Source organism: Anas acuta, chromosome 7 (genome assembly GCF_963932015.1).
Source record: "Anas acuta chromosome 7, bAnaAcu1.1, whole genome shotgun sequence".
Classification (NCBI taxonomy): Eukaryota; Metazoa; Chordata; class Aves; order Anseriformes; family Anatidae; genus Anas; species Anas acuta.
The window spans coordinates 975266-1037714 of record NC_088985.1 but is presented as its reverse complement, the minus strand read 5'-3'; the positions used below and the strand labels follow the sequence as shown (position 1 = coordinate 1037714).

The 62449-nt window shown below is 45.9% G+C and overlaps 1 long non-coding RNA gene and 1 pseudogene across 1 annotated transcript; both read left to right on the top strand.

Annotated features, from left to right (window-relative positions):
- The first annotated feature begins 3707 nt into the window (after positions 1-3707).
- LOC137859310 (kinesin-like protein KIF27) lies at positions 3708-36023 on the top strand (annotated as a pseudogene).
- Positions 36024-36042: 19 nt separating this feature from the next.
- LOC137859309 (uncharacterized) lies at positions 36043-40957 on the top strand. The gene is made up of 2 exons (XR_011098225.1): positions 36043-38934; positions 39198-40957. It is a non-coding gene; the product is annotated as an uncharacterized lncRNA (long non-coding RNA).
- Positions 40958-62449: the final 21492 nt, after the last annotated feature.

Genomic DNA, 62449 nt, shown 5'->3' with positions numbered 1-62449 from the left:
TCTGGCCAGCAGCAGCTCTTTTTTGGAGCCAGCTGGAGCTGGCTCTGCTCTGATGCTGACAAGATGGGGCTGCATTCATTTCCAAACTGCCTGTCATAAAGGCCTTCACCTTTGCATTACATTGAGGCAGCGGTGATCTCAGCCTTATTGTATTGCTCTGCGTAATGTAGCTCCCAAAAGAGATCCCAAGGTCCAGAACAGACATGGAAATAACTGGGGGGTTGTAAGGAAAACAATTGTATTCCATCTACATGCTTGGGTGTTATTAACAGAGCTTTGTAGACTGAGCTGGTGCTTGGTAGGAGAAAAACCATAAATCTTCCCTGGGAAAGTTGTACCCCCTCAGCTACATACTGCTATGAGGAAACTCAGATGTAAGAACACACTTAAATAACACATCAGCAGAGCTGTTGTGCTCCTGACCACCAAAGGCACCTTTTTCCAACACCGTCGTACTGGAAGTTGATGCAGCTGGTTCCATCCTTAACGTGGGACTGTACAGTGCTGTAAAAGAAATATTTTTTCACAGCTTTGGAGAAAGTGAAGCAGAGAAAACCCCACCTAACCACTGATACCTGGACCCCAAACTGCCACAGACTGACAGCGATGCCCACTGGATATCTCCTGCTGCCTTCTGACTGCTCCAGCAGAAGTCCCGTTTGCATTAGCCAGCAGGTCCCTCTGAGTGGCTTTGCTGAAACTCCTGCCGTAGGAAGTATCCTACGAGAGCCAAGTTGCTAAACTGATGTGTGGTTTTCCCTTAACCCCCTTAGCCCTGACTTTGCAGCTCCTGACGACACTGCCAACGTGTGCAGTGTCACCGTGTGCCAACTAGGTGCCAGCTGCCATGGTTTATAGATTGTAAAATGAGTGATTTGGGACTCGTGAGCACTGAGAACAGGTTAGCAATTGCTTAAGAGCTTTACTTGTGTCGCTCTGGGGCAGGGAGATGGGTGAAACATCTTAGGCTTGAAAGTGATTCCCTGCAGAGGGACGTGCTCAGATCTGCACAACAGATCTGTCGTTTTGGTCACCTTATTAGATCCCTGCTTGAGAGGTTGCTTGCAAGAATTGATTCCTCTTCACCTTGATGTGTCAAGCTAAAGACAAATCTGTGCCGAAGCACTGTCTGATCAGACGAGTGCCTCAGTTCAGGATTGTTCTTGGACAGCTCCAGAAACACCAGGACGATCAGCGCCTTCAGGAACAGATTAATTGGATCTCGAGGCTGTCATAAAACAGGTCCCTGAAGTTTGAAGACTCTTCCAATAGTTTGGGCCAGCAAGGAGCAGCTGTACCTGGCGGCTGCGGTAACTCGGGGCTCAGAGTCTCAGAGAGCGTGCTGAAAGGTGACCCCCAGCTGGCTGCTGGAGGAAGCTGAGGCAGCGTTCAGCTCTAACCTTTGCCTTCTTGGCTGTCATCTTTGCACTCCTGCTGTCAGTGGGTGTTGAGTGTCCTTCCCCCCAGCCTCAGCACGTGCCCTCAGATGTAGGCAGCGTTTAGCAGCTAGAATTCACTCCAATATAAAGAGTACAAATCATGCGTTTTCTGCTTTTGCTTTGGAACTCTTAGCTTGAGGTTTTCCTGCAGGCCATGAGGTTTCTTGCAGCAGCAGGGATGAGTTCTGTTAGCAAGAGGCTGTTCTGTGCTTCGACTGTGGGAAGATGAATGGTTACCTGTGCACCGTTAAATAGAACTTGACACCTAGCACACCGCACTTGCAGCCTGTGGGGTGCTTTAACAAGCAGGTAAATCAGCAGAGGCTGTTTTGCAGCCGGGGTGATGCTGGGTGATTAAAAAGCAGGGGCAGAACAAGGAGTTTCTAGTGTTTGTTCTTGCTTGTCATTCGACTCTCCACTTCCACTGTTCGTTAGAAAAAAAACAAAAACAAAAACAAAAAACAAAAAACAAAAAACAAAAAACAAAGGGTAAGCATCTTAATATCTTTATTATAAATGGAAGGCACAAAACAACAGACCAGCTACAGAGACTGTCCAAGAGAAATACTTGGTGCTTTATAAACAAACAAGGAAGTACCCTTAGGTGGGTGTGATAATCCTCCTCTAATGCGTTTTTGGAGTGCAAAAATAGATTTGTTCTTGCTCTTCTCTCCAGGACAAAGGCAGAGTAGGCAACTGCAAAGTTAGACCAGGGAGGTCAGTTTGTTCCATACTGAGAAAGACAAGCCTGTAAAACAAACTAGACAGATTTTCTTGGTACTATTCATCTTCCTTCAGCAAAGGCAAAGCTTATGACACTTGTTGGTGTGTGTATATATATTTATCCAGTGCTCTCACAACAAAATTTTGATTTGAAGAGGGCACACAGATCTGATTTTTTTTTTTTTCTTTTCCAGTAACTAGTATAATAAGCACTGGTATTTTTGTATAAAAACAGAAAAATACAAAACAAAAGACTGAATATTATGTGGCATGCATGACATTAAAAAAAAATGGTGGTTTCAAAGCAATATGTACCCTGGTATGTTTGCCATATCCTAGAGTCCAGCTTAAAGTGCATCTGATCTGTGTTGCATTTTGATATTAATCTCTGTGTACAATGTTTTGCATGTAATTTATATAGTTCTTGGGAGAAAAAAAAAAAAAAAAGAATGAATTGTCAGTTAGCTTCTTCTGAGAAAACAGACTCCAAGCAGAGATATTACTCAAATCAGAAGTGGACGAGCAGTTGAGGGGTGGGAAAAGGGATACATATACAAAATTTAAAAATAAATAAATAAATAAATAAAACATGCTGGGGGTGGGGGTGGGGGAAATGGTTTTGAATCAATAAAGCTTTGGCTGTTGAGCAGAAACAATGCGCGAGTGCATCCAGAGAATAAAATGTGCCCACATGTAACTGTGACGTCCTCAGTGTGTCCACCAGCTTGTGAAATCAATCCCACATCTTTTCGTGGTGCTGGATGAATGGCTGAGCTTCCCATCTGAGCAAGGCAGAGCGTGCAAGTAGGGCCTGCAGGGTGGAAAGAGGGATGGGGCTCAAGAAGCAAGCCCACTGCTATGACAGAGTCCCTATAGGCAGTGTGGGTTTTCTCTCTATGCAAGCCTCATTATTCAGAGGCAGAGTATGGCTTCGTCCATTCAAGGTCCAGAATCAGTTGTCAAATGCTAGCCAAAGCCAGTGGCTCCTGGGCTATGTGACAAACTAACCCTAGAGCAAAAACCCTCCTTGTCCTCTTACCTGGTGCCCTTTCTGCGATGCCTTTAGGGTGAGTCAAGGCTATGATCTCCACCTTCTGGGGCTGGTGTTTGAGCTATGTCCTACCTCAGTGCTGAGACTCTTTTGCCTCTGTAGAGGCCCTTTGCCATGACACGAGTGACGATGAGAACTAAAATCAACTAGCCTCTGAAACGTTCTTGTTCCCAAGCACAGCTTTTTCACTGGATTGCTTGAACTCCTAGTTTTTGGCCGAGAAGCTATTGTTTCTCTGTGCCTTTAATAAGAGGCTTTCTCTGGAGCCAAGTCAGGATGGCAAGATTGAGCTGGGCAAGGCTATCGAGGAGGAAATTCAATCTTCCCAGCTGGGTGTCTGACCCTTGGAGCCCGGGCCAACTGGTCTGAAGCGGCTGTAAAAGCTTTATTTCACAGCATCGCTGTCTTCCCTGCTCGCATTCTAGGCACGGTGTTTCTGCTGACAGCATCTTCCACCTCCTCAGCAGAAGCTGCTTCTTTCTTTAAACGTACTATTCATCTTCCTTCAGCAAAGGCAAAGCTTATGACACTTGTTGGTGTGTATTTCCAGACCCCCAGCTACTGGCACTGTAGCGCATCTCTTATTCTTTGGTACAAAAGGTTCAAAATCTCTTAATGCAAACATTTTACCAGCACCCTGGAGCAAAAAAAAGAAATCTAAAAATCTTACCATCTTCTATTACAGACCTGCTGAGTGCACCAGAGTTACTCATTTTTATTCAGGCTTTCAGGGGCAACTTCAGTTGGTTTAGCGCCCGGATTGCCGTGTTAGCAGGTGTCAGTTTAAAAAAAAAAAAAACTTTTGAGGTCCTTTTTAAAATGAGACTGCTTTTTTGGAATTTAGGGCTGCGAGGTATGCTTGGTTTTGCTTTCTTCCCATTCCTTAGACCAGATCCATTCAGATTGTGAACAGCGTTCCCGGTCTGTTCAGGAAACTGGAAGGCAACAAGCAAAATGATGAGCTCCTTGGGCAGTCAAAAGAGCTAAATCTGGAGAGTGTTTTGAGTCAAACTTCCATGCTAAGGAGCACCAGTAATTGTTAGAAGTAGATGCAGAGGAACCTGCATGGCACTGGCTGTGTTTCTGAAGGTGCTAAAGGTGCGAAGTGACGATTCCTATCCATAGTAAAGAAGAGAAGGAAAGCTTGCACTTAACTACTGTTTTTATTCCCTTTGCCCAGCAGTCAAAAGCAGTAACTAATATGAGAAGCCAACTTTTCCTCTCTTTATTTTAGATTTGGGAAAATTCCCTGCCAAAAAAATATTTCCTGGAAAATTCACTAGTGTTTGTGTGAGTAAAAGGTTCCAACCTTTGATTATTAATTTGTAAGAACTATTTCATCCACTTTTGTCCAGAAGAGTCAGAAATAATTTGCACAGAAATGTGCAGCGTTTTAATGAAAGGATTCAGAATCACTCTAATTTGAACTTTATCTGGTCTGGTTGCAGGTTTTGTGTTTAGTGTCTTTAAAAAAAATAATAATTAAAATTTCTGACTTCATCTCAGAAAAAAGAAAAAAAAATGCTTGTGGCTAAATAAAATCTGTTGCAGCTCTGCTCATCGAAAAATCATTGGCTGTTAAATTGGACCTAAGTCGTCTTCTCTAACCTTTCATGATCCTGCAGCAATGGATGAGGATGGATATATGGATTAGGGAACAGCACGTGGTGGCAAACCTGTGGTATTTGCTACAGCGCAGAAAGAAAAACCCAATTGCTTCCAAAAAATCCAACTAATTCAAAATCCTTGGCATCATGCAGTCATGCCACTGGCAAAGTGAGCATTCCCCTGCCTCTCAAAGCTTGCTGTACCCTTGATCTGCTGTCTTCCTGCTGTTAATTGATTGCAACTCTACGTGCCTGATCAGGGCTACGAGTTGTTCTCGCTATGGAGATCATACAACATATACTGTGCACGCTTGTGTGTATAGATCTGTTTATCCTGTATGCATGTACATATGTCTGCATATTTGTGTGCTGGCCCCCAGATCACTCATGTTACAAAGCATCGGCCTCGAAGGCATACTCATCAAAATCTTTTGTAGAGCCTCCATTTTTTTCTAGTTCCCTCAAAATGAGAGAATTTTTACGTACTCTCTGTGTCGAAAAGGCAAAAATTCTGATTTTCACTGTCGCTCTCGCTAACTTTCTCTCACTCCCTCCTCGTGTGTGTATAAACACAGATGTGTGTATGCGTATGCACATCTGTGGATTTATATGCACTGGTATGTTTTTTGCTGTACAGGTAATAAAGACGGGGAAAGGTTTTTGTGTTTTCTTAATAGGTGAAGAAATCTTGAAGACCAGAGATTGGAACATACTGAATCTTAAATTAAAAAAAAAAAAAAAAAAGTTAAATTGTCCGGCTGTGGAAGATGGAGCCTCATTTTTGCAGCCACTTTGAATCACGAGTTCATCTCTAAATGCGCTGGGTTTTTTGTTTTTGTTTTGTTTTGTTTTTTGGTTTTTATTTTTTTGAAGAGCTAACTAACACTGGCTCTCTCCAGTCTGAGAGAGCATTCAAATGGACTTGCTTCCTCTATTAGTTATAAGCTGTTTAAAAGCACATCCTATGTTTGAATTGTGGATGAGAGGTTCCCTTGGCAAAGTGAGGAGGAAAATTCTTCCTACCCCTTTATTATTAATTCACGGATTCAGTCTTGGTTTGGCCTACAGGAGAAGTTAACTGGAAGTCTTTGAAGATCGATAACTTTGCTGAGGTTGTCCAGGTAGGTGAAATGGAAGACCCACAGTGCCTGGAACGTGCTGTTTAATGCGTCCTAACTGTGTTCTAGAGAAGTTATTTGTAGCCAGAGTTGATTATTGACTTGCATGTATGATCAGGTGGTTTTTTAAGGAGTGACTCCGTTTTCAGGCTTCCAGATGTGCTCCAAGTCATCTTATTGAGGATGTGGAAGAGAACGCTTGCTGACAAAGCTCCTGGCAGCTTTACGGAACTTTCATATTTAGTTAGTTCATGTAACAGCTGATTTCAAGGCTTTGCTCTCTTCGAGAGACTGATAACTTGATTTGATGAACTGAAGAAAGCTGGAAAAATGTTGGTTCCTCATTATTTTTCACTTGTTACTTTCTTTAGGGTTACTTTTCAAAAGAAGATTTCCCTGCTCACAAGCCAGTAGAAGACTTTCAGCCCAAGCAAGGGTGAAGACAGCTCTCTCCAAGAGCAGAGGAAGGCCCTGTGGAGAGAAGCTGAGCTTGTTAGCAGAACTCGTCGGCATGTCTAAACAAGGAGACGATTGCTACTTCTATTTCTATTCTACCTGTACCAAGGTATGGCTGGCTTTCCTTTGCTTTGCTTTTTTTCCCATTTTTTTTTCAGGAAGGAGTAGATTAGGAGGAGGAAGCACGCTGGTCTTTGGTTAACTTGAGAACCAGATAGATTCTGAATTCAGTTGTAGCAACATTAGGCAGCACCATGGCCATTTTTGAGGCTGTACTCTATTTTCCTCGTTGGTTTCCTTTTGGTTCCAGGGAGACAAATGTGCCTACCGCCACTGCGAAGCTGCTCTGGGCAATGAGACGGTCTGCAAGCTGTGGCAGGAGGGTCGTTGTTTCAGGAACGTCTGCCGATTCAGACACATGGAAATTGACGTGAGTGCCTAACGATGTGTTCTCAAAATCAATCAACAAAAGCATTTTTCAGTGCCGTAGGTGTACTGATTGTGCTTTTGCAGGATAGATTTGTTTGCTTCAAAATCATACTGGTTTCTGTTACCAAGAGAGGGGGTGGGAGGAAGCAGAGGAAAATAAAATCAATGCCTTAGGTATGTCTTAGCAAGATATATATATATTTTTATTAGATGCTGACAGTTTTCTCAACAGATGCAGAATAGCTGTTAAATAGACTGCTAAAACCTGCTGGAGCAGGGGGGTAATAAACAGGCTGTTCTATCGTCATGGGAGCAGGCTTGATAATGAACTCTCAGGTCTCTTCTGACCCACAGTCCTTCCGATAACACTGTTCTAGCTGCCTGGGGTAGGAAGTGGGGAAAGTTAAAGGTGCAGAAGAACTAAGTCTCCAAGAAGTAGTTCTAGACAGGGTTAACCTAGGCAATTTCAGATGTTCTTTTTCCCTCTGACTAATGCTAGTATAATCCTAGGTGTATTAGTTTAACCCACCCTCAACTGGTGTCTGAGAGTGCCTGTCTTCTCTAACTGAATGATGACAAATCTAAATGTGCATAGTGGTTGCAGCTTATGCAAACTTTGTGAATATGCCCAGAAATACTCCACTGAACTGAGAAACTGACCTTTGGAATGATGTTTCAGCACTGTGTTGTGACAGCTGTCATGATCTGGAGCTGCGCATCTCTTTGCAAGCCTCAGGTGCATGTTATCACGAGCTTTTCTTTCTTTCTGTCTTCAGAAAAAGTGCAGTGAGATTCCTTGCTACTGGGAGAAGCAGCCGGGAGGCTGTCAGAAAGCCAACTGTGCTTTTCATCATGCAAAGGGACGTTACATCGATGGACAATTCTTCCCACCAAGCAAGAGTGAGTTTAGGTCCTTTTTCTTGAAGCGCTGAAGACTTAATTTGGAGTATTACTTAGTGGGTGCCAATCCTGTAGGGGGCATCAGGTAACTGTTCATTTGTGAGTACAGGAAAAGGTCTGCAGTCATAGGTGTACTGCACCGAGTGTACTGCTGGTGTTTGTTTTCTGCTTTCGTGCTCAGCTTCTCTTGGCTTTGTGTGATGTTTGCCTTGCAGTTTGCTTCCCGTTGTTTCATCTTTTGCTGGGTGGTAGGGAGATGTGTTGTTGTTCGAAGGGAAGTCATTGTTGACGGTGTAAACAGTGATGGGATGGGCAAAAGGAGATGATGAATTCATTGTCTGTGCGGGTTATCTGCCTTTCCTACCACCTCTTTGCTAAATTGTGGTCAAAGTTTTAAACTGCCATATTACCGATGATCCTCCTCTTCCTCTAGCTAAACTGCCAAGTCCGCCTGAGTCCGCGGACGATGCTTTAAAAGTGGCTCAGATGTCACTGCAGCAAAACAAACTTTCTGTCCAGTCAAATCCCTCTCCACAGCTAAGGGGGTGATGAAAGTGGAAAACTCTGAAAATGTCCCAAGCCCTACACACCCTTCAGTTGTAATCAATGCTGCAGATGATGATGAAGATGATGATGGTGAGCATGTTTTGGTTCTTGGAAGGAATTTGTGCTGTAAATGATTGTGTAAATCTTTGGTTCTTGAAGGAATCTGTGCTGTAAAGGAATGTAGAAATCACAGATGACCTGAGGTCTGACTAGCGATAGGGCAGGCAGTGTGGCCAGGTCACTGGTGGCTTTGTCTGGCAGTCAGTGGACAGAACCTGAAACGTTGGAGGAAAGCTTAGAACCACTCCTGGCTTTAGCTGATCTGTTGTGTAAAGTTCTATGTGAAACTAGGAAGGAAATTTCTTTTTTCTGTCTGAAGAGCAATGTGTTGTGTAGTAGTTAAAGCTGCAGAGAGAATCTAGAGTCCTAGATGTTTTGTCCTAGTGTATTCTACTTAGGAGTTCATCAGGTCAATGTAGCTCTTTAAAAAACAAAACAAAACAAAAGAGCAACAAAGTTTTTTATATGAAGCATGGGCTGAAGTGTCACTGCATGAGCTACGTAATCATGAACAATCTGGTCTATGCATAACTGAATAGATTTTTCCCCTTCAGACCAACTTTCTGAGGAAGAAGAAACTAAAACTCCCGTCCAGTAACCAGCTGTGGAAGGCAAAAATGGATTACGGGTGATTTCCACTCGCAAAGGCCGTTCTACTGCTACTAAACAAGGTATTCCAGCACCTTAGTAGGATAAATCAGAAGAACTTGACAGTTAACTCAAAAGCAGTGTGGTGTAAAAACACAACAAAATGTAGGGGTGCTGAATGGACTTGGTTATTTCCATGATCTCATTTCTGCCATGAATACCATCATGTGCCCATTGGGTCAGAAAGGTGAACTCCTTTTCTTTACTTTTGGAGAACAAAACAGGGCCACAGCATGGAGTTGAAATGGCTGCACGTGCAGCCTTGCAACCACTGTTGATAAGCCATATCTAACGATAGAGGGATCTAATATCGTGTAAATGGATTAAAATTAAAACTACATTTTTAAGCCTGAAGGATGAAAGGAGGGGCAAAATGCCCTTGGTTCTCTGGCTCTTTCACTTGTGAGGAGTGTTGACAGGCTTTATTCTAAATACTTCAGAAAGTTGCTGAGCGCTAAGAAGCCTGAGGAGCTGTGGTCCTCAGTGAGTGCCTCTAAGCCAGTCTCATGAACTGTTTCCTATTTTCAGAGGGCAATCTGAATTTTGGAATAAAAACACTTGAGGAAATCAAATCTCAGAAGATGAAGGAAAAAAATAAGAGACACAGTGGTGAGTTAGTACAGTCAGTACTTTAGGTGTTAGCTGAGCACGTGTTTCGATGATAGATGGTGGCAAATAAGCATGTTAGTAATAGACACAAGGAGACAGCGTGTGGGAAGATGCTCTTTTCAAAGTTCTTGGAAATCTGTGGCTTTATTAGTTTAGTTGAAGATGGAAGTGGTTCAAGAGGAACTGAGTTGTGTTTTTGGGCTATTCAGCGTATTTTCCTTGAAACAGTAGATCACCGTATTTAAAGCTATGTGGTTATTCCACAAATGCTTGAAAGTCTGCTCCTAACGTCAGCCTAGAGTCCTAAATTGTGATGTGCTGCTCATTTCTTTGTGGTGTTTGAACATTTGCCAGTTAACTGTAAATTCATGCATGTATACAAAGCTGTACGCAGACCAGGAAGCTGCTGATGCTCCAACTGAGTTTCTGGGTGTGCATTATGCTCCTCTTAACATGTGTGTTGGGGGCTTACAGCAGTGCTTACAGTAGAGCTATTTGACCTGCAGTGTGGGTTAAGGTGGGTAACATAGAAAAGGGATTCGGTGTTACTGAAACACTGGATATGCTACTTTTATCATAGTTAGCTTTGTTACATCATGTCTAAAACTAGACTGAAGCTCTTCAGGGCATTGTCCTGTCTTCTGTTTCTGAGAAGTACTTAAATGCTTTAGGGAACTGAAGCTAGAAATACACCCTTTTGTTTCAGTCATTTCACAGTTTAGCTTTCTAAATGTCTCTTTGTTTATCAAGTCTTTAGGGTGGAGTAAGCTCTGTGTACTTACAAATTGCTGCATCAGACATGCTAAAGCAGTGTTCCATGTCATTAGTGGGACCGACTTGGTCTTATCTGTTGTTTTAATATAAAAATCTGAAATAATCCATTCACGTATGCTGACATGGTTTGTAGAAAAGCATGACCTACAAATGAGTAAAGCACTAAATAAATAAATAAATAAATTACTACTTGCTAGAAATAACCATTGCTATAATGTTGCCTTAAAATTATATGGTACATGTATATAATGCTCATCTTCTGTTGGTGATGCATGAATCTGAGTAACAGGTACTTTTGGCTGCAGGAGCTGTGTTCACAACTCTTACTGCTTGGAGCAGACTGCACAGAGAGTTGCACTAACAGCCTGCTAGTGATATGCAGATCAGAACGTTTGGGAACTGGGTCATTTATGGGAGCTGTCAATCCATGCCATGATGGTGTTGCAAGTTGGATTATTGAGGGATCTTTTTGTAACGGGGTTACTTACTTCCTTGACACATTAGTGAAAGCCTTCTCTCAACACTATGGCTCTTGCTAATACATAACACAAATGGAAACAATTTCAAATACTTGCCAGCAGGCTTTGCTTCCTTTTACCTTCATGCGGATTTTTCCTGTAGCCTATGTAGTAGGGAATATTGTGTTCAGATAAATAGGGTTTGGGCAACAGGCTGTTATTTACTTCCAATATTTTACCGCACTTCAAAACTCTTCCTTGAAAACTACTGTAGAAGTTGAAATGATGCTTCAGGTCATAGTTTGATCTGTGGAATTATGAAACTCCTTGTGGTATTTGATTAAGGAGGCATTGGGGAGGCATTGGGGAGGCAAGGACAATCCCCAGACAAGGACTGTATATCTCGAAACAAGACGCTGCAACTCATGATAAGGAAGCGGCAGACGGACAGAGAAACAAATGGAAGGACTATAAATCTCAAAACTGGACATTGGAATTCATTATAAAGATACAACAAATGGAAGAATTAGCAACAACCAGCGCTTGCAATTAAGAAACATGCCAACTCAGCAGATTCCTGACCAAAGGTGAAAAGTACACTGTGAGGAAGTCTCAGGGTCTTCCTCCCAAAGACCCCTGCCCACGTCCCAAAGACCCCTGCCCACAATTCTTGGGAGGCTCTACGCAGGGGCAAGGTGTCAAAAGGCTAATTAGCATGAGAAGCGAGGGAAGGCAGGGATAGGTAAGGAATATGTATAGGCGCTTGTAGAATATTGATAGATTGATTGTATAAATTCAAGACTGTTTTCCGCCTTGGGTATGCACGATAGGTGGAGAGATCCCCTGTGCATCATCCAGCGCGGCAATAAAGACTATACCACTTCAAGGAATTTTGGCTTTGATCTTTGAATCATATTTGAACACTTTCTTTCTGTGATCAAAAAGCTTCCTTAAACACAGCCTCAAGCTCAATTACACCAGTGTGTTTTTAATTTTCTACGGCTGGTTATTTCTATAGCAATACAGAATAACACTGCTCATAATTCCTGAGGTGGGGGGAACTATACCAGCCTCTGAAAGGGTGCTAGCAAGCACCTCTAATTAGCTGAAAGCTTTTGAGGTATCAGCCCATTGTTTTTTCAGGGAGGGGGGAATGGGAGCCATACTTTGAAACTGAAGTGCTAGGTGCTTAATAAAATGGGTCTGCCAGAATTGTAGGTGTGGTGCTAAAATATGAAGCCTGGCATGGTGGTAGGCCTTGGTGAATCACTGGATCCATCTTTAGGTGTTGCAGAAGTGGGATAATTTGATCCTGCTGTAATATGAATAGTATTGAAATGTCCTACCAACTGAATTAGCAATGTTAACAACTATCTGCGACTCAACTAGAAAATAACCTGCAATCTCATGTATTTGCAATTCACTTTATAAACTCATTGCCACCCATTATGATGATGATGATGTAGAAACACCGAATTCAGGAATAAGGTTTTGTAAATTGATATCATGTTGTCACTGTAGTATTTCAGTGAATTGGAACAGCAGAATTCCATGGGTAGTACTTGTTAAATGTACTTGTCAGCTGGGCTCTTAATTGCATGCCAACTACGATAAGACAGCAAAGGTATACTTACTGGTGTATTTATATTGGTGTATTTATAGACGAAAGAAGGGAGTTTGCAGCCACTTTATGTACCTGTGTAGAGGTTCAGCTGTGTGTAATTGTTTTCAGATTGTATGTGCAAAAAGAAGGATTTGGCAGCATTAGCCACTGCTGCCACTGTACAAATAAAGACTGTTGTGCCGTTGTACTGTTTACATTAACTATAAATACACCACAGTAGAGAGAGACTAGAAATTCCAAGCTTTTACTGAAGAGTCATACTATAGTTCTTTTTTTTTTTCTTAAGCCAAGCACAGCAGGGAGTCTGCAGACAAAACTTTGAGTGTTGTCTGCTTTAGAGCAACATCCAGCATCATAAGTTCTTGTGGAACATGACTGAGCACTTTTATCTGGTGCTTTTTCTTGCTGTAAAGATGCACCTGTAATCTTTTCTCTGAGCTTCAAGTTTCAACATATTTTGTGTCCAGCTAGTAAGAGCATGAAGTCTCTCAACTTTAACTAATTTCCTCAGCTGGTTAACTATATAGTTATTTAGCATTAAAATATTTGTCAATGTATGCACATGTGTGCATATGTGCACAGTCTTGTCTGCATAAAAATCCAAATGTATCCTGTTCTGTCATTTAAAGAGTGACAAATATGAATTACTTATGATGTAGATATGATTGACCTGTATTTTCTAGATACATAGTTGTGGTCTGATCAGCTAATCTGAATATCAGCATCAAGTAAATTCACAGCTCAATGGCCGTTTTCTCCTAAGATGACCAGCTTCATTTTCTCTTCTTTTGAGAGAAATGGAGTTGAATAACTTTGTGTGACGAGAATGCTCTTTTCTGTAACCTTTTTGTCTCCTGTAAACTTAAGAGTAGAGCATGGTTCTTTCATCTCTGAAAAGTGAAATGACATATTCCTTTTAAATCATTATTTTGGGGAATGGTCTCTGCCATGCTATTGTTGCATGTTGACATACCTGAGTATATATGGAGCACCTATACAATTTTGGACTGGATAAATTCTGGAGTTAAGTGGTAAAGAGAGCCTGTGGAAACTTCTGCAGAGTTTCATGTTCTTTTGTAATAGTACTTAATAAGGAACAGATTTGTAGGTTATCTAAGCAGATAACTCAAGAACTTGTTTCAAACTCTAAAGATCCCTTTTGAACAGTAATTTCAAGAAGTATGTATTATCTCACTACACCTCTGTCATAATATGTCAGCATATCTAGATGTCTGTTTTCTATGAAATTTGTAATCAGAGATGGATATCATCACTTTCAATACTCTGCTAATTGACCAAACTCTGTATGGAAAAACTGCAGTTGGACAAACATAGATATACCCAGGATCTAGCTTTAATGCTAGGTAAATGATTTGATCTTTAGAATGGTGTCCCAGGGATGTACATGTTGCTTTTAGCTACAGGCAACAACAGAAGGCATAAGTGTTACTTAGTTCTGTTTCCTCCCAACGTATCCTCTGTGTCTTGCTGTAAGAACAGGTGAACTTGATGTTTGTGGACGGTACCAGCTGAAATGCTGGGTTCACCTCCCTGTGGAGAAAACTGCTTGCTGAATCTCCAGTGCATTGCAAACAAAATTAAACTTCTTGTAAAAGAAGAGATAAGGCTGCTTACCCCAAACTGGAGCTTGCGTATGTGTATTATCTACTTCATTTTTAAATTGTGTTTGTCAGGCTCTGGGGATGGCATCTGAAATAGTTTTTAAGCACTGAATTATTCTATTCTATTCTATTCTATTCTATTCTATTCTATTCTATTCTATTCTATTCTATTCTATTCTGTTCTGTTCTGTTCTGTTCTGTTCTATTCTATTCTATTCTATTCTATTCTATTCTATTCTATTCTATTCTATTCTATTCTATTCTATTCTATTCTATTCTATTTCCACCCAGAACATGAAGACCAGCTTCTTGTAGAGCCACCTTTTTTCCACGAAATCTCTCAAGAGCGAATGTATTAGCCTAAAATGTGTTTGGTAGACAGTTTTTTTTTTTTTTTTTTTTTTTTTTTTAATGTAATTCTTCTTTAGTTACCTAAGGTAATACAGTGTAGTCGGTTAAAATATAAATAAATTATACTGTATCTTTTTGATTTCTCCCTCATTCCCCCAATTCCAGCCCTGTCTTATGCTTTCTGAGCCAAAAAAAAACACTTCTGTGGTTTAATGATATGAATTATTGCTTGTTTGATCAAACAATGTTTTCATTCTACCTTCTGTGCTACTTTCCCAGGAAACTGATAATTAAAAGAAGCCAGCTCCCTAGAATTTCAGACATGGCAATGGAATCTGCTCTAATCAGTTCAGTCCCTACCACTGCATCTCGTTTTGCCTTACTACAACTGGAAAGTGATACTGATTCAGAGCCTGGAAAAGGCAGAAGTGGCCGACGTGCTGGTAAATCTCTAGCTTCAGGGTGTAGATCTATAAATGTGAAGAAAAGAGAGAAAAGAAGAAAAAGGAGAGAACAGCAGCAGAGTGAGGCCAATGATGTAAAGGGATTGTATTTTCAACAGTGAGTAAGGTTGTTGTCTCATCAAGAGTTTTTGCTGTCCCTGAAAAGTCATTGGTTTTGGTTTTCCCTGTGAAAGAAGAACTACTTAATCGCAGATTACATCTTTACATTGTCCTGTCTTATGTTTCTGAGAAGTACTTACACGCTTTAGGGAACTGAAGCTGGAAATACACCTTTTTGTTTCAGTCATTTCACAGCTTAGCTTTCTAAATGTCTCTTTGTTTATCAAGTCTTTAGGGTGGAGTAAGCTCTGTGCACTTACAAATTGCTAAAGCAGTGTTCCATGTCATGAATGGGACCGACTTGGTCTTCTCTGTTGTTTTTCATATACAAATCTGACAGAATCCGTTCGCGTTTTGCTCCTTGAGCTCTGTCGGCATTGTGTCTACAGATGTGTCTGTGTGTGGACGTGTGCCTGGGCACCCCCGGCGGCTGCTGGGCCAGCAGCTGCGAGCAGTTGTGAGCGTGGCTCGCCTACTTGGAGACCGCTTGTGTTTGAGGGAAAACTCAGCCTTTACCACTGAGCTCCACCGGAGCCGTAAGGAGACGCTCTCCTCCATGACGAGCGCGGCGATGGAAGCCGCATTTCGCACCCCTGCTTTGACCACAAGCAGACGGCCCCCTCCACCCTCCCCAGGACTCGAGGGCGAGCTGTGCGCGTCCCTGGGGGCCGGGGGCTGCCCCCCGGTGTCCCCTCACACCCACCCCTCAACCCCCGCTCCGCCCGCGCCCTCCTGCCGCGGGGGGCCGCTGTGCGCGGCGGGGCGGCGCCGCCGAAGGTTGCGGCCGTTGCCTAGCGAGGCGCTGTCACCAGCGGCGCGGGCGGCCCAGGCGCGGCCCGCCGGCCCCTCAGCCCGCCCGGAGGCTGCCTCCCGCCGCCCGGAGCAGGTTTGGAGCGGGGAGCGACGGGGCCGGGGCTGGGGCTGGGGGGAGCCGCCCCACAGCGCCGCTGAGCCGGCATTTTGCTTGGTGTTTGTTTGAGGAAGTAGGAAATGGGATCTCTCCCCTCCTCCGCCCCTCCCCTCCCGCGACTGGTTTGGGTGTCATTTTGGGAGGGGGGGCGGGGGGGGGGAGTCAGTAAGTTTTCAGTATGTGCTCGTGATTGCCGTGCCCTTTCTGAAATGAGCAGGATTTCAGGCTCTTGCTTCTCTTTCTTGGCTTCCCTTTGCTCTGTTCTGTACAACAAGGCTTTTTGTCAGCTTCCAAAGTTTCTCAGCTCTGAATGGACAAGCCCTCAATGCAAATGGGTGTGAGTGAAATGCCAAAACTCTTCTCTTTGCAACCACAGAAGACTTGTGTTTCAATCTGGTTGCATTTTCATGCAGGCTGAATTTGATGTGCTTAGCTGGTGAGTTCTGCCAGTTGGGTAACAGAGCAAAAAGGCTGCGTGGGAGTTGAGCAAGAAGGAAGTTCAGCAAACTTTCCTTTGCATGGCAAAGCCTCCTTGACTGAGAATCAGCAAGAGCAGAAGATGTGTTTGGGATCCGGCAGCATTTGATACCCATCGAGGCTTTGGAGTGTTTCTGGTAGACATTTGTAAAGAAATCCTATTCGATGCTTCTTCTTGTGCTTCAGAATTAATAGATGGGGGGCAGTATAAGGAACCATGGTTGCTGAAATATATAACTAATAAAAAATAGTTCCATATGGGCATAAAGAGACGGATTAAAATCAGAGGAATGCTTGGTGTGTAGTAATCACAACTATTTAAAATCATACCCACCATGTAAGCAACACGACAGCTTTCTGTGCTTCTGAAATTCTAAATACTTGGCCCTTGTAAGCAGAAGATGGCTTTCAAGCACGTGTGTGTCTATAGGTATAAATTCAGGATAAAAAGGTTTTGTTTGAATAATTTCTGTTGCCTATGCATCGGTACTGTAGCAGTGAGAAAATAAGGTTCATTGTAAGTCTATGCTTTATCAAGAGTTCATTAACAAGATCTTACAATATTGTTGCTTCATCCGGCAGTATAACATCCAAACAGAAAGTCTGACCACTTTCAGACCAAAGGTTAAGTCTGCTAGCTTAGAAGGTAATAGAAGCAAAATTAGTTTCTGCACTGGTTTAACAGTTGTTAACATATCTGCTTTTTTATCACAGTTCCTTTCCAGGGTGTAATGATGCTTATGTATTCTTTGGGAAACTCTTCAACATTCTGTTTCAGCAGGGAGTTAATTCTTTATTATTTAACTCGGAGAACATTTTTTCTTAGGTGCAGAAAATTGCAAATGAGGTGAACAGAGGAATTGTAACAGATCTCGTAATGACTTCCTGAATACTGAGTGGGGAGCACAGAGATGGAGGCCGGCATGGAGGAGATCCTGGTTAAAGTTGCAGTAAGGGTCAGACCTCTGCTTTCCAAGGAAGTACTTCATAACCACCAAGTATGCGTGAGATTAGTCCCAAATACACAACAAATAATCATTGGGAAAGACCGTGTCTTCACTTTTGATGTTGTATTTGGCAAAAACTCAACCCAAGAAGAAGTTTATCCAGTTTGCATTAAACCTCTTCTAGTGTCTTTGGCTGAGGGATAAATGCTACAGTATTTGCATACGGACAGACAGGTTCTGGGAAGACTTACACCATTGGAGGTGGTCACTTTGGTACGTTGTAAAAAGTCTTTTTTTGTGTGTGTGTGAACAATGTAGTTCTGCAAATTAAGTATTTAATACATAACAGATGATGCTTGAGAATTTTTAAGAGATAATGAAAAAATGTATAGCAAAAAAAGACATATATATTCCAAAGTTTATGTGATGGTTGTGTTCTAAACACAAATTCTGTGTCCGTTAGGCTATACCAAAAGTATGAGAGAAAAAAAAAAATAAAAAAAAATTAAAGTGCTCTTTCCCATTCTCTATTCTAACAGGCAACTTACACTACTTTCTGAAACACAGTGCTTTAGAAATTTTGGCTACATTTATCCTACTTAGAAAGTATCTGCTTTAGGTAATTGTATGAAGCAAACTCACTCTTGGACTTTTTTCAGAGTCTGACAAAGAGATTTCATAGATAAATTTCATGGAATAGAATCCTAGAATGGTTTGGGTTGGAAGGGACCTTAAAGATCACCCAGTTGCAACCCCCCACCATGGGCAAAGATGTCACCCACTAGACCAGGTTGCCCAGGGCCCCATCCAGCCTGGCCTTGAACACCCCCGGGGATAGGGCATCCACTGCTTCTTTGGGCAACCTGTGCCAGTGCCTTGCCACCCTCTGAGTAAAGAATTTCTTCTGAATATCTAATCCAAATCAACCCTCTTTTAGTTGGAAAGCCATTCCTCCTTGTCCTATCATTACACGACCTGCCAAAGAGTCCCTCCAGAGTCCCTCCCCAGCTTTCCTGTAGGCCCCCTTTAGGCACTGGCAGGCTGCTGTGCCTAAAGCCTCTTCTCCAGGCTGCACAACTCCAACTCCCTCAGCCTGTCTTCGTAAGAGAGGTGCTCCATCTCTCTAAGTATCCCTGTGGCCCTCCTGGACTCTCTCAAATACTTCCACGTCCTCGTGCTGGGGGACCCAGAGCTCCAGGTGGGGTCTCACGAGAGCAGAGCAGAGGGGGACAATCACTTCCCTCCCCCTGCTGGCCATGCTGCTTTTGATGCAGCCCAGGATATGGTTGGCTTTCTGGGCTGGAAGCACACATTGCTGGCTCAGGTGGAGATTCTCATCATCCAACACCGCCAGGTCCTTCTCCTCAAGGCTGCTCTCAATCTGTTTTCTGTCCAGACTGTAGTTGTGCTTGGAACTGTTCCAGCACAAGTGCAGAACCTTGCATATTGGCCTTGTTGAACTTTATGTGGAATTCAAATTTTGCTTTTTTAAAGGCAGATATCTGAAACTCTACTATTCGACTTACTTGGTATTTCCAAGTCAGTGTTTCTCAAACACCTGAGACTGGAAACTACTATTTTTCTGTATTAGTTCGCAGAAGAATTCTTCAGCTTCTGCATGTATACAATTTTGCTTTCTGACTTTCCCTGAAATCCTGTATCACCAGCTCTGGTTATCTTCCCTTCCGTATCGAGAAGTCACAATTTGTTTGTCTGTTCTGCTGAATAAGAGAGAAGAAGTGGAGTAGCAGGAATTAGAAGACTATCTGGATTTTTCTTGGTCCTTGATTCTGAATTTGAAACCCTGAAAATTATGTATTCATTCTTTTTGCATAAAGGATTTGAAGTTTTATCATTAATTCATTAGCAAGTTCAAAATATTTTTTTCTTCTAGCGTGATTTTTTACTAATTTAATTTTCTTGTAGTCTCGTACCCGCAGAAAGTAGTAAAGTTCTGTATCATTTCCATGCATTTCTGATCAACAGAAAAGCAAATCTTTACATGAAAACTTGGGAAAACTGAGCTCTTCCTATTCCTTATTATATTGAGTGATAAACCTCGCAGACTTCTCTTTAGTTTTAGTCTTTGTAATTTGTGTGACAGAATGACTGCAAGTGTCTGTGACATCTGTGTTTATATTTTAGCATCATTTTCAGAGGATGAAAAAGGCATAATCCCACGGGCTATTCAGGAGTTATTTCAGCATATTTCTGAAAACCATAACATCAATTTCCGAGTGAAGGTATCTTATATAGAGGTTTACGAGGAAGAACTTTGAGATTTATTGGAGTTGGAGACCTCTGTGAAAGATTTACATATCTGAGAAGATGAAAAGGGAAATACAGGTAGGATTTCAGCTCTAGAACTTTGTGCATTTGATTTCTGTTGTGTGCACAAATTATTGTTTCCATCTCTTGAAAAGAGAGCTTACCGATGACTAATACTAGACGAAGTCACGTTTTCAAAATATCAATTCAGTTTAGCTGATCTGAAGCAGCCTTCATTTGAGATTCCTATGAACAATATCAATGTTCCTCCAGAAGCAGCATCAGGTGGTAAGGTAGTACTGTTACTGTTTCTGCAAATTCAGCATAGAAACACAATTGTGCATGATTATTCAGTTGAATGAATGCTTTAAGATTAAGCCTTTGCTTCTCACTTCAAAGTTATATTTGTTAAGCTACTTATGCTGTAAATATCTGCTTCCATTCCACTAAGAACTATGTTCTTAACATAGGCTGGGAGTCACTTTTACTACAAACTTTCAAAATTTCTGTCTTTTTTTTTTTTTTAACTGACAAAGTAAGCTTTGAGCTAGGTTTGCTCATACTTTTTTTCTAGATAGCACTAGGTTGCAAATTGCATAAGACGATGTGTAAACACCTAAGTGTATTCTGTGTATTCTGTTTACAATACTGTTTCAAATGGTGTGACAAAATACACCCATATATTCTATTTCTGCAGGTTTCAGATGTGCTGTACTTCATGCTTTCCACATACTGTTTTATTTTATTTAGCTATGTGCTACGACCTTATAATAATGCAGGCTTGTATGCTTCTGTGATTTGTGTTTATAGATTGACTCTTCATAATTGCAGTAAACTTTTACTGAAAAGTTTAAAATTAATGTAATTATTCTGATTTTCTTTTGGTGTTTGAAGTGATTGTTGGTGCTAAGGAATTCCAAGTAGAATGTGCAGATGAAGTGATGAGCCTGTTGGAAAGTGGCAATGCATCTCGTCACGCAGGCACAACACAAATGAATGAACACTCTAGTCAATCACATGCCATTTTTACTATCAGTATTTGTCAGAAACAATCTGCAGAGTCTCAAAAAAAATAGTGATCCACAGGATTCATCTTGGAAATCAGTCCAGATGATTGCTTCAAAGTTCCATTTTGTGGATTTGGCAGGATCAGAGAGGGTGACAAAGACTGGAAATACCAGTGAAGGATTCAAAGAATCAATTCAAATCAATAGTGGTTTGTTGGCCTTGGGAAATGTCATCAGTGCTCTTGGAGACCCAAAAAGGAAAAGCGTACATATTCCATACAGGGATGCTAAAATCACTCGCATTCTGAAAGACTCCCTAGGAGGGAACGCCAAGACTGTCATGATAACATGTATAAGTCCATCCTCATCAGACTTTGATGAATCTGTAAATTCGCTCAAATATGCAAACAGAGCCAAAAACATTAGAAATAAACCAGTTGTCAACTACAACCCTGATCAAGACCGGATTGATGAAATGGAACTTGAAATCAGATTGCTCCGAGAAGCTTTGCAGAACCAACAAGTTGGTAATCAGTGTTGACATGACTTAAATCAAGAAAGAACCTGAATCAGTTTGCTAGAAGAACAGCTCACCCAGCTTCAAGTTCAGTGCTTCAGCTACAGAAACTGTTTGGACGAAGCCTTCCCATTCCTGGTTGATTTGAATGATGATGTTAGCTTAAAAAGCAGGAAGCTCTCACCGTGCAGCAAATTGACACTGGAACTGGCACCATGCAAGAGCCCCATCATATCACAATTCTTCAGCTGAGGAGAGAACTAAAGAACTGCCAGGTATTTAATTCTAAGTTGATTGTTTAGGTACCTATGAACAAATCAGGAAAGCTAATGTGTCTGTCTTGTAGGAGGAGGAGATAGAGTTCCAACAAGTTAGAATTTTATAAAATCAACCTATTTTCATTTTTCACACTGAATTTTGGTAAGCCTGTAGATTGTTACCTCGCAATCGCATACACAAATTCTGGCTTTTCTTGGTTCTCATCATCCTAAATTACAGCTCTGTTATTTATTCTTCATTTTTTTTCTCTGGCTTATTGTAAAGCTCTGCTTCCCAGGTTCAAAACAGTGTAAGAGCTGGGTTTAAACTGAAAGATACCCAGGTAAGCATGCCATCCACAGCTCGGAGGAGATGGTTAGGGAGATGCTAAAATAAACAGGGCAATAAAGGCTCTTGAGCAGCTCTTAAGAGTTGTATTTACTTGAAAGATATAGGTTGTACAGAAAAGATAGAGTTGTACAGAAGTATCTGTCTTTAGAATGGTAAGACATAGTGTGTCTATACTTTGCATTTGGCTCCTAAAGGTTTTCTGGAAGGCCAACTACATTTGGAAGTAACCTTCAATCACTATTGGATCACTTACCCAGAAAAACATCTGAAAAAAAATAACATTATAATTTCTTTAATCTTTAGGCTCTTCTTTGAGATGAAAAATGAGGAGGGCCATCCTTATTTTTTTGTTTGAGAAGTGTATTAATATTATGATTGATGCTGAGATTTTACAGCCAAATCTCACAGCACACCGAAGAAAGTAATTGGATTTAAATACCCACTTTGTAAGGTAGTGTTGGTTATGGGTCCATTATTTCCTTTGGGAGAAAGAAACTTGTCAAAACAAAATCAATAGATGAGAAACAGAAGTAAAGAAACGACTGGTGGAAACCACTTTTGAAGGGAGCAGCTGATTCCCCAGAGGGCCATGCTGCCATAGCCACAGGGACCTTGACAGCCTAGAAAGGTGGGCTGACAAGAACCTCATGAAGTTCAGCGAGGGCAAGTTCAGAGTCCTGCACCTGAAGAGGAACAACTGCAGGCACTAGTGCATGCCGGGGGCCACCCTGCTGGAAAGCAGCCCTGCAGAAAAGGAGCTGGGCGTCCTGGTGGCCACCAAATTGAACATGAGTCAGCCATGTGCCCTTCCTCCTAAGAAGGCTGGTGGTTTTGTTGGCTGCACTAGGCAAAGTGTCACTAACAGGTCAACAGATGTGATCCTTCCGCTCAGTGAGGCCACAGCTGGCGTAGTGTGTCCAGTTGCAGTTGCAAACTGTATTTTGTGGTGCATTATACACAGCATAGGCAGCCAGTCAAAAGAGGTGATTCTCCCACCATATTTAGCATTGATGTGGCCTCACCTTGAGTATCGTGTGCTCAGGGGCACCCCAGTTGAAAAAGGATGTGAAGATAATTGAAAGTGTGAAGAGGAAGGCAACAAAGCTGGTAGAAGGGCTGGAAGGCAGGTCCTATGAGGAGAGACTGAGAACACTTGTGTTGTCCAGTCTGAAGAATAGGAGGCCAAGAGGCGACCTCATGGCTCTCAGCAACTTGCTGAGGAGGGAAGGTGCTGGTCTGTGCTGCTGGTAACTGAGGGAAGAATGAATGGGAATGGCACAAAGCTGTGGGGGATGTCCAGTTCACGCTGGACATCAGGGAAAATTTCTGTACCATGAGGATGGTCAGACACTGGCACCGGCTTCCTAGCGAGCTGTTTGGTGCCCCATGCCTGTCAGTATTCAGGAGGCGTTTGGGCACTGCCCGCAATAACATGCTGTAACTTTAGGTTAGTCCTGAAGTGGTCAGCCAGTTGGACTTGATGATCTTTGTAGGTCCTTTCCAACTTCTCTACTGCATTCTGCTTGATTCTGTTCAGTTCCGGGCTCCCCCATGCAAGAGATTCAGGGACATAATGGAAAAAGTGCAGCAGAGGGCCACAAAGATGCTTAAGGGACTGGAGCACCTCTCCAATGAGGAAAGGCTGAGAGAGATGGGACTGTTCAGTTTGGAGAAGAGGAGGCTCAGTGGGGGATTTTAGCAATGTCTTACAAATACCTGAAGGGAAGGTGCAGTGAACGTGCAGCCAGGACAAAAGGCAGTGGGCATATACTGGAACACAAGAGCTTCTAGGCAAACATCTGGAAGCACTTGTGTACTGTGTGGTGGCCGTGGCTGTGCACTGGAACAAGTTGCCCAAAGAAGTGGAGTCATCCTCTGAGACCTGCAAAAGCCACCTGGACATGGTCCTGGGCAACCTGCTCAAGGTGGCCTTGCTTGAGCCAGGGGTTAAACCAGGTGACCTCCAGAGGTCCTTTCCAGCCTCAGCTGTTCTGTGATTCCATGGTGGGAGAATCTGCCATATATACGTCACAACTTTGCAGTTCCACTCACATCTTTGAACAACAAATAAATATATGTATGTATTTAATTTTCCAACTTCAAGAATAACAATGCCTGCTTTTCCACTGGCTGAATTTTCCTTTTATTATCTAGCAGGCTCTAGCTATGGATGAAGAAGTATTCAGCCAGAAGGATCATGAATTGAAGATATTGCAGAATCAGATAAAGACATTAATACAGGAAAATGAAGAGCAACTGGAATCTTTAAAGAAGGCTGAAGAAAGACATAGATTACAGGTATTTTTCCTCTGGCATATATTACATATATCTATATCAAACCATCCGTCCACTATAGGAATGTACTCATGATTTCAAGACAGATCCTTCAGAATTTTTTTGGATGTAAACACCTACCAGTCTTACAAGCACCTTGTTTGAATTAGAGCTGTATTCCCTAATGAGCTGAGATCATCTAGTGGGTGAATCACAGTACTGTGATTCCTGAAGTTTGTGTATCAGCCTAACTGTGCCACAGCCTTCCTGTATGATATTAAGTGATTCATTCACCCTCTCTTTGCTTCCTGCCTTCCTCCAGATCTGTGTTGTTGCTAAGTTGTTTCAGGACGATTCATGATTTAGGACTTGAAAGGCTTTAAAAGATTGTTTAGAATCTCAAAAAGACCATCAAGTTCCTACAGAATGCATTAATTGAAAGGCTGTGTAGAAACATGCTTTGTTATATCTTTTATTCAGTGTGAGAGTAAAGTATTGTTGCTTTTTGACTTTTTAAGACAGAATTTCATCCTAGTATTCTGAGAGTTTACTATTACAAGAAGCTGAGTGACACAGTGGAAACACTGCTTGCCTCCTTCCCTCTCTAGATCTTGTATATGCTAATGAAATTGTAATGGGTAGTAAGTGAATAGCATTTCAAGATCCAGGAGACCATATATAGGATAGTTGATAGATCTGACTTTATAGGATGATAGATCTGACCTTTTTTAAAGGGAACAGCATAAACATGGCTAGTTAGTACTCTTCTCCTTTTTCTCCTTTTTTTCCTTATTCTCCTTATTCTCCTTTTCCTCCTTATTCTCCTTTTCCTCCTTTTCCTCCTTTTTCCTCTTCTTTGCTGATGGCTTGGGGAGAGTCAATGAATGAAAGGTAAGTACACTGGTCACCATCTTTTCCTTCCCTCTGTAACTTTTTTTCTGTTCTGTCATCTCTGGATAGGCTTTTTTTGTGTGTTTTCCTTTTTTAACCCATACTGCATATTGTCAGCTTATTAGACTGAAACAATCCATGCTTCTAATACACATAGATGCTTATATACGATTATGCTTATAATTGTATCCTATGGAGGATACGAGGCAGATGTTATGAACAGAAACAGTTGTACTGTAGGCAAAAGATCGCAGCTCTCACTTTTACTTAAAAACAGAAAAATCAGTATAATAATTAAATCAAATGCTTGTGTCAAATGGCTTAAAGTTGTATGCACAGGAAAGTGTCATTTCAATGATACATGACAGAATAAGAACTGTAAAAGTAGCATGTAAATGTTTGTACCCATGTATTTATGTAACAGGTTATGCACTATGGGGATGTATGTACAAGGGCATAAGGGACAGAGTCTTATAGGGATTAAAAAAAAAAAAAAAGTTGTAAGGTGGAGTTGCCCATTACTACCTCCACAATCATAAAATGTATGGTATTGACATATATATTCTTTTTGCTATGACACAGAAATATTATGTATTGTATTCCAACAAAATGTCAATTTGTGGGGCATTGTCTATGTATGGGGAAAGGACTTGCAGTCTAAGAAGATGAGAAAAAAAGAATAAATAAAAAATATATGATTCAAAGTAGGAGAATGCATACTTTAGTTAACTATCTCTAGCTGTTATTCAAATTTCCTGTTGGTAGGCAAGATTTTCGATGTATTCTGAAAGGAACAGAGAAGACTGAAAATTGTATGGTCTGGCCTTATGGATAAATCAGTTCAGTGAAGATATGTAATTTTGAACAATGCACAGAGATTGCTGTAGGAAAGGCAAGTAAGTTCTTCAAACTAGCATTACCGACAAATTTGAGGCTGGGTAGAAAAGAAAGTAACGGTTGATACAGGGGATCCTGGGGTCACGTACAATTTTATGAATGTTAATTAATAAAAATAATCTTTCAAGTTGGACCACTCCAAGAGGAAGAGGAAGCCTACATGTATGTACATTTCATTCTTTAAACTCAGACCATGTGCTTCATTTGAACATTTTTCTTGAATTACCGTTTTATTTATCCATGAACACACAAATAAGGCAAGCAAGGGCTGATAAATATGTCATCTACTTCTCACTAGATGTCTAAATCTAGCTGACATAATTTATATAGGACAGGTCCTTTAGAGACAAAAATGTCTCAAAAAAAATGATTTTGGGGAGAGGTAAGATTCTACCTGTCATGCCAGAGAATTTTCAGTTTGTTGCAGAATTTGCCTGTGCACTGCAGAAGAATTTAGAGTTAGTGAATGATATACAAGAAGACTGACCTTTATAATGAATTTAGAAAGGTATGATGCAAACCTGATGATCAGCAACCGTTTTTGTTTTTGTTTTTTTTTCATATGAGAATGAAAAAATGGTGGAACAGCAAATCCTTATTGATCAGCTAAAAGAAAAATTAGAGAAGTTTATGGTTGTGAAAACTTGGGACTTCTCAAGTGCTTGTGGAGATGGGCCTGCTGTTACGGCATCTGCAAGAAGGCCATACAGTGTCCCACTCACAAAGAGTCTGCTACACTCACTTTACCCATCTTCAGGGACAGAGACACGAAAGGTAAGGTCTACCTAAGCATTACATTTTTTTTAACAGTTATTGTTCAATAATTCTATTGGGCGTGACAAATTATGGTGACCTCTTGTCAGCTGCTGTTTAGCTTTGAAGCATTTTAGCATTGAAGACTGAAAAAGTACTTTTGAATGTCTTGCAACACACGCTATGTCCCAGTTGTCCAAAATCTATGGGCTTACATTTTGAATCCCAGAATGGCTGGAGTTTGAAGGGACCTTTAAAAATCATCTAGTCCAACTCTGCCATGGACAGAGACACCTTTCACTAGATCAGGTTGCTCAAAGCCCCATACAAATTGACTTAAAACACAGAATTTATCACAGTCATAAAGCTGTAGTCTTTAGTGATCTTTTTGTGCAATGTTTAACAGTTCAGATAGGAAGCATTCCCAAAATGAATGATTATTCTGTACTGATAAACTGAACATTTTGGGTAATAAGTTGGTAACAGTACCTTCTTTTGCACTTGGGACAAGTGTTCTAAGCAGAACCTTCTCTTGCAAAACCTTCTGGTACACAGGTACTCAGCAATATTATTTAAACACCTGCAATTCTGCATACAAGGTCAGGTAGTGAAAGACTTTTAAACTGAAATACTATTGGAATATCAATAAAGAATTACTGAACTATTCCAAGTGTTTTTTTGGTGCTTTTTGGCAGGTGTATACCAGTCCCCCTGCTTTTTCCCTGGCTCGGATGATGGCAGGATTCCGTGCTTGTAGCCAGATGATACTGAGCTACGTAGAAGATCAAGATGAAGTCCTTCACTGCCACCTCTCTATCAGAGTGATGAAGAGAAAGAAAATACAGACAGTCAAAAGTAATTTATTTATTTTTTTCTCATTTAGGTAATTTTTTCTTTAACTTTTGTTACAGATAAATATATAGCAAATACAATATTACTGCCTAATCCTACTGTAATGTGAGGCCATTTGTGATACTACTTAAAATAAATTTGCAGGACCAACTAGGCATATTATGAAACTAGTTTAAAAACCACATTTTTTTGATGCGATAAAGATTGCATGATCTTTGTTTTGGGGACATCATCCAACAAGATCAAGCAAGGGAAGAAGAAGGTGCAAATGCTTATGTAAGCTTTCTCAGTTTGGCACTCTTCTCTTTAGTATCATGTACTTTATATAAAGTTAAAAGAAAAAAAAATCCCTTTGTGTTTAGAATGTATCATGTTTTCCATTCTTTCTTAGGCATTCAGTAAACCAAAAATGGACACGAAAACAGGCTTCTCTGTGCTTTCCCTTTGAGCAAAGTGACATGAAATGTCAAGTTGACAAGTCCAGCTTATGTGACAAATCTGTGCCACAGACTGATACAGCCACAGGTAAAATGGAAGTCATGAGAGTAAATTGTGTTAGATATAATACTAGAATATGCAATAATGTCTTTATCACATGTAATTATTTTTCTCATCAAAATGTCTTTATTTGCTACAAATACTTTTTTCATTATAGCTCAACATAAATTTATTTTTTAATTATTTTCCTTTTCCCTTTTCTGAAATTGACATCAGTGACCTTAATGTTTGAGTACTACTTACTAGCGAGAAAGCACTTGACCTACAAATCTAGTACTAGTTCAAGAAAAGGAAACATGCTATTATTTCATCAGAGATGCACTGAAAATGCTTAAATTAAATATGTTTTTTCTCTCTCAGATTAGCATTCATTAGCATTCTTGAAATGCTAATGCATGCTGTCATTTCCGTATTTAGACGGCAGGGAAAAGACTCTTTGCAATACTCTCTCCTTTTGGCTCTTTCGCTTCATTTGTAAGAATTCTATACATACTATATTTCAGATCACTGTCTTTTGGCTAAAGAGTGTATTCCTTTTATTCCTTTTTTATTCCTTTTTTTTTTGGTCTCCACATTGCTTTGTTTTCTTTCAAGGTGAAGAAATCGACTGCCTCCAGAAAAGTCATGTTTTTAACATGCAGAAGTTAAAGAATTCAGAGTTGAGACTCACTGAGGCCAAGCAAAAAATGGGAGAACTTGCACTTAACATCAAAATGAAAGAAGAACTTATTAAGGAATTAGTAAGAACAGGTAAGTGACTGAAAAATTGAAATGAAGACATTCAGAAATAAGCAAGAAAAAAGACACAAAACTTCTGAAGACCTGCATATCTTAGTTTTTGGGTAATTTTCTTCTGCGGGAATACTTCTGGTAACTTACAGTTTCCTAACTTCTATGAATTACTTGCTATGAGTGCATTGAAGGCTGCAAATTTTTATTGTGTCCTACTCAGCTGTGATCTGCAGATTTGTTTGTTAAATTTTTTTGTGTGTTTTGTAGCTTATTGTGTTTGTCCACCTATAGTGTAATTTTTCATGTATGCTTAGTGCAACTGATCTCTTCATGGACATGTGTTTGTCACCCAGTGTCTGGGATAGGAGAGAAGATACGACACTGTGCTGGGAATGCTTGCATTGCCATCATAGCAGTAGAGAAGCAGGAGTCAGAAGTGGATGAGGGAAAAGGTCAGTGTCCCTGTTAGCCTATATCATTACACACCTGTCCTGATATATATATGCTTGCCAGAAACTTATCATTGTGATGACCCTAAAGATCTGTGCTTAGCTGTTTCAATCACACTCTTCTAGTGTGTACATATTCTCCTGAGGCAGTCTTTTGGCATTGAGAAACATTGTGCGCCCCCAGTAACAGTACTTACGGAATCCCAAACAGAGCAAATCAGATTGCCCGAACAGGGCAAATCAGTAGAAACACAATCGAGAGTTTTTTGCTGATTACCAAGTTGAAAGCTGAGAAATATGTAGCATATTCTTCTGGGGAACAAACAAACAAACATACAAACAAACAACAAAAAACATAATAATACAGGCAAGCTATTTTGTCAAGGACTGCAGTAGGCAGAAAATTTTCACTTGATGTGGCACTCAGGTGTTACTTTCTTTGGTGACATCAGATGATTTATGAAGAGTTCAGATTTAAGATTCCTTTGTTCATCTATATTTCAGTGTTATAAGGGAGCTGTTTGTTTAGGTTTGGAAAATGTCTCAGAAATTTTTGGTTTAATCAGGATGAAGTAAGTAACGATTCAATTACAGGTTTAAGTGATACATTGCAAATTATTAGCTTGCTGTTTTAAAACTATTTGGATATGATGTCTTTAAGGTAAGGATGCAGAGTGTGTAAGCAGGCAATATTCTTTGAAGATAACTAAACTGGAGCAAGAATCCGAGCAGGCCAAAATGGAACTGGCCGAAACTCAAAAGCAGCTTCAGGAGCTGGAGAATAAGGAGCTGAGAAAGCCAAGCTGCAAAGAGAGTTCCGAAAGAAGATGGATGCAGCTAAGCTGAAAGTGCAGGTATTTCCAATATGACCATTAGGATTTGCAAATTCCTGTCTCAGCATCACCTTTGAAATCCGTACACTCTGCTTGTGAAACTCTCACCAGCTTCACACAATTGAAGCTAGTTGGATTGAAGTAGCCAATGAGAACCTTCACACAGTTATACCCACTACTATTTAACAACTAAGTAGTTAGATAGTTCTGTCTTTGATGATTTTACGAAGGCTCAGAGACCTTAGAGATAATGTGTGATTGTTGTGGCAAAATGTAGCAAGTCTTGCTCACTGTCCTAACTCAGTGAAATAGAGAATTAACCTGAGTCGGGTTTTAGTTTTAAGTTTTCCTGTTGTTAAGCTGAAATTTTCCATGAACATACAGGCCTTACAGAAGAAGAAGCAAGACACTAAGAATCTGGCTTCTCTATCTAACCAAAGTGAAAAACGAGCAATAGAACTTGAGCAGAACGTGGCTCAGATGAAGCATCAGCAGACCCTGCTAGAGAAAAGACTGCGTGAGGAGAGTGAAAAAAAAGAAGCAACTAGAAGCAGAGCTTCAGCGGGACCAGCTACAAATTAAAGTAGGATTCTTTCTGTTTCCTTATGACAAAGAATAAGATCAACCAGTTTGACCTTTGTTTTCCCAAAGGCAATGTACTATACTACCAGATTTTGTCCTTTTAAGTAATTGCTTACTTGACACTGAAGAAATTGTGTATAAGTATTTTCACAGAAATCTTCATTCTTCCTTTCTCTTCAGCTATTTTTTTGAATGTTATTATGTGATGTCTAGCCCTGAGTTGCAATTTTGCATGTAAATTAGTTCAATATTTCTGATTTCATGATGGTGTAGATTCTGTCATTAAATGTGTTTGAAAAACACACTGACTGAGGCAGAAAGAAAGTTTTGTTTGTTTGTTTTTGTTTAGAGGAACTTCAGCTTAAGATGGAACAGCAACAGAAGATTCTTAAAGACAGAGAGATTGCTGCATTTAAAAAGAAGAAAAATAACTCGGTGTGGACTTTACAGAAATCAGAGGTAGCTAATCTATTCCAAATCTGTGTGGACACTGAAAAGAAAGGTGTCTTTATTCACCCCGTGTCATCTTTGTAAAGCGTTTGGAAGAAGAGTATTCCGTCCTCCCTCCCCTGTTTTTTTTTTAAATTGTTATTTTTTTGTTGTAGCAAAAACTGAGACAAGTCAAGAAGCTCTTTAACTGGTTTTGAATGAACGAAAGGAGAGGGCTGTAATGTCTTTGTTTTTTCTATGACTTGTCAAAGGTAGTAATTCAGATAACTGGAAATTCAACAAGTTTGGTTGTCTGGTAGGTTTGAAGGTGATTCTGATGAGCTCTGTTATAAATGTTGCATGGTTTGTTTGTTTATTTCTTTTCCCATCTGACAAATATGACAAATGGCTATGGTTTTGGTTGTTCATGACAGTGTTAGAATAGTAGGTTTCCTGTGCAACAGTGCTACCTGCATGATTTCAGAACTAGACATTGGAACATGAGAGTTTCATGAGTTAACCAAAGTCTTTAGAGGTGAAAATCAATTTAAAAAATGAAATAAAAGCAACTTCTTAGCCATACCAGCAATATGCCCACTGATAAACCATTGCTTCAGAAGAGACTTATAATAGACTCTGCTAGCAGGATCAGAACTCCCATTTTTTCTTTCTTTCAGCATCAGAGTTTCTCATCACGATGTGTTTTTCCACAAATCTTGGTCTTGGGCAAGAATCATGCAATGAGGATGGGCTAGCTGATTTCTTGTGGTACCTTTCAAACTTAGTTGTTGTCATTCTATATATGACATCTATTTCTATAACTGTTTTTAGGAAAATAATACATTTCCTTAGAAGCATCTGATAAAATTGTTTGCATAAGATGTAGTAATATAACATTGCTGAGCCTCTCCTTAAGTCAGTCCTATTTCTGTATTATCCTGAATCAGGATTCTGTTGAACACTTAATGTTAAGAATTGAAATGTTGATTTCTCATGTTTTATCAGTTACTCTAAAAGAGGAAAAACATAGTCATAAAATTCTGACCCAAATAGTCCTCGTTAATGCTCTCTGGATCTCTGTTTAAATTGCAGAAGTTAGAAGAGCAAAAGAAATGGCTGGATGAAGAAATGGAAAGAATTCTTCAACAGCACCAACAGTTAGCGGAACTAGAAGAAGATTTAAAGAAAAGAGAAGCCATTGTAGCTAAAAAAGAAGCATTATTGCAAGAGAAGAGCCTCCTAGAAATCAAGAAACTGAGATCTAGCCAGGTGATTTAAGAAAAAAAAAGAAAGAAAGAAAGAAAGAAATTTAACACAATTGTAGAGCTGCCTGAAAAGACTATGGGTGGAGGGCAGCCGGATAACAGAAGAGGTTTAAGCCATGCGACTTGTATCTCTAGCGCTGCCATTACATTATTGTGTGGCTTGATCAAATGAACATTTTAAACATGAATAATAGAATGTAATAACCTTTATTTACATGATATCCCCGAAATTCTAACAACAAAACAAAATCTGACTTCCAAAGTTCTGTTATTGCAGCACATTAAATAACAATATCTAAAAAATTGCTCAATGCCTGCAAAGTAGAGAACATGGCAGAGAAACATTCTGTATTATTTACTTTGGCTACTGAGAAACAGAAATTGAAATGTCATTGTCACCGTAATGACTAACTCATGTAAGATATGTAGAAAACTGCACATTGCTTTTCTTTGTTTTCTTTCATCTTTTGATTAAATAGTAAATTTTATGGTAGCTGTCTACTTAGCCTAAATGGCGTCCCTTTACAAGAAGTAGACAGGTCTTCCACTTTAGGATGCGACAGTCTCATGTACATATTTATGGAGAAGGAGTTTTATACTTACGGTTTCTTTCATTCTTCCTCTTATTTCTTTCTCTCTCTCTCTCTCTCTTTTTTTTTTTTTTTAAAGGCTTTAAACAAAGATAGTATGAAATTGTCTACTCGCTTAAGTATGCTGGACCAGGAATTGTGTGATAAAGGTATGCACCTTCAGGACAGCACTACTGAAGATAAGACAGACATTCTGGAAAAAAATCAAGTTCTTCAGAAGGAAAGGGATAAGCTACTCAGAAGAAGAAATAGTGTGGATGAGAAACTGAAAGAGGGTAACTGAAAAGTGTTGTCAGCTGAAGTAACTATCTCTGAGATACATCAAAGTTTTAGGCAATGTTGTATAATAAATTATTCCAATCATGACCTAAAATGTCTCCCAGTATTAGACAGTAGAGAATCAAGGAACTGAGGTTGGGTGTTTTTGTTAACAGCCGATATGAAAGTACTGCTATAATGGCACTACTTCCATAACAGTGAACAACATATACTTTCAGAGGAACTTACTTACTTTAGCTAGAGTCCGGACAAATGTCGCTGGCCTAACAATTCTATAATTAGAAATAATGAAACGGGATGTCCATCAATTTATCTTAGGCAGCTATTTTCCTATCAGGACATAGAACAAGGTGAAGTACTCTAATAGTGATGTCCCTTGATTTTTTTTTTCATAGGCTTTTGTGAAAGACCAAACCTCACCTGAAGGCCTCCATATAGTTACAATGAAAATAAGCCATATTGTGGATGTTACACACTTGAATTGATCAGTATAATTAAGTTGAAGATTGAATAAATTGATGTCAAATACACAGTTTTGTTTTAGGTCTTGAGAAGCAGCAGTTGGGGCCTATTACTGAGCTGATAGCATGCCAGAAAGAATCCTATTTGCTTCACTCCACAGAATCTTCTGCAATACTTCAGGGCATGAATTTCTGCCACCTTCCTGCACAGATAATGGTCACCAAACTGCTTACAGATCTGATTGGTTCATTAATCGCTAATTAGAAAACTAGTTCAACTGAAAAAGTAATAGAAGTCATCAAATTGTGGGGAGGGGAAAATGGAGGAAGAATAGAATGTAGGCTTTTGTGGTGATGAACCATTTGTTTGAACTCTGGTCTGTGGAAGGGATATCAAGACATTTCCTGCTTGCTCCAAACAGGTTCTAGATTTGTATTCTTCCTCTTATTTTTCCCATTCCATTCTCTGTACTACTACTAGTTAGTCTTGCTCTTCAATTGAGATTCACCTTTGAGAATGAAGTTAATGTCTTATGCACACAAAGATTTGTTTTGTACTTTTTTTACAATCTCACTCCTGTGTTTCTGTGTAGGAAGAACATGTCCTTTTGCAGCTGGAAGAAGGAATTGAAGCCCTGGAGGCTGCTATTGATTACAAGAATGAAAGTATTCAGAGTCGCCAGTACTTGCTTAGATCCTCTTCACAGATCCTTTCACAGAGTGAGGGTAATGGAATCGGAAAACTAGTTTCCTTGTCTGCTGATGAGCTCAGAGCTATCCTCTTCAACTACTTTAACAAGGTTTGCTTTGGCTAATGATCAATATTTTATCCTATTACCTGTTATTGCGCTAAATAGTTAAAGGAAATAGTGTCAAGAAGTAAAGTCAATTTAATCCACTTTCCTTGAAAGCCTGCTTAGGTTACTCACATCTGTTGTTAATTTGGATATTTTGCATCTTGACATCAACATAAAAAGGATGCTTTTCTATTACTTGTTTGTATCTTGTTTTGGTGTCATTAGCTTAAAAGGTGTTGCAAATCTGGAAATTTCCTTGCTCCTTTCCACTGCTTTATGCTGCTAACTTCTCAAGTAGCAACATATTTAAATAGTGGTGTCGTATTGAAATTCTTCCCACCTGCAGTCTTTATTAACCTCAGGATAGTATTTCTTTTTTCCAAATCCATTATAAAATCTTTCTGCAAATAAGCTCTTACCACCATATACTGAAGAATCGTAATGACACCTGGAAACATAAAAAAGAAATGCATTAGGACTTGGTGTCTCTCTTTGCCCATGGGTGAACCTTGGGTGATTTTGTGAACAAGTTGTCTGTGGTACACAAATTGGCAGTTTTCCAGAAACAGGAAAAAAACTCTTGTATCAGTTTAAGTTCTGCACAGGGTATTAAAAAATCCGCTAGTCCATGTGATCAAAATCTACAGAGCTCAATTCTGAAGTGTGAACTCATGTCAGCAGGCAAATCTGTTTCCAGTATAAGCTTACAGTTTATAGAGACAATTGCTTTTGTATCCATTCATCTATTAAGCAGAACTGTAAAAGCATTTGTTGAAATGGTTTGATAGAAGTGTATTAGATTGTCTTAGATTGTTGGCCTGCGAGAGTCTGAACGTAAATTACAACTGCAGACTGAAGAACAGGAAATGAAGGTCATAGACCAGGAAAATATAATACGTGAATTGGAATCTGCACTTGAGCACATCAAGTTGCAGTGTGACAGGCAGCTGACGCTACAACACAGAGAACATGAGAAAAAACTACAGTTGATACTGCATCATTTCAAGGGTGCTTGTTTGTTTTCCAAGGGGAATTGTACAGCAGATATTATCTTTAGTCACTGTTGAGAAATACTGTGTTTCATATGAAAGAAAAAAGAAGATATGAGGTAGAAAGATAACATTTTGGCTGTTACTAATTCTGATGTCGTGTAGGATGCTGATGAACAGACACAAGGTGCTTGTATAAAAGAAAAAAGCTGACCATTTTTAAAAAACGGTCAGAATTGTCATATTTTTATATTCAATTTGTTGACATTGGAAAGGTGAAAGATAGCAATCCCATTGATCTTTATCCTCTAAATGCTCCTATTAAAATGGAGAATTGGGGTTGGCATGGGCTTTTTGATCCTCTGTCATACTAGTTTAAATGCACACCCTGAAAGCAGAGTGTCAGCAAAATACAGGACATTCTCTAGCTGGGCATCTTGATTTTGGCACAGAGAAGTGAAGTGAAGATTTGATTCTCATACGAGTTTTACTTGCCCTAGAACAAGATGGTGAAGGTATTGCAGAAACCTTGAAAGAGTATGAAGTACAAGTCCAGCAACTGGAAAAAGACTTATTTTATTCTAGAGAAAATCAGCAGAGAGCTGAAGAAGAAATTGAAGGGCTTTTTTGGAGAGTCACCCCATCAACTAATGGCACCTACTAAATGTAAGTATATGATCTTAAAATGCTTTTGTGTTTGTCAGTAGATCATTTGAGGGGTAGCAAACAGACAAAAGTATATCAGATAGATATAAAAATCATATTTTTACTGAACTAACTCTTATCCAGGAAGGTACTACATCTCCCCACACTTGCAAAGGAGAGGCAACATCAGTTTGTAATAGAGGCAGTGGTATAACACTGTTCTAAATTCATGTTTGGTTTTCTGTGGATTCGAGCATAATTTCAGAAGCTACAGTCTCACACTGTTGTGGTTGAGAAAACGGTATTTTATTATCTGAAAGACTCTGAATGGCATTATAATTAACAAATGTGTAATATGCTATGCTTTTAGATGCCAGTATTTTAAACAATCAACTTGATTTTGCTGCCAGCACTTGATTTCATAGAGGTTATTTCTTGGAAGATTGTCAATGAGGAGGTCCATACTTCCAGTTAACTAAAATAATTCTTTATTAAGGTTAAAAGACCTAGATATTTGTAGTAAGAAGATAAGCTTCCTAATGTGATCTATGCTTTGACCAAAAAAAAAAAAAAAAAAAAAAAGGAGCAACAAACAACTATGAAAAGTTTTTGATTGTTCCATGTCCTACTAACCACAACTCAAAATGAAGTAGTTCTAGTGTAGAAGCAAAAATGGTTTAATTATTGTCATTATCTTGGTTGTCTTACACCTCACACTGCCACCACCACCACTTCACATGCACAGTGCAGCCTTCTTGGCCCCGTGTTTCGTCTTAAGGCTCAGCGTGACTCATTCTTCCTCTTAACTGATGGTTCTGTTTCGTCACACTTGAGGTAGTGCCATGTCTTTGTAACACGTAGATGCTGGTCACATATGCATCTGTTGCTACCAGAGTGAATTGAGGTTTAGCTCTCCAGGCAGGATAATAAGCCTAGAGGTTCATTACTCGAAAGTATGCTGTGGCGGTGTGAACATGAATATTGCACGGGTTAGACTGTAAATGAGCATGGGGAAGATTATTCTGTGTCTAATACACAAAGAAGCATGTAGTCCAGGACATGTTTTGCTGTGAGGAAACATCCATCCCAGCCAAACTGTAGCGAAATGTAGAAGGGTGAATATCCCTGTGAATTTCTAACTTTTTCGAATCCATATGTTTGTAACGTTTGTAAGAAGCGCTCAGTATTTTTGTATAATTACCTTTAGTTATCTTTCCTCTGAATATATTTTGGGGCATAATACAATGTAATAAAAAAGTGATGAGCTTTAAAAATAACAAAAATCCCTGTGTACATTAAAGTCACATTCAAAGACTATGTTTTGTGTGTTCTGCTAATGAAATTGCAGACTACTTTTGAAAATACAAAGAATTTCATATTTTACTGTCATGGTTCAGTTGTTTTAAGATTGCCTAAATTGCAAGTTAGAATGGTGAAGCTTGTATTACAAGCAAAGAGCCAGCGGAAAGTAAAAGACACAGTCTTTTACTTCCTCGTCTTTCGGGTCCTTAACATACAATGGTGCTAGCTCAGACCTAGGAATCACCAGTCTTTATCTTGTTCCCTGTCTCAAGTCCCCCCTTTTCTTGAGCCTAAGCAAATTCTTTGGCTTATTACAATCCTTCTTGATTAAAAGTTTTCATTAAATTCTTACCAGTTTTGACTTGGTGCTTGTTTCAGTTACACTTCCAGGTATCATAATCTAGTCCTTCACACAGCACCAAAATGCACATTGTACCACTACACAAGTCAAGACTACTACTATTAAAAAGAAGATCAGTATTCCTCTAAACGATTGCTTAAGCCAAGAAAAGTTGGGTAACCAAAAGGTTATTTTGTTGCATAATTCTCGAAAACCCCAGGAGGTGTCATCATGAATTACCTTATGTAATCACCTTAGACTAATCACCTTATTACCTTAGTCTTTCCCCAAATGTTTTCGTGCTCAGTCTCAATTCCTCCTGCCTCATTTACACACATACAGCAACTAATATTGATTAAAGTGCATCCTTCCCCTTGGGAGGCAAATAAAAGGTCTAGTGCCTAAAACATTCTTCTTGATTTGTTCTAGTTGCTTGCACAGAACTGTAAGATGTTGTTGCAAATATTGGTTTCCTAAATGTGTTAGATCTTCTCCTTTGTCCGGCATTTGGTAAGGCCTGCCATACAATATCTCCAAAGGGGCTTAGTTTGACCAAGTTTGCTCCAGGGGGATGGATGGAGCCCGTGGTAGGGAGCCGTGTGGGAGCAGTACTTGGGGAGCTGCTGCCTTTGGCAGCCCCTGCAGGCTCACTTTGGGAATCCCGTGTGAGGGATGAAGTTCTGTGTTTATTTTTTATTTATTTTATTTTTTTTATATTTTTTTTTTTCTGAAGAAAGCGGGTGTTTAAGAAGGAAATGCAGAGTTGCCTTTGTTTGGCACTCGATGGTCTTGAGGTCTCTTCCAACGTAGACATTCTGTGATTCTGTGAAGTCACAAATGCCAAGGCGTCACACTGGCTGGCTCTGCAGCACAGATGCCAGGAGTGCTGCTTGGCATGGCGGCGGCGGCGCGGTGCCCCAGCCCCAGGCCCGTCCCAGCCCCAGCACACGTCGCCCTCCGCTCCCCCCTGGAGCCCCCCGCCGCCTCAGCAGCCCCGCAGCGGACACCCCATGACGGAGCCATCCCGGAGGAGAAGGAGCCCGCAGCCCTCTGCCCGCACTGCACCGCACCGCACCGCACCAAGCGCCGCGCAACGGCTGCCACCGCCGCGGGGGCTCCTGGTGTGAGCGGCAAGCGGTGGCAAGGGGGGGCTGCGCTTCCTGAGTCGAGCTGCTGGACACCGGCTTGCCTGGGCAATTGCCCATGTTGCTGAGGAGGCAACAGAGCCAAAGCCCTTGGGGCTGAAGATCCAGCACGGCTGGGGAGGCTTTGGCATTTCTGCACAATGCTGCTCAATCCTGCTTGGGAGCCCAGCCTCAGGTGCGGAATGAAGCCAAGCAAGCTCGAGGGAAACTGTGTGCTGGTAAGTTGTCAGTTCTTGCTTTCTTTTTCATTCCTCACGCCTAAGAAAGCCTAACTCTTTCAAGCACTTGTTTGATGGACTTGATTCTGGGTGTGCTCCTTAAGCTTGTTTGGCAGCTGTTGAACCCCGCTACACTTGCAGGAGACCTATGCTCGAGTTGATGCTTGCTCTGATCAAGCGGTGTTCTTTTGCTCTTCTTTGCTTTGGTGATGGCAGGTGAGGTTGCAAAGAGTTTTCAGGAGGATTCTTCTTTTCCTTTGCAGAATCCCAGACTGCGTATTAGAGCTGATCTTCATCTCTGCTCGGAAAAGCTTCACGGGCCAAAAGAGAATGGAGATGAGGAAGGCAATGGAGAATGATGAGGACTATTTGCAGTCGGCACCCGTAAGCTTTGTGAAAGAATCAGGTGCATTTCTGTAGTGGTAGAAAGCATAGCTGGAAAGACTTCCTAAGGACATCAGGTCCAATTCATTGTTCTCAGTTAGAGCAATCCCCTAGTTTAGACTCCTGATAAGGTATTTGTCTGTAGGCAGCTGCCAACTTGTCCAGCTAATCCAATTCAGCCTGGAAAACAAGCAAGCAAGCAAGCAAAAAGCACAGAAATCTGCAGTTTATGGAGTGCAACTGTCTCCTTTCCAATCTCATGGGTTTCACCAAGTTTTGGGTGACTCCAGGGCTGGCTTGCCAGGGAGACTTTCTTGAATTGCTGGCAGATCAGCCAGAAGGGCAATACAAGGCCCTGGCTAAACACAATCTGTAGGCTGCTTCTAGATCAACAGTTTCCTTGGTTACTCCACAACCTCCACAATCTCCACTTGCTTCGAAGCTGTGAAGATTGCAAGTCCACTTTGTGTTTTTCAGCCACTCTGTGTCAAACGGTAAGAGTTTTCACTGGCTGTTAAAACAGAAAGGACAAAGAGCCCCTCCTCTGGGTCTTCAGAAGGCTCCTAAGATCCCCCAGACTGGCTAAGTAGCGACGCTCTAGTATAGATGCATCTAGATGCAGTAGAGCTAGATGGTGGGAGAGAGACTCTAGCATGGACGTGACACGCTTTGACAGCATCTTTTCTCTGACAGCAACTTCTGCCTAGGTTTTTCCCATCAAGCCAGAGCAGTTTCTTGGCCTGCGCAACCTGCAGACTGACCTCTCGTGTGTATCCGTGCTGGACTGAGGGTAATGTTTGGAACACACACTGATGCTGTATTCACTAGAACTTTGAGAAGAGAGAGCAAGAAGCTAACCTGCATACGAGTTTCTTAGGTTTCTGTAGAGAGAGGGAGATATACATGCATACATATTTACTTCTGTCTTTACTTCTTTCAAGATAGCTTTTGTTCTCCAAAATGAATCCTCTGACTGTTACTGACGTATGGGACACACCTTGACACTCTAATGGCATAGAAATACTTTTCAGCTCATCCTTGCTATTGTTTCTGGATTGAAAAAATAATTGTGAATATGATTACCTGCTTGGAATCTTTTTTTTTTTCTTTTTAATATATACCTATTCTATTATGAAATCCTATAAAAAGGAGTGAACTCAAGAGGAAAAAAAAAAAAAGAAAACAATTTTAATTCCACTTCTAAATTAGATATCTAATCCTGATAGATTCACTCCCTTCCAAACAGAGCTCAACAAATGAAACAGTAAAAAATGCACATAATATTTCTTCTATCCCAAGATTTCATGACACAATAGTTCTTTGCCTAACCCTGCAATAGCCCCATAGGCATTGCAATTGCTTACTTGTTCTTCTCCTTTGCTTGTGTTTAGTGTTTGCTTTTCTAATGTTACAACATTGGATTGATTTACCTCCTTAGGTATCAAGAGAAGAAGGCATTTGCTTCAGAGGACAGTACTTTGATGCTTTCCAGGGCTAATGGCCAAAGTTTTCAAAGCACTTTTTTTTTTTTTTTCCCCATCAGTGATTTATACATTTGTCAATCTTTCCATCTTCATTTACAACTCTGAATTTAGGTTTTAGGTGAACAAGAACCCTGAAACCAGCTGAAGCCATATCAGACATAGTAAGGACATGTGTCTGTGAGGAAGTAATTCAGAGTGATTCTCTGGTGTCCTTTGGACAGCTTTCCTCTGGTCCTCTGCACTAAGCATCCCCAAGGGATATTTCAAAGCTCTCGGAATGATCTGTCATTCTCTCTTCCACTGGTGTCTCCATTAGAAAAGCGTGACTATTCCTTGCCCATGTGGAAAAGAAGTCCTCCTTGAGTTGTTTCTAAGCAAAACCTCTTTCTTGTGTTCTATGGACAGAAACCACTTGGCTAGACAAACTCAATCATTGCAAATGGAAGGAGTGGAACTGCTTCAGCACCGTGCTTCGGCTTCTAAGCAGAAGTGTAATGTAGGTGGGGACGTAGCAAGAGGACATGGCCAAGCCAGGGTGGACTTGAAAGTGCCGTGTCCGAGCCACAGCAAGAAGTCCGTGATTGCCACTTGGAGACTGCTGCTCACCTAGTAGCACAGCAGCTGGAACGCTTCTGGATACTGCTGATGGATTGCCACGAATCAGGCAGTGACATGAGCTACGAGAACGACGGAAGTGACTGGAAGTGATGCTTCTCCCTGTTCTCCATTGCAATTTGTGAAAGAAAGGAGAAGAGAGGAGAAGAAGAAAGGAGAAGACGGGAGGGAAGGGGAGGGAATGAAGAGAACGGGAGGGAGGGGAGGGAAGGGTAAAAACGAGAAGGGGAGGGGAGGGCAGGGGAGGGCAGGGGAGTTCTGGGGAGGGCACTGGAGGGCACGGGAGGGCACGGGAGGGCAGGGGAGGGCAGGGGAAGGCAGGGGAGGGCACGGGAAGGCAGGGGAGCATAGTGTAGTGGAGTGTAGGGTAGTGTATGGTAGTGTAGGGTAGTGTAGGGGAGGGGGTTGTAGGTGAGGAGAGTGTAGGGGAGCGTAGGGGAGGAGAGTATAGGGGAGTGTAGGAGAGCAGAGTGGAGTGGAGTGTAGGGAAGGGGAGTGTAGGGGAACTGAGTGAAGGGGAGGGTAGAGGAGCAGAGTGTAGGGGAGTGTAGGGGAGCGGAGTGTAGTGGAGGTGTGTGTAGGGGAGTGTAGTTGAGGAGAGTGTAGTGGAGTGTAGGGAAGGGGAGTGTAGGGGAACTGAGTGAAGGGGAGGGTAGGGGAGCAGTGTGTAGGGGAGTGTAGGTGAGGAGAGTGTAGGGGAGTGTAGGGGAGGGAAGTGTACGGGAATATAGGGGAGGAGAGAGTTGGGGAAGGAAGTGGAGGGGAGGAGAGGGAAGGGGAAGGAGGGAATATTTTCTTATTTGTTACCTTTTTACTGTCTTTGTGTAGAGCCGTGACAGGCAAAATAAACTATGTTGGTGAAAAGGACGTCATTGTCTGGTATGATTCAACGATCCTGGGAGTCTGGAGAGGTCCCGGTAGACTGGAAGCTGGCAAATGTTGTGCCGATTTTCAAGAAGGGTCAGAAAGAAGACCCTAGCAATTACAGGCCTGTCAGTCTCACGTCAGTGCCTGGTAAAATCATGGAGAAGATGGTTCTCGAACGTATTGAGGCGCACCTGGGGGACAAAGCAGTCATTGGTCCCAGCCAGCATGGGTTTGTGAAGGGCAGGTCCTGCCTAACTAACCTGATTTCCTTTTATGATAAGATCACCCGTATGGTGGACCAAGGGAAACCAGCTGATGTGATTTTTTTGGACTTCAGCAAGGCTTTTGACACGGTTTCCCATAGGATCCTACTGGACAAAATGTCCACCATACAGCTAAATAAAAACATCATACGATGGGTGAGCAATTGGCTAACGGGCAGGGCCCAAAGGGTTATGGTGAATGGGGCTGCGTCAGGCTGGCGGGCGGTCACTAGTGGGGTCCCTCAAGGCTCCATTTTAGGGCCGGTACTTTTCAATATTTTTATAAACGATCTGGATGTAGGAATAGAAGGTATTTTGAGCAAGTTTGCTGATGACACCAAACTTGGAGGAGTTGTGGACTCTGTTGAGGGTGGAAAGGCCTTGCAGAGGGATCTGGATAGGTTGGAGAGCTGGGCGATCGCCAACCGCATGAAGTTCAATAAGAGCAAGTGCCGGGTCCTGCACCTGGGACGGGGAAACCCTGGCTGCACGTACAGACTGGGCGATGAGACGCTGGAGAGCAGCCTAGAAGAGAGGGATCTGGGGGTCGTGGTAGACAGCAAGTTGAATATGAGCCGGCAGTGTGCCCTGGCAGCCAGGAGGGCCAACCGTGTCCTGGGGTGCATCAAGCACGGCATCGCTAGTAGGTCGAGGGAGGTGATTGTCCCGCTCTACTCTGCGCTGGTGCGGCCTCACCTCGAGTACTGTGTGCAGTTCTGGGCACCACAGTATAAAAAGGACATGAAACTGTTGGAGGGTGTCCAGAGGAGGGCTACGAAGATGGTGAAAGGCCTGGAGGGGAAGACGTACGAGGAACGGCTGAGGGCACTGGGCCTGTTCAGCCTGGAGAAGAGGAGGCTGAGGGGAGACCTCATCGCAGTCTACAACTTCCTCGTAAGGGGGTGTCGAGAGGCAGGAGACCTTTTCTCCATTAACACCAGCGACAGGACCCGCGGGAACGAGGTTAAGCTGAGGCAGGGGAAGTTTAGGCTTGACATCAGGAGGGGGTTCTTCACAGAGAGAGTGGTTGCACACTGGAACAGGCTCCCCAGGGAAGTGGTCACTGCACCGAGCCTGACTGAATTTAAGAAGAGATTGGACTGTGCACTTAGTCACATGGTCTGAACTTTTGGGTAGACCTGTGCGGTGTCAAGAGTTGGACTTGATGATCCTTAAGGGTCCCTTCCAACTCAGGATATTCTATGATTCTATGATTCCTACTCCTCCAGTTTAAATTAATCAAGAATAATCTGCTCCTGATTGAGGTCTTCCCTTACTAGTGCAGTGCTAGGACCTACATGCTCAATGTGCTGAGGATGTGCAAGAGAAGAGTCTTAGAAAACAGTCAAGTTTGGTTCATGGTACTAGATTTAAAGGATGCCTTTTTGTGCCTGCCTGTGGCACCTGAAAGCCAGAAACTCTTTGCCTTTGGATGAGAAAATCCTCACAGAGAATGAAAAACTCAGCTCATCTGTCGTTTTTTAGTCACACACTCTTATTCATAAAGAGATTAATTTCTTAATGAATTCTATGTTCTTGAAATGCTTGAAATATGGAATTTCTGTCCAGTGAGACGTTTCAATTTTGCAGAAAATGTATCCCAGATAACAAGGAGAAAAGGAATACTGTGTAGTTTATTGTCTGTGTTGGTATTGTTATTATCATTATCATTATTATTTTAACAGGCTTCACTGGTTTTGTTCACTAAAATCAACCTTGAACTTATGCTTTTCAGGTATTCCCAGTCTCTCTCTTGTTTCAGAAATGTTAACTTGTCCTTCAGAGTTACAAGAGCTTTTGGCAAGTTAGAGTCTAATATTTCAGAGTCAGGGAACACTCCAGCTACAGGAAATCCACACTTCAAATACAGAACCCGGTACAGCCAGCACACACGTCGCCCAGGACCGGAGCCCAGGGTCCACATCCGGACGCCTGCCGCTCTGGACTGTCTGAATCCCCGGTCCCCGGGACTGCGTAACTTCGAGCCGGTGAACGACAGCCTCCACTTCACGACACGGCTAGCAGCCACAACGCTTATGGCCGGACAACCGTGTCGTAGAATCTCCTTCCCCGAGGCGCCCGAAATGGGATCCAGACCCCGGTGCGGCTAGCACACCCGACACCCAGGATGGAGCCAAAGGGCTCGGGAAGCTGGACCCACGCTGCCCGTGGAGGGACACTCGTGTCCTGCGATGGAAATAGCGGAGCCAACTGAGGTCCGACCTGGACCTAGTGCGGCTAGCACACACGTCGCCCAGGACCGGAGCGTGGGTGTCCGGGACGGACGGCTGCGGCTCCGGACAGGACAGAACCCCATGTCCCCGCGACTGCCAGCCCACGAGGCGGCGGATGACAGCCTCATGCTTCGCAGCAAGTCTGGCTCCCATGCCGCTCGTGGCCGGACAACCGTGTCATGGGATCGTTGTCCCCAGTTCGCCCGAGAAGGGATTCTTACCCCTGCGCGGCTAGCATACACGTCTCCCAGGACCGGAGTCTAGGCATTCGGGAAGGACGGCCGCCGCTCCGGACAGGACAGAACCGCTGTTTCGGGGACGGACAGTTCCCGAGCGAGCGGACCACAGCCTCCTGCTACGCGGCAAGGCTGGCACCCACACCGCTTGTGGTCGGACAACCGTGTCGTAGGATCTCCTTCCCCGAGGCACCCGAAATGGGATCCAGACCCCGGTGCGGCGAGCACACACATAGCTAGGGACCGTAGCGTGAGTGTTCGCGACAGACGGCTGCGGCTCGGAAAGGACAGAACCCCAGGTCCCCACGACTGCCAGCCCACGAGGCGGCAGATGACAGCCTCACGCTTCGCCACATGGCTGGAACTCACAACGCTTGTGGCAGGACAACCGTGTCGTGGGATCATTGTCCCTAATCCGCCCGAAACGGGATCCGGACCGCTGTGCGGCTAGCACACACGTCGCCCAGGACCGGAGCCTAGGCGTTCGGGAAGGACGGCAGCAGCTACGGACAGGACAGAACCTCTGTTTCGGGGATGGACAGTTCCCGAGCGAGCGGACCACAGCCTCCTGCTACGTGACAAGGCTGGCACCCACACCGCTTGTGGTCGGACAACCGTGTCTTGGGATTGTTGTCCCCAGTCAGTCCGAGACGGGAGCCGGAACAAGGTGCGGTAGCGCACACGTCGCGCAGGAGCGGAGCCTAGGCGTTCGGGAAGGACGGCCGCCGCTCCGGACAAGACAGAACCGCTGTCTCTGGGACGGACAGTTCCCGAGCGAGCGGACCACAGCCTCCTGCTACGTGGCAAGGCTGGCACCCACATTGCTTGTGGCCGGTCACCCGTGTCGTGGGATCACTTTTGTCGAGCCGCCCAAGGCGGGACTCGGACCCCGGTGCGGCTAGCACACACGTCGCCCAGGATAGGAGCGTGGGTATTCGGGACCGACGGCTGCTGCTCCGGACAGGACAGAACCCTTGGTCCCCGCGACTGCCAGCCCACGAGCCAGCGGATGACAGCCTCCTGGTTCACGACACAGCTGGTACGCATGCAGCTCGTGGCCGGACCACTGTGTTGTGGGATCTCCTTCCCCGAGCCGCCCGAGACAGAACCGGGAACCCGGTGCAGCCAGCACACACGTCGCCCAGGACCGGAGCCCAGGGTCCACATCTGGACGCCTGCCGCTCCGGACAGGACTGAATCCCCGGTCCCCGGGACTGCGTAACTTCGAGCCGGTGAACGACAGCCTCCACTTCACGACACGGCTAGCAGCCACAACGCTTATGGCCGGACAACCGTGTCGTAGAATCTCCTTCCCTGAGGCGCCCGAAATGGGATCCAGACCCCGGTGCGGCTAGCACACCCGACACCCAGGATGGAGCCAAAGGGCTCGGGAAGCTGGACCCACGCTGCCCGTGGAGGGACACTCGTGTCCTGCGATGGAAATAGCGGAGCCGACCGAGGTCCGACCTGGACCTAGTGCGGCTAGCATATACGTCGCCCAGGACCGGAGCGTGGGTGTCCGGGACGGACGGCTGAGGCTCCGGACAGGACAGAACCCCATGTCCCCGCGACTGCCAGCCCACGAGGCGGCGGATGACAGCCTCATGCTTCGCAGCAAGTCTGGCTCCCATGCCGCTCGTGGCCGGACAACCGTGTCATGGGATCGTTGTCCCCAGTTCGCCCGAGAAGGGATTCTTACCCCTGCGCGGCTAGCATACACGTCTCCCAGGACCGGAGTCTAGGCATTCAGGAAGGACGGCCGCCGCTCCGGACAGGACAGAACCGCTGTTTCGGGGACGGACAGTGTCCGAGCGAGCGGACCACAGCCTCCTGCTACGTGGCAAGGCTGGCACCCACACCGCTTGTGGTCGGACAACCGTGTCGTAGGATCTCCTTCCCCGAGGCACCCGAAATGGGATCCAGACCCCGGTGCGGCGAGCACACACATAGCTAGGGACCGTAGCGTGAGTGTTCGCGACAGACGGCTGCGGCTCGGAAAGGACAGAACCCCAGGTCCCCGTGACTGCCAGCCCATGAGCCGGCGGATGACAGCCTCACACTTCGCCACATGGCTGGAACTCACAACGCTTGTGGCAGGACAACCGTGTCATGGGATCATTGTCCCTAATTCGCCCGAGACGGGATTCTTATCCTGGCGCGTCTACCATACACGTCTCCCAGGACCGGAGTCTAGGCGTTCGGAAAGGACGGCCGCCGCTCCGGGCAGGACAGAACCGCTGTTTCGGGGATGGACAGTTCCCGAGCGAGCGGACCACAGCCTCCTGCTACGTGACAAGGCTGGCACCCACACCGCTTGTGGTCGGACAACCGTGTCTTGGGATCGTTGTCCCCAGTCCGTCCGAGACGGGAGCCGGAACAAGGTGCGGTAGCGCACGCGTCGCGCAGGAGCAGAGCCTAGGTGTTCAGAAAGCCGGACCCGCGCAGCCTGTTGAGGGACACTCGTGTCCTGCCATCGCCATAGCGGAGCCGACCGAGGTCCGACCCAGAGCCCAGTGCGGCTAGCACACACGTCGCCCAGGACCGGAGCCTAGGCTTTCGGGACTGATGGCTGCTGCTCCGGACAGGACAGAACCCCAAGTCCCCGCGACTGCCAGCCCACGAGCCGGCGGATGACAGCCTTCCGCTTCGCTGCAAGTCTGTCTCCCATGCCGCTCGTGGCCGGACAACCGTGTCGTGGGATCATTGTCCCCAGTCCTCCCTAAACGGGATCCGGACCGCCGTGTGGCTAGCACACACGTCGCCTAGGTCCGGAGCGTAGGAGTTCGGGACCGCTTCTCTGCAAGTCTGGCTCCAATGCCGCTCGTGGCCGGACAACCGTGTCGTGGGATTGTTGTCCCCAGTCCGCCCAAAACGGGATCCGGACCGCCGTGCGGCTAGCACACACGTCACCCAGGACCGGAGCCTAGGCGTTCGGGAAGGATGGCAGCAGCTACGGACAGACAGAACCGCTGTCTCTGGGACGGACAGTTCCCGAGCGAGCGGACCACAGCCTCCTGCTACGTGGCAAGGCTGGCACCCACACCGCTTGTGGTCGGACAAACGTGTTGTGGGATCACTTTCGTCGAGCCGCCCAAGGCGGGACTCGGACCCTGGTGCGGCTAGCACACACGTCGCCCAGGATAGGAGCGTGGGTATTCGGGACCGACGGCTGCTGCTCCGGACAGGACAGAACCCTTGGTCCCCGCGACTGCCAGCCCACGAGCCAGCGGATGACAGCCTCCTGGTTCACGACACAGCTGGTACGCATGCAGCTCGTGGCTGGACCACTGTGTTGTGGGATCTCCTTCCCCGAGCCGCCCGAGACAGAACCGGGAACCCGGTGCAGCCAGCACACACGTCGCCCAGGACCGGAGCCCAGGGTCCACATCTGGACGCCTGCCGCTCCGGACAGGACTGAATCCCCGGTCCCCGGGGATTCAGTAACTTCTGCTTAAGAAGTAACTTAAGAAGGACTGCGTAACTTCGAGCCGGTGAATGACAGCCTCCACTTCACGACACGGCTAGCAGCCACAACGCTTATGGCCGGACAACCGTGTCATAGAATCTCCTTCCCCGAGGCGCCCGAAATGGGATCCAGACCCCGGTGCGGCTAGCACACACATTGCCAGGGACCGTAGCGTGAGTGTTCGCGACAGAAGGCTGCAGCTCGGAAAGGACAGAGCCCCAGGTCCCCGCGACTGCCAGCGCCCGAGCCGGCGGATGACAACCTCACGCTTCGCGGCATGGCTGGAACTCACAATGCTTGTGGCCGGACAACCGTGTCATGGGATCGTTGTCCCCAGTCCGCCCAAAACGGGATCCGGACCGCCGTGCGGCTAGCACACACGTCGCCCAGGACCGGAGCCTAGGCGTTCGGGAAGGACGGCAGCAGCTCCGGACAGGACATAACCTCTGTTTCGGGGACGGACAGTTCCCGAGCGAGCAGACCACAGCCTCCTGCTACGTGGCAAGGCTGGCACCCACACGGCTCGTGACCAGACAACCGTATCATGGGATCATTGTCCGTAGTTTGCCCGAGACGGGATTCTTATCCCGGCGCGGCTACCATACACGTCTCCCAGGACCGGAGTCTAGGCGTTCGGAAAGGACGGCTGCCGCTCCGGGCAGGACAGAACCGCAGGTCCCCGCAACTGCCAGGCCACGAGCTGGTGGATGACAGCGTTCCGCTTCGCTGCAAGTCTGTCTCCCATGCCGCTCGTGGCCGGACAACCGTGTCGTGGGATCGTTGTCCCCAGTCCACCCGAAATGGGATCCAGACCGCCGTGCGGCTAGCACACACGTCGCCCAGGACCGGAGCGTCCTTCACGACACGGCTAGCAGCCACAACGTTTATGGCCGGACAACCGTGTCGTAGAATCTCCTTCCCTGAGGCGCCCGAAATGGGATCCAGACCCCGGTGCGGCGAGCACACACATAGCCAGGGACCATAGCGTGAGTGTTCGCGACAGATGGCTGCGGCTCGGAAAGGACAGAATCCCAGGTTTCCGTGACTGCCAGCGCCCGAGCCGGCAGATGACAGCCTCACGCTTCGCGGCATGGCTGGAACTCACAATTCTTGTGGCCGGACAACCGTGTCATGGGATCATTGTCCCCAGTCCTCCCGAAACGGGATCCGGACCGCTGTGCGGCTAGCACACACGTCGCCCAGGACCGGAGCCTAGGGGCTCGGGAAGCCGGACCCACGCAGCCCGTAGAGGGACACACGTTTCCTGCGATCGAAATAGCGGAGCCGACAGAGGTCCGACCGGGTCCTAGTGAGGCTAGCACACACATCGCCCAGGACCGGAGCGTGGGTGTTCGGGAAGGACGGCCACCGTTCCGGACAGGACAGAACCCTTGGTCCCCACGACTGCCAGCCCACGAGCCAGCGGATGACAGTCTCCTGGTTCACGACACGGCTGCTACGCATGCAGCTCGTGGCCGGACCACTGTGTCGTGGGATCTCCTTCCCCGAGCCGCCCAAGACAGAACCCGGACCCCAGTGCAGCTAGCACACACGTCGCCCAGGACCGGAGCCCAGGGTCCACATCCGGACGCCTGCCTCTCTGGACTGTCTGAATCCCCGGTCCCCGGGACTGCGTAACTTCGAGCCGGTGAACGACAGCCTCGACTTCTCGACATGGCTGGCAGCCACAGCGCTTGTGGCCGGACAACCGTGTCGTAGGATCTCCTTCCCCGAGGCGCCTGAAATGGGACCCGTACCCCGGTGCGGCGAGCAAACACGACACCCAGGATGGAGCCAAAGGGCTCGGGAAGCCGGACCCACGCTGCCTGTGGAGGGACACTCGTGTCCTGCGATCGAAATAGCGGAGCCGACAGAGGTCCCACCCGGACCCCAGTGCGGCTTGCACACACGTCGCCCAGGACCGGAGCGTGGGTGTTCGGGAAGGACGGCCACCGCTCCGGACAGGATAGAAGCTTTGGTCTCGGGGACAGCCAGCCCCCGAGCCGGCAGATGACAGCCTCCTGTTTCACGACACAGCTGCTAAACATGCAGCTCGTGGCCGGACCACTGTGTCGTAGGATCTCCTTCCCCGAGCCGCCCAAGACAGAACCCGGACCCCCATGCAGCTAGCACACACGTCGCCCAGGATAGGAGCGTGGGTGTTCGGGACGGACGGCTGCCGCTCCGGAGAGGACAGAACCCCATGTCCCCGCGACTGCCAGTCCACGAGCCGGCAGATGACAGCCTCACGCTTCGCGGCAAGTCTGGCTCCCACGCCGCTCGTGGCCGGACAACCGTGTCATGGGATCGTTGTCCCCAGTCCGCCCGAAACGGGATTCTTACCCTTGCGCGGCTAGCATACACGTTTCCCAGGACCGGAGTCTTGGCGTTCGGGACGGACGGCCGCCGCTCCGGGACGGACAGTTCCCGAGCGAACGGAACACAGCCTCCTGCTTCGCGGCAAGGCTGGCACCCACACCGCTTGTGGCCGGTCACCCGTGTCTTGCGATCACTTTCGTCGAGCCGCCCAAGGTGGGACCCGGACCGCGGCGCGGCTAGCACACACGTCACCTGGGACCGGAGCCCAGGGTCCACATCCGGACGCCTACCGCTCTGGACTGTCTGAATCGACGTTCCCCGGGACGGCGTAACTCCGAGCCGGTGAACGACAGCCTGACGCTTCGCGGCAAGTCTGGCTCCCATGCAGCTCGTGGCCGCACAACCGTGTCGTGGGATCGCCTTTTCCGATCCGCCCGAGACGGAGCCCGGACTGCGGTGTGGCTAGCACACACGTTGCCCACGACCTGAGTCAAGGGGCTCGGGACGGTCGGCTCCCGCGCCTCCGAATGGATATAACCGGGAGCGTGGGATGGTCGTTCGCCGATCCGCACGGGATGGATCGGGAACGGCAAGTCCCAATAGCAGCGGACACCAGCCTCCCGCTTCACGGCACGGCCGGCCAAAGTGCCGATCGAGGCCGGACACCCGGGACACGGGACAGTCTGCCGGCATGCCGCCCGACACATTCCACAGATTTCGGAACAGCCGGTCCCCAAAAGTCTCGACAGCAACAACCTCGTTCAACGCACGGCAAGCACCACGCCGTATGTGGCCAGATACCTGTGCCATTGGATAGCCGTCTCCGAGACACCCGAGGTCGGCTCTGGACCCCGGTGCGGCTAGCACTATTGTCTCCCAAGACCGGAACCAAGGGGCTCGGGACAGTCTGCTTCCTCGCCTCCGGACAGAGGCATCCGGGATCTCGGGACGGCAAGCCTCCCATCCGCATGGGACTGAACCCCGGCACCGGGACGGCCAGTACATTAACCCTTCCCGTTCCTATTCCCGTTCCCGTTACCCTTCTCCTTCCCCTTCCCGTTTCCATTCCCCTTCCTCTTCCCCTTCCTCTAACCCTTTAACACTTACCCTAACTCTAACCCTTACTCTTATCCAAAACATAACCCCTAACCTTACGCTAAAAAAAAGTTACACTAAACCTAAAACTTACCCTTACACTAAACCTAATTCTCTAACCCTATCCCTAAACCTAACCCTAATACTCTCACCCTAACCTAACCCTAACCAGAACCCGAAACATTAACCTAACCCACTCACCATATCCTTAAATGAACGCGTTTTCTGGGGCCCAATTTTTCAGCCTGTGTGAAGGTCCCATGGGGAGTTCAGTTGTACCAAAAGCCTTCCTTTGGGGCACTTTTTGATGGGTGAAAGGGGCTTTGAACTCCATTTCTCGGGCCCTCTTTTGAATTCCTCTCCGAATCCGGGGAAGGATATTATTGGGGTTGCTCAGAAAGAGCGAAGACAAAGGGTCCAGTTGCATGTGGGGCTTCATGAAGGCTCCCCTGGGGAGTTCAGTTGTCCCCAAAGCCTTCCTTTGGGGGAACTTATGGATGGGTGAAACAGTCTTTGAATGCATTTTCTGGTGAACAATTTTTCATTCGTCTCTGTTTCTGGGTAGGGCTATGATTCGGGTTGCTCAGAAAGAGCGAAGGCAGACGGTCCAGTTGCATGTGTGACTGCATTAAGGCTCCCCTGGGGAGTTTAGTTGTACCCAAAGCCTTTCTAAGGGGGCACTTTTTGATGGGCAAAAGGGACTTAGTACGCATTTTCTGGGGCCCTCTTTTGAATTCGTCTCCCATGCTGGGTAGGGCTATGTTTCGTATTGCTCAGAAAGAGCAAAGACAGAGGGTCCAGTTGCATGTGGGGCTGTGTGAAGGCTCCCCTGGGGAGTTTAGTTGTACCCAAAGCCTTTCTAAGGGCGCGCTTTTGGATGGGCGAAAGGGGATTTGAATGCGTTTTCTTGGGCCACATTTTGAATATCTCTCCCATGCTGGGTAGGGATATGTTTCGGGTAGCTCAGAAAGAGGAAACAGAAAGGGTTCAGTTGCATGTGGGGCTGCGTGAAGGCTCCCCAGGGGAGTTCAGTTGTACCCAAAGCCTTCCTTGGGGGCACTCTTGGATGGTCCAAAGCGGCTCAGAACGCGTTTTCTGGGGCCCGATTTTTCAGTCATCTCAGATGCCAACTAGAAATATGCTTAGGCTTGCTCGGAAAGCACGAATACGGAGGGTCTAGTTGCATGTGGGGATGCGTAAAGCCTCCCATGGAGAGTTGATCTTCACGTAAGATGGGTTTGGGTACAACGGAATCCCCAGGGGAGCCTTTACGCAGGTAATATGCAACTGGACCCTACGGGTTCACTCTTTCTACGCAAGCCTAAATATATCCCTAGCAGCAAAGGGAGAAGATTGAAAAAGCTGGCCTCAGAAAACGCATTCGGAGCCACTTTCGCCCATCCAAAAGTGCCACCAAAGGAAGGCGTTGGGTACATCTGAACTCCCCAGGGGAGCCTTTACGCAGGCAACATGCAACTGGACCCTCCATATTCGCTCTTTCAGAGCAAGAATAAACATAGCCCTAGCTGGCATGGGAGATGACTGAAAACTTGGCCCCAGAAAACGCATTGCGATTCCCCTTGGACCATCCAAAAGTGCCCCCAAAGGAAGGCTTTGGGTACAACTGACCTCCCCAGGGGAGCCTTTATGCAGCCCCACATGCAACTGGACCCTCCGGGTTCACTCTTTCACCGCAAGCCTAAATATAGCCCTCGGCTCAATGGGAGAAGACTGAAAAATCGGGCCTCAGAAAACGTATTGCGATTCCCCTTGGACCATCCAAAAGTGCCCCCAAAGGAAGGCTTTGGGTACAAGTGAACTCCCCAGGGGAGCCTTTATGCAGTCCCACATGCAACTGGACCTTCCGGGTTCGCTCTTTCCGAGCAACACTAACCATAGCCCTAGCCGGCATGGGAGAAGACTGAAAACTCGGGCCCCAGAAAACTCATTCCAAGCCCCTTTCGCCTATCCAAAAGTGCCCCCAAAGGAAGGCTTTGAGTACAAATGAACTCCCCAGGGGAGCCTTTACGCAGCCCCACATGCAACTGGACCCTCCGTATTCGCTGTTTCCGAGCAAACCTAAATATATCCCTAGCCAGCAAGGCAGAAGACTGAAAACTCGGACCCCAGAAAATGCCTTACAAGACGCTTTCGCCCATCCAAAAGTGCCCCCAAAGGAAGGCTTTGGGTACAACTGACCTCCCCAGGGGAGCCTTTATGCAGCCCCACATGCAACTGGACCGTCCGGGTTCGCTCTTTCCGAGCAACACTAAAGATAGCCCTAGCCGGCATGGGAGACGACTGAAAAATCAGGATAAATAAAAAGCCTTACAAGACCCTTTCGCCCATCCAAAAGTGTCCCTAAATGAAGGCTTTGGGTACAACTGAACTCCCCAGGGGACCCTTTATGCAGCCCCACATGCAACTGGACCCTCCGGGTTCGCTCTTTCTGAGCTACAATAAACATAGCCCTAGCTGGCATGGGAGATGACTGAAAACTTGGCCCCAGAAAACGCATTGCGATTCCCCTTGGACCATCCAAAAGTGCCCCCAAAGGAACGCTTTCGGTACAGGTGAACTCCCCAGGGGAGCCTTTATGCAGCCCCACATGCAACTGGACCCTCCGGGTTCGCTCTTTCCGAGCAACAAGAAACATATCGCTAGCTGGCATGGGAGACGACTGAAAACTCGGGCCCCAGAAAACTCATTCCAAGCCCCTTTCGCCTATCCAAATGTGCCCCCAAAGGAATGCTTTGAGTACAAATGAACTCCCCAGGGGAGCCTTTACGCAGCCCTACATGCAACTGGACTCTCCGTATTCGCTGTTTCCGAGTAAACCTAAATATAACCTTAGCCAGCATGGCAGAAGACTGAAAACTCGGACCCCATAAAATGCCTTACAAGACCCTTTTGCCCATCCAAAAGTGCCCCCAAAGGAAGGCTTTGGGTACAAGTGAACTCCCCAGGGGAGCCTTTATGCAGCCCCACATGCAACTGGACCCTCCGGGTTCACTCTTTCACCGCAAGCCTAAATATAGCCCTCGGCTCAATGGGAGAAGACTGAAAAATCGGGCCTCAGAAAACGTATTGCGATTCCCCTTGGACCATCCAAAAGTGCCCCCAAAGGAAGGCTTTGGGTACAACAGAACTCCCCAGGGGAGCCTTTATGCAGTCCCACATGCAACTGGACCTTCCGGGTTCGCTCTTTCCGAGCAACACTAAACATAGCCCTAGCCGGCATGGGAGAAGACTGAAAACTCGGGCCCCAGAAAACTCATTCCAAGCCCCTTTCGCCTATCCAAAAGTGCCCCCAAAGGAAGGCTTTGAGTACAAATGAACTCCCCAGGGGAGCCTTTACGCAGCCCCACATGCAACTGGACCCTCCGTATTCGCTGTTTCCGAGCAAACCTAAATATATCCCTAGCCAGCAAGGCAGAAGACTGAAAACTCGGACCCCAGAAAATGCCTTACAAGACGCTTTCGCCCATCCAAAAGTGCCCCCAAAGGAAGGCTTTGGGTACAACTGACCTCCCCAGGGGAGCCTTTATGCAGCCCCACATGCAACTGGACCGTCCGGGTTCGCTCTTTCCGAGCAACACTAAAGATAGCCCTAGCTGGCATGGGAGACGACTGAAAACTCGGGACCCTGAAAACGCTTTCCGAGCCCCTTTCGCCCATCCAAAAGTGCTCCCAGAGGAAGGCTTTGGGTACAAGTGAACTCCCCAGGGGAGCCTTTATGCAGCCCCACATGCAACTGGACCCTCCGGGTTCGATCTTTCCGGGCAAGGCTAAGTATAGCCCTAGTTGGCATCGGAGATGACTGAAAACTCGGGCCTCAGAAAACGCGTTACAATCCGAATTCGCCCATCCAAAAGTGCCCCGAAAGGAATGCGTTGGGTACAAGTGAACTCGCCAGGAGAGCCTTTATGCAGACCTACATGCAACTGGACCCTCCGGGTTCGCTCTTTCCGAGCAACACTTAACATCCATAGCCGGCATGGGAGACGACTGTAAAATCGGGCCAAAGAAAACGCCTTACAAGACCCTTTCTCCCTATCCAAAAGTGTCCCCAAAGGAAGGCTTTGGGTACACCTGACTCCCCAGGGGAGCCTTTATGCAGCCCCACATGCAACTGGACCCTCAGTATTCACTCTTTCACAGCAACCCTAAATATAACCCTGGCCCGCATGGCAGACTACTGAAAACTCGGGCCCCAGAAAACGAGTTACAAGCCCCATTCGCCCATCCAAAAGTGCCCCGAAAGGAAGGCTTTGGGTACAACTGATCTCCCCAGGGGAGCCTTTATGCAGCCCCACACGCAACTGGACCCTCCGGGTTCACTCTTTCACCGCAAGCCTAAATATAGCCCTCGGCGCAATGGGAGAAGACTGAAAAATCGGGCCTCAGAAAACGCATTGCGATTCCCCTTGGACCATCCAAAAGTGCCCCCAAACGAAGGCTTTGTGTACATCTGAACTCCCCAGGGGAGCATTTATGCAGCCCCACATGCAACTGGACCCTCCGGGCTCGATCTTTCCGGGCAAGGCTAAGTATAACCCTAGTTGGCATCGGAGATGACTGAAAAATCGGGCCAAAGAAAACGCCTTACAAGCCCCTTTCGCCCATCGAAAAGTGCCCTGAAAGGAATGCGTTGGGTAAAAGTGAACTCGCCAGGGGAGCCTTTATGCAGCCCCACATGCAACTGGACCCTCCGGGTTCGCTCTTTCCGAGCAACACTTAACATCCATAGCCGGCATGGGAGACGACTGAAAAATCGGGCTAAAGAAAACGCCTTACAAGACCCTTTCGCCCATCCAAAAGTGTCCCCAAAGGAAGGCTTTGGGTACAAGTGAACTCCCCAGGGGAGCCTTTATGCAGTCCCACATGCAACTGGACCTTCCGGGTTCGCTCATTCCGAGCAACACTAAACATAGCCCTAGCCGGCATGGGAGAAGACTGAAAACTCGGGCCCCAGAAAACTCATTCCAAGCCCCTTTCGCCTATCCAAAAGTGCCCCCAAAGGAAGGCTTTGAGTACAAATGAACTCCCCAGGGGAGCCTTTACGCAGCCCCACATGCAACTGGACCCTCCGTATTCGCTGTTTCCGAGCAAACCTAAATATATCCCTAGCCAGCAAGGCAGAAGACTGAAAACTCGGACCCCAGAAAATGCCTTACAAGACGCTTTCGCCCATCCAAAAGTGCCCCCAAAGGAAGGCTTTGTGTAATTCTGACCTCCCCAGGGGAGCCTTTTTGCAGCCCCACATGCAACTGGACCCTCCGTATTCGCACCTTTTACGCAAGCATAAATATAGCCCTAGTCGCAAAGGGAGAAGACTGAAAAAGCGGGCCTCAGAAAACGCATTGCGAGTCTCTTTCGACCATCCAAAATTGCCCCCAAAGGAAGGCTTTGGGTACAAGTGAACTCCCCAGGGGAGCCTTTATGCAGCCCCACATGCAACTGGACACTCCTTTTTCGCTCTTTCACAGCAACGCTAAATATAACCCTGGCCCGCATGGCAGATGACTGAAAAATCGGGCCCAAAAAACGCATTTCAAGCCCCATCCACCCATCCAAAAGTGCCTCAAAAGGAAGGCTTTCCGTACAACTGAACTCCCCAGGGGAGCCTTTATGGAGCCCTACATGCAACTGGACCCTCCGGGTTCACTCTTTCTACGCAAGCCTAAATATAGCCCTCGGCGCAATGTGAGAAGACTGAAAAAGCGGGCCTCAGAAAACGCAATGCGATTCCCCTGGAACATCCAAAAGTGCCCCCAAAGGAAGGCTTTGGGTACAAGTGAACTCCCCAGGGGAGCCTTTATGCAGCCCCACATGCAACTGGACCCTCCGGGTTCGCTCTTTCCGAGCAACACTAAACATAGCCCTAGCCGGCATGGGAGACGACTGAAAACTCGGGCCCCAGAAAACGCGTTACAAGCCCCTTTCGCCTATCCAAAAGTGCCCCCAAAGGAAGGCTTTGAGTACAAATGAACTCCCCAGGGGAGCCTTTACGCAGCCCCACATGCTACTGGACCGTCCGTATTCGCTGTTTCCGAGCAAACCTAAATATATCCCTAGCCAGCAAGGCAGAAGACTGAAAACTCGGACCCCAGAAAATGCCTTACAAGACGCTTTCGCCCATCCAAAAGTGCCCCCAAAGGAAGGCTTTGGGTACAACTGACCTCCCCAGGGGAGCCTTTTTGCAGCCCCACATGCAACTGGACCCTCCGGGTTCGCTCTTTCCGAGCAACACTAAATATAGCCCTAGCTGGCATGGGAGGCGACTGAAAACTCGGGCCCCTGAAAGCGCTTTCCGAGCCCTTTCGCCCATCCAAAAGTGCTCCCAGAGGAAGGCTTTGGGTAGAAGTGAACTCCCCAGGGGAGCCTTTATGCAGCCCCACATGCAACTGGACCCTCCGGGTTCGCTTTTTACAAGCAAACATAAATATAACCCTAGCCAGCATTGCTGAAGACTGAAAAGTCGGGCCCAAGAAAAAGCGTTTCAAGCCCCATTCGCCCATACAGAAGTGCCCCCAAAGGAAGGCTTTGGGTACAACTGAACTCCCCAGAGGAGCCTTAACGCAGCCCCACATGAAACTGGACCCTCCGGGTTCACTCTTTCTACACAAACCGAAATATAGCCCTAGCCGCAAAGGGAGAAGACTGAAAAAGCGGGCCTCAGAAAACGCATTGCGATTCCCCTTGGACCATCGAAAAGTGCCCCCAAAGGTAGGCTTTGAGTACAAATGAACTCCCCAGGGGAGCCTTTACGCAGCCCCACATGCACATGGACCCTCCGTATTCGCTGTTTCCGAGCAAACCTAAATATAACCCTAGCTAGCAAGGCAGAAGACTGAAAACTCGGACCCCAGAAAATGCATTACAAGACGCTTTCGCCCATCCAAAAGTGCCCCGAAAGGAAGGCTTTTGGTACAACTGAACTCCCCAGGGGAGCCTTTATGCAGCCCCACATGCAACTGGACCCTCCACGTTCACTCTTTCTAAGCAGGCCTAAATATATCCCTCGGCGCAATGGGAGAAGACTGAAAAAGCGGGCCTCAGAAAACGCATTGCGAGTCTCTTACGACCATCCAAAAGTGCCCCAAAGGAAGGGTTTGGGTACAAGTGAACTCCCCAGGGGAGCCTTTATGCAGCCCCACATGCAACTGGACCCTCCGGGTTCACTCTTTCACCGCAAGCCTAAATATAGCCCTAGCCGGCATGGGAGACGACTGAAAACTCGGGCCCCAGAAAACTCATTCCAAGCCCCTTTCGCCTATCCAAAAGTGCCCCCAAAGGAAGGCTTTGAGTACAAATGAACTCCCCAGGGGAGCCTTTACGCAGCCCCACATGCAACTGGACCCTCCGTATTCGCTGTTTCCGAGCAAACCTAAATATATCCCTAGCCAGCAAGGCAGAAGACTGAAAACTCGGACCCCAGAAAATGCCTTACAAGACGCTTTCGCCCATCCAAAAGTGCCCCCAAAGGAAGGCTTTGGGTACAACTGACCTCCCCAGGGGAGCCTTTATGCAGCCCCACATGCAACTGGACCGTCCGGGTTCGCTCTTTCCGAGCAACACTAAAGATAGCCCTAGCTGGCATGGGAGACGACTGAAAACTCGGGACCCTGAAAACGCTTTCCGAGCCCCTTTCGCCCATCCAAAAGTGCTCCCAGAGGAAGGCTTTGGGTACAAGTGAACTCCCCAGGGGAGCCTTTATGCAGCCCCACATGCAACTGGACCCTCCGGGTTCGATCTTTCCGGGCAAGGCTAAGTATAGCCCTAGTTGGCATCGGAGATGACTGAAAACTCGGGCCTCAGAAAACGCGTTACAATCCGAATTCGCCCATCCAAAAGTGCCCCGAAAGGAATGCGTTGGGTACAAGTGAACTCGCCAGGAGAGCCTTTATGCAGACCTACATGCAACTGGACCCTCCGGGTTCGCTCTTTCCGAGCAACACTTAACATCCATAGCCGGCATGGGAGACGACTGTAAAATCGGGCCAAAGAAAACGCCTTACAAGACCCTTTCTCCCTATCCAAAAGTGTCCCCAAAGGAAGGCTTTGGGTACAAGTGAACTCCCCAGGGGAGCCTTTTTGCAGCCCCACATGCAAATGGACCATCCGGGTTCACTCTTTCCGAGCAACACTAAACATAGCCCTAGTCGGCATAGGAGACGACTGAAAATTCTGGTCCCAGAAAACTCATTCCAAGCCCGTTTCGCCCATCCAAAAGTTACCCCAAAGGAAGGCTTTGAGTACAAATGAACTCCCCAGGGGAGCCTTTACGCAGCCCCACATGCAACTGGACCCTCCGTATTCGCTGTTTCCGAGCAGCACTAATCATAGCCCTAGCCGGCATGCGAGACGACTGAAAACTCGGGCCCCAGAAAACGCATTCTGAGCCCCTTTCACCCATCCAAAAGTGCTCCCAAAGGAAGGCTTTAGGTACAACTGAACTCCCCAGGGGAGCCTTTATGCAGCCCCACATGCAACTGGACCCTCCGTATTCGCTGTTTCCGAGCAAACCTAAATATAACCCTAGCCAGCAAGGCAGAAGACTGAAAACTCGGACCACAGAAAATGCCTTACAAGACGCTTTCGCCCATCCAAAAGTGCCCCCAAAGGAAGGCTTTGGGTACAAGTGAACTCCCCAGGGGAGCCTTTACGCAGCCCCATATGCAACTGGACCCTCCTTATTCGCTCTTTCACAGCAACCCTAAATATAACCCTGGCCCGCCTGGCAGACGACTGAAAAATCGGGCCCCAGAAAACGCCTTTCAAGCCCCATTCGCCAATCCAAAAGTGCCCCCAAAGGAAGGCTTTGGGTACAAGTGAACTCCCCAGGGGAGCCTTTACGCAGCCCCATATGCAACTGGACCCTCCGGGTTCGCTCTTTCACAGCAACCCTAAATATAACCCTGGCCCGCATGGCAGACGACTGAAAAATCGGGCCCCAGAAAACGCGTTTCAAGCCCCATTCGCCCATCCAAAAGTGCCCCCAAAGGAAGGCTTTGGGTACAAGTGAACTCCCCAGGGAAGCCTTTATGCAGCCCCACATGCAACGGGACCCTCCGTATTCGCTCTTTCACAGCAAGCCTAAATATAGCCCTCGTCGCAATGGGAGAAGACTGAAAAGGTGGCCCTCAGAAAACGCATTGCGATTCCCCTTGGACCATCCAAAATTGCCCCCAAAGGAAAGCTGTGGGAAATGAACTCCCCAGGGGAGCCTTTACGCAGCCCCACATGCAACTGGACCCTCTGCGTTCACTCTTTCAACGCAAGCCTAAATATATCCCTAGCCGCAAAGGGAGAAGACTGAAAAAGTGGGCCTCAGAAAACGCATTGCGAGTCTATTTCGACCATCCAGAAGTGCCCGCAAAAAAACTCTTTGGGTCCAACTGAACTCCCCAGGGGAGTCTTTATGCAGCCCCACATGCAACTGGACCCTCTGCCTTCAGTCTTTCACCGCAAGCCTAAATATAGCCCTCGGCGCAAAGGTAGAAGACTGAAAAAGCGGGCCTCAGGAAACGTATTGCGATTCCCCATGGACCATCCAAAATTGCCCGCAAAGGAAGGCTTTGGGTACAACTGAACTCCCCAGGGGAGCCTTTACGCAGCCCCATATGCAACTGGACACTCCGTATTCGCTCTTTCACAGTAACCCTAAATATAGCCCTGGCCCACCTGGCAGTCGACTGAAAACTCAGGCCCCAGAAAATGCTTTACAAGGCCCTTTCGCCTATCCAAAAGTGCCCCCAGAGGAAGGCTTTGAGTACAAATGAACTCCCCAGGGGAGGCATTACGCAGCCCCACATGCAACTGGACCCTCCGCATTCACTCTTTCACTGCAAGCCTAAATATAGCCCTCGGCGTAAAGGGAGAAGGCCGGAAAACGGGCCTCAGAAAACGAATTGTGAGTCTCTTTCGACCATCGAAAAGTGCCCCCAGAGGAAGGCTTTGTGTACATCTGAACTCCCCAGGGGAGCCTTTACGCAGCCCCACATGAAACTGGACCCTCCGGGTTCGTAGTTTCCGAGCAACACTAAAAATATCCCTAGCCGGCATGGGAGACGACTGAAAACTCGGGCCCCAGAAAACTCATTCCAAGCCCCATTTGCCCATCCAAAGGTGCCCGCAAAGGAAGGCTTTGGGTACAAGTGAACTCCCCAGGGGAGCCTTTATGCAGTCCCACATGCAACTGGACCCTCCGCATTCACTCTTTCACTGCAAGCCTAAATATAGCCCTCGGCGCAAAGGGAGAAGGCCGGAAAAGGGGGCCTCAGAAAACGAATTGTGAGTCTCTTTCGACCATCGAAATGTGCCCCCAGAGGAAGGCTTTGGGTACATCTGAACTCCCCAGGGGAGCCTTTATGCAGCCCCACTTGCAACTGGACCCTCCGGGTTCGCTGTTTCCGAGCAACACTAAAAATATCTCTAGCCGGCATCGGAGACGACTGAAAACTCGGGCCCCAGAAAACTCATTCCAAGCCCCATTCGCCCATCCAAAAGTGCCCCCAAAGGACGGCTTTGGGTACAAGTGAACTCCCCA